This window comes from Lepisosteus platostomus, chromosome 5 (genome assembly GCF_059453375.1).
Source record: "Lepisosteus platostomus isolate fLepPlt1 chromosome 5, fLepPlt1.hap1, whole genome shotgun sequence".
In the NCBI taxonomy this organism is placed as follows: domain Eukaryota; kingdom Metazoa; phylum Chordata; class Actinopteri; order Semionotiformes; family Lepisosteidae; genus Lepisosteus; species Lepisosteus platostomus.
In genome coordinates this window covers 7,350,033-7,404,641 of record NC_142615.1, presented here as the reverse complement: position 1 = coordinate 7,404,641, position 54,609 = coordinate 7,350,033, and the positions used below count along the sequence as shown (strand labels likewise).

Sequence of the window (54,609 nt, the reverse complement as noted above, 5' to 3'; positions counted from 1 at the left end):
CTGTGTTTTGTAAATGGTGGACTGTTTGGATCATTTTGTAGATGATCCTGGTTCCTTGGTGGAAGGTATCCTGTCTGACATGTTTGTTGTGTAGGCAGTGTGGAGGGTGACCATACGGTTGCGTGCATTGTCAACTCTGGATTGATCCATACTTACCATTTAAATGCCTAAAGCTTCGTTGACACCGTTAGGTTTCCACTGTTACGCAGCTTTAACTCTGTAGAATCTGTGGCTCCATAGGAAGACTATCTTGCCTTTCTGTGTGTCGCTATGTTTCTGCCTGGGTCTTCTTCAGGCATTGTTCTGGAACACTGTGTCCATGCTGGCTTGTTTTTATCCTGTTTTGTAAGGGGCAGTGTGTTGTAGTTCCTCCTAGGGGGCTAGTTTGTATCCCATGGTCTGTGTTCCTTCTGTACGTTTCTGTATGAGTAGGTGCAGTTTCAGTTGGTGAATGGGTTTCTGCTTTCCCTGGTGGGGATTATGCATGGACCATTAACATCTCAATAGGCAATCAGGGTCTTTTGTTTTCCTCCCTAGTAGGACTGTGCAAGCTGTGTGAGTTTCCATAGCTGATTGGTTTCAGTTATTCTTCTGTTTGTTGCGTGTTAGTATGGTGAAGAGTTCCAGTCCCTGTAGGATCTGGCTAGTTAGGAGAGGGGAACGAAGCTCCTTCTCCCAGACTTTATCCGAGAGGGGACCATCTGGGACAAGGAGAGGACTCTCCTTCCAACGACTAAAACCCTCCCGGTTTTTCTGATGTACAGGTCTTGTGTAAAGATAGTATTAAGTCTTTTGATCCACTCCCTTTCCTTTTTCTTTCTTTCTGTCTCTGTCCAGTTGGGGTTGCTTTCCAGTCCCATGGTTCCTGATGTACCTGTGTTGTGTCAGCTGGGTTCGGATGGAGTTACCCGTTCCCCCCACATAGGTCACCCCGCACTTTTTGCACTGGATGCTGTAGATGGCGTTATTGATGTTTTCTGAGAGTGCCCTTTGCAACTGGAAGATTTCTTTAGTTTCTTTGTTTTGGATAGTTGTTTTCTGTTATGAAATGTTTGGCTCTTGGTGTATATGATCTGTTGTGTACAGGTTTTAGCTTGCTTTGGTCTAATTAATGCTAAAGGTTTTTGTTTTTTTCTGTGTGCAGATATGATTTTGTGCTCCCTCAGTATGTTTGTGTTTTCTAATATCATGGTTTTTGGTTGGTTTTTATGCTGAGTTGAAAATATGATGTGTTGAGGGGTATTTTTCTGTCATCTGGAGTTTTTCTATTTAGAAATGTTTGTGCCACATTTTTGAGGAAACTTTGTGTGTATCTTCTCTGGCATAAAGCTTGGAAGAGTGTTTATTTGGCTTCCTCAAAGTCTTGTTGTTGTGTACAGATTTTGTGGAAGTGTAGGAGTTGTGATTTTACCAGTTCTTTAAAAGTATGTTTTGGGTGGAAGCTATCCTTGTGCAGTAAGCCGTGTGAATGTGTCTTTGAAAAATACCTTGATGTCCAGTTTGTCTGTGTTGTTGAAGGAAGAAACTTTGTATGTGGTGGTGTCTAGGAAGTCTATCAGGCTACCATGCTTGGTGTATTTGAGTTTAATGGACCTGTGGTGTGTGTTGAGGGTGTTAATGATTTCTTGTAAGGCTTGATATGTGCTGCCTATATGTTTATTTTTTATATCTTTGCCCTGTGATGGACTGGTGTCCTTTCCAGGGTGTAGCCTGCCATGTGTCTATTTCTTGCCACATTTTAAAATGGAGTTATAATCTTACTATTTGTACAGTTTTAAATTGACATTTACAAATGTATATTAAAGCAGCTACCCACCTGAACTAAACTATGTCAGCATGTGTAGTCTGCAAAGGAACAAGTAATAGGTTTATTCCATACTGAAAAGAGAAGAGAGAAAACTCAACGTTTCGTCTGTGAAGCCTTCAGGTGTGAGAAAGACAGGGCAGGTTACAAAGATTAAATAGCACAGAAGAACAAAAGCTGGGAGAGGGGAGGAGGCAGGAGCGGCAGAGAGGCCACTCAGGAAGTGCAAAGTGGAGAGAGGTGAAGAAAGGTATGAAGTCAAGACCTGCAAGAGAATAGAGAAGATTACATTAAAATAAGTCAGTCATTGAGAGATCCTGGCCATTTGAGGTGAAAAGAAAAACTATGGGCTTGGAGAAATCTTTAACCTTCCCAGCCCTAATATGTTCTCTGAAGCGTTCTCCTAGACTCCTTTCGGTTTCCCAAATGTAGATAGCTGGGCATTTTTTGCAAGCGATACAGTAAATGAGATACAGGATGTTGTCAGGGTTATCCGGAATTGTCCTGTGATGCCTTGAATGTCGTTAGATATGTATTTGCAAGTGATGCAGCGAGTGCTGTTGCAGGGGAAGGTGCCAAGTGCGAGGGAGCTGTGAACAAGAAGCTTATGTGGTGGTCAGCGATAAGAGATGATTGGGCGGTCGGGAAAAAAGAGTACCGATGGAGGGATCGTCCTGTAAAATGGAGTCATTGTTAATGATGGTCCTGGGGATAGAAATTGGGTTAGGGTGGTAGGAAAGCACCGAGGGAATGCGGTTGTGAGACCAGGAGTTCCGGATTGAGTTGATGAGCCGAGGGCTGTTTTTGGCCTGGGAGTAGAATAAAGTGACACCTTTCGTCAAACTTTTTGACAGGTACCACGCCCCCTTTTTCAGGCAATGGGAGGCCGCCATGGGCAGATGTCCTGCCCCCTTTTTGGCTATTGGTGCATCATTACGAGAGGATGTCCCGCCCCCTCCAGAGCCAATGGTGTGTCATTATGAGTGTTGTAGTCCCGCCTTCCACTCCCTGGGCCTCAGGGTCCAAATACCCACCATCGCATCCCCCTCAATTTATAAATAAGTGTATGAAAGCACGTATTAGCGACGAGGGTTGGAAGGTGATCAAGTCTGCCGTAGGTTTCAGCGCGCTCTATTATAACCCTAAGGAATCGGGGCGTTACGGCGGTGTGTGGGGAGTCTGGTGAGGGCCGCGAGTTCCCGGGGTGTAAGCGGCACCAGCCGCAGCCAGGTGTCAGACTGGTTGACCCTGATAGCATGTCTCAAAAAACATCAAGCGCGCGCGCGCGCACACACACACACACACACACACACTGAGTAAAGTGGGCCGCGAGATCCCGGGGTGTGGCCTGTTGCAGCCAGGGTCCGGTGACAGTGTGGTTGACCCTGACAGCAAGTCTCAAAATACAGCAAGGGCGTGTAAACACACACACACACACATACACACACAAAGTCTCACGGAAAGAACTCGCAGGACAAATAACATGTGAAATGTGAACCACTTTACTTCATCAGTAGGTTTTCAAATACAGAAACATCAAAGGAAACATCCCAGTATACACTTTTGAACTTTTCAAACACGTTACAGACTACTGCTTGCAATCACCAATTAAATGTTGGTGCAGAAAATCAGTTGTAGCTATCACCCCAACATTGTTCAGAAACTCAGCAGCATCTGAAAAAGCATTCATAAGGCCCTTTCCCTCGCCATTTCTATAGCCATGAACACCAAACTGGGCAACTCTGTCTAACAGATCAAATAAATTTGCCTGAGTGATCAGAGGGACGGTGTAACCACAGGTTCTATGTAAAATACGTTGTATTTTGGAATACACACCGCTGAATCCGCCAGGCTTCAGTTTCTAATCTGAAAACATCAGAATCACAGTAATTTCACTCATGTTCTTTACATACACATCTATCTCTTTAACAAATTCAAGGACATGAGCATTCTGTTTATTGATTTTAATTTCAAGCTTTGCAGAAAGAAGGGTGTAAAGCACTCTTTGTAAGAATTCTAACGTTCGGAATTCTTCATTCTTCGGACGATGGCTCACCCGTCTCTAAAACACAGCCGTGGTTTTACATAGATCTTTTTTTCTCTTGTGTAAAAATAAGTATAATGTTTCTTTTGCAATGCACCAAAAGTCACGTCTAGTATTTTTCCATCTACCTTTTCAAGTAAGGAGCGATCGGTTGTCAATTATGTTTCTCAGCAAGTGTTTTATACTCCGCTCAGTATGATTTGTAATGGTATAGGCACCCAGGCCCCTGGCGATGTACAGAACAGCCGATAAAATTTGGGCTAAACTGAGAGACGTATAAATTTCTAACGCAGCAAACGACACATCTTCGTACCCATCCGCGCACCCGTCAACCAGGCATGTGTGACCCCGTTGACCTGGATGATTAATCAAACAGGCCTCGCATTCATCAATCAGAACCCCCTTTAAACAATGGCTGAAGATGCAACATTCCACCGACTTTACAATCTGATCCATAGCATCAGGCTCATTAGAGCCATCATTAGCTAAACTAAGTTGAACATCATCATTATTAACATTTTGGCGAATACATATGCACAGACACGAAACATTCAAGCTCGATGGTAGTTTGAAGATTGATGCGTCGACCTCTTCCTTATTCTATTAAAGGAAAAAAGAAAAGGAAGGCTTAACAAAATAAATAGGCATGCTTTTTACCTAAACTATTTACCATTTTAATGCCTCTTTTGTGTTAGAGTTTTTCGTTTCCTCCACACTCGCCGCGGTTTAATATTGACTATTTGTAGCGACTCTTTATCATCAGTCGTTGACGGTTCACCAACACCAGATTCCCCGTACGTGCTCACATGACAGCCACTGTCACACACCACTGAGTGCGGGGTCAGCTTTTGCTAAAAAGAAGACGAAGTGTTGAAAATGATATACGCTAAGCGCAGATTGAAATAACAATTCCATTATCAGAAAAAATATTTTAGCAACTTACCTCTTCAGTTTGCATAGCAGAGGAATCCGATGATTCACTACTTAAAGAAGCCATCTTCGCAGCAGTCAATATCGGGGCCTGACAGCTAAGGTGTCACACTTCAAAACCGGCAAGTCGGCTCATTTAAGCATAAACTCCAAATCCGTAACCATGCCTACATAGCTCAAGACAGTTTTCAAATGGTTGTGATGTTTTAGAATGCCCCACCATATCCCCCTGCCCCAAAATCACACGTGTTTTATCGAGAGCGAAAAGTAATCACGTTGAATTAAAATACGTAAGCTTATTTTTAATGAGAAATTCTCAACAGCTTTACAAAAGTTTGAAATACTTTTCCACATACCGTGAATGTAAAGTCTTTAAACCTTAAAAATATTCACATGCAACCCAAACCTCAAATGATGTGTGTTTGCCTAGAAAAGAAATTACATTGAATCCAAAAATGTAACTTATTTTATTTTTTGAGAAGAGCATTGTGGGGCTGGTCTTTATATTTTAGTGGATAGGTCATAAAAGTGTTAAAATAATTGAATAAGACACATTTAGCAGCGATAACTTTTAAGCACAAGCAAAAAATTGATATTTATAATGCTTATAGATTTTAACAATATAACGGACTTTACTAAAATGTTTACTTTTAAAATAAATCCTCACCCAGGCATCTGCCGTTAAAGGTTATGGGATGTAGACCCACGGTATCCAAAGAGGAACAGCTCTTTCCAGGGCACGCCGTCAAGAACAGCTCCTCGGACAGCGCGAAACAGGCCATCCAGCAGATCCGTCAAGCACGCCCTCAAATCCTTCAATCCATCACAACTGAAAAAAAAGAGGTGCAGCAGCCCCTCCGTCCACTTCCTGCACACAGGGCAGCGGGAGTCCTCCTCAGCATGGAAGCGCTGCAGTACCATCTTGGTGAAAACGCAGTTGTGACGGATGAAGTCCAGCTGCTTGCATCTCTTTTCAGCTTCAGGCCTACATCACACAGCTTCAGCCCACCCCTGGAGATTTCCCCAATGAGGGTGTCATGAGCAACCCGTGGAGGCTTCCCCTCCCACACGAATCCCACCACAAGTTGCCTAATCTCGTTCTCTACACATTCAGGAAGAGGCATCACAGACACTGGGTACCACAAGAGGCACAGGCACAGTGTGTTAACGAGCAGGACCCTTCCCTTTAGGGTCAGGGACCTGTGTCTCCACTGATTTAGCCTGGCCCTCATCTTAATGAGCTTCTCCTTCCACAGGAGAAGCCCAGTGGCCTGCTCATCAGCACTAATGTAGACGCCAAGGACCTTCAGGTGACCCGTCTCCACCCTGAAAGGGTAGCCGAGGAGCGGTGCAAGGTCTGCCCTCCCCACTGGCATGACCTCAGACTTCTCCAAGTTTACCTTGGCGCCCGAGGCAGCGCAGGAGGCCTGCACCACCTCCAAAATGGCCGAGATCTCCGCCAACGTCAGTGTGGTGTCGTCAGCATATTGGTATATCAACGAGGTGGCGGTGCCCCCAGGCAAGGTGACACCGCACACCCCCTCCTTACTGGGGATCGCCAGACCCAGGGGCTCAGCCACTAAGGAGTAGAGCAGAGCTGACAGAGGGCAGCCCTGCTGCACTGACCTGGTCACTGGAAAGAAGCTTGTGAGGGAACCGTTCACCTTGACACAGCTCATGATCCCCTTGTACACGAGCCTCACCCAGGAGATGAAGGCCTCGCCGAAGCCGAAGCTCTTCAAGACCTCAAACAGGAAGGAATGCTCCACACTGTCGAAGGCCATCTCCTGGTCCAGTTTCAGGATGTATCCGCCCTTCGGCTGCTCCCGCATAAGGTCCACGACATCTCTGATGGAGCACACCGTGTCTGCGATGTCTCTCCCCTTGACGCAGTAGGTCTGCGAAGGCGACAGGATCCTGGGCAGAACCTTCCCGAGCCTGAGGGAGAGAACACGAGTTAGGATCTTATAGTCTGTGTTCAACAGACTGATCGGGCGAAAGTTTTTCAAAAGGGAGGGATCCCCCTGCTTTTTGTAGACGAGAGATCACCCCCCTTCTCATAGATGGGGTCAGAGCGCCGGTCCTGGCAATCTCCTGGAACACCTCCAGAAGGAGGGGCCCCTGGGACTGCTGAAAGTGTCTGTAGAGCTCGGAGGAGAGCCCGTCCCACCCAGGGCTCTTGTTAGGAGACGAGCCCCGAAGTGCCTCAAGCACTTCCTCCAAGTTCAGCGCACTGTCACAGAGCTCACGATCGCTCTGTGACAGGCAGGTACTCACCCTGGCCAGCATGGCCTGGGTCTGCTGCTCATCCACCCATTCGGACCGGAACAAGGCGCTATAAAAAGAAAACACCTCATTCCTAACGGCCTCAGGGGCAGAGAGCCGCACACCGTCCTCTCCCACCAGCTCCTTGATGAAAGAGCTGCGCTGCCTCTCCTCCTCCAGGACGAAGAAGAACCTTGTGCTCTTCTCGCCCTTGGCCAGATACTGGGCTCTGCTGCGCACCCTGGCTCCTCCAGGGCTTGCAGCTCACCCCTCAGCTCCAGCAAGAGCTCGCAGCCCCCGCCGTGATCTGCCAGGAGCCCGAGCTCTGAGGTGATCCGAGCCCGAAGCTCTCTCTCCCGCCTGGCCTTCTCCCGCCCCCGGGACAGGCCATACGAGATACTGAACTCTTTGATGGCGTACTTGAGATTATCCCACCAGACCAGCTTTTCTGACCTTATTAAAGCACCACAGGCCGGGGCCCCATTCCTCCTGTGCCCCTGCTAGAGAGAAGTGAAGCACAGCATGGTCGCTCAGGGTCGTGAACACATAGTGCATCCGGCTCAGGCACGGGAAGAGACTCATGTGCCCCTGCAACAGGTCGATCCGGCTCTGTCTCAAGACACCTTCGACGACCTGCCGCCGAGAAAAGTCCCTCCGCGCACCATAAGCCTGACGCCACGCATCCACGAACCAGTGAGCTTCCGCACTGCGCTCCAGGAAGCTGCGAGCAGCGCTGCTCTTAAAGGTCATCCCAACCGCGACATCGAGCGCACTCAGTGCACAGTTAAAATCTCCGACGACCAGCCCTGGCTGCTGAAAGCAGCTCGCCTCCAGCTGCTTGAGGAAGGCGAGCCGCTCAGCTTCCCCATTGTGGGCGTAGATGTTGCTCAGCAGTACGGACTGTCCAGGAGACCCAAGACAGACCTGCAGGAGCCGGCCCTCCGTGTCGTGGTGCAGGAGCCTTACGCTCTCGTACACTCCCCTCCTCACCTGCACAGCCACCCCCCTCCTGCACAGGCTGGAGGCGTTGCTGTAAAACAGCTCCCCGTCCCACTGTGCTCGCACCTTCCGGACACACTCCTCGTCCCAGAAGGTCTCCTGGAGGCAGACAACATCCGTCCGCCCCAGCAGAGCTAACACTGCCCCCAGCTTTGCTCAGTCCCTCAGCCCGTTGGCGTTTAAAGAGGCGAAAGTTGCCATCACGCATATGGCCATAAGAGTGAAATTAATTCTCCGGCCCGCGCGACAGTTCCCCCGCCCTTTCTGCCACATTCTCATTGCCAACACTTGCCGCTTCCTCCCCACCTCCTGTCTCCGCCACCGCAGAGACATCAGGGATGGGTCTGCGGACAACTCTTGAACTGGGCTTCAGGTTGGGCTGAGGCCTGACGTGGTGCCACTGGATCCCAGCCTTCGAGGGCCCAGGCGGTTGTACCCCGGCTTGCCCGCTCCCCTCCCCCTCCTCCCTGTCCTCCCTCTCCACCCCATCCATCTCCACCACCTCCCCTTCCCCCTCCATCTTCATGCCCTGTAATACCCCTCCTCCGTCCCTGTCCCATCCATCTCCAGACACCCATCCTCCATTCCTACTTCCACCACTTCCCCTACCTCTCCTCCCATGACCATATCCAACTCCCCTTCCTCAGTCTCTGCCAACGGTGCCTGACCGAGTATTGAAGAGGCTCCCTCACCTGGCAGGCCGGTGTCTTGTGGCCGCTGCAGGGCAACCGGGCGCTTCCCCTCAGGCTCCTCTGGGTCCTCGGGCGTCTTTTCGTCTGGGCCTATGTCCACCTTGCCAGGGTCTTTTCGCCGTTGCCGCTGCCGCTTGGTCACACGCCTCGCAGCAGCGCCTTTGCTGACCCCAGCAGGCTTCTCATGCCTGGACCCAGAAGAGGGCCCTGCTGGCTCACTGGTAAGCTGGGGAACCGCTGACGGTGATGGTGGTGGTGGTGCTGGTGCCGTCGCCTCCTCCCTCTGCCTCTCTCCCTGCACAGGCTGGGGTGTCAAAAGCCCACTGGTACGCTGAGGGGCCGCCTCTGGTGGTGGTGGTGCCCGTAGGATCTCAGCTGCACCACGCTGCACCGCCGCATGTTGTGGAGCAACCTCCCTCTGCTTCTCTTGCGGCACAGAGTGGGATGCAGCAGGATTGTTAGGGCAACGGGGCGCCCCTGCTGGTGGAGATGCTGGCTGGTCCCCGGCTCCTTTCTGCTGCGCTGTACCCAGGATTGGAGGGGCCTCCCTCTGCCTCTCCCCTATCACCGGCTGGGGCGTTGCTGGCTCACTGGGGTCCTGGGGCGCCGCTGCTGGAAACTCTCCATGCTCAGCTGCAGCGGCCACTCGTAGTCCATCTTCAACCCCCTCGGCGTTGCGGGCAGCTGCTCCTGTGGCGGCTGGATCTTCCGGCTCCGGCTCGCAGTTGCAGCTCATGAGCGCATGGAGGCAGTCCGGGCACTTGGCAGCGGTGCAGTTCCTGGCGCGGTGGCCGGGCTGTCTGCACTCATAGCAGAGGAACTCGGGGCAGTCCTTGGCAATGTGCCCCGAGTCCAGGCAGACATGACACACCCTATGTTGCTGGTCGTGGAGGACCCTGAAGTACTGGTCCCCCTCTGCCGTGGCGAAGCGGGTGCTGTATGGCAACGAGGCTACATGCCATCAGCAATGGTGGTCCCAGGGTAGTGGCGCATCCTGATGTCCGAAATCACTCTCACCCCCCAGCTACTCAGCTTCTCCTTGATAGTCTCGTCTGAGATATATGCCGGGAGGTGGAGGAAGGAAACCACTACCTCCTTCTGCTCCAGCCAGCGGCAGGGTCCGCGTGTTCTTTTGAGTACAGAGTCAGTTCAAACTCTTTTGGCGTCTGGGGGCGGCAGGCAAAAAGAGAGCCCTCCCCACAGACGCCATGCACCGCTGCGATAATAGCACCCGTAGATGGTTTCTCCACACCGCTCACATCCACCACAACAGTATGCGCCCTTGCAAAAACCCGCCGGGGGGGTCGATCCAAATTCCTCATCCTTCTCTTTCCTACACCACTCTCCTCCTCCACTACAATAACATTCTCTGCCTCCATGTTTTTTCCTTCCATTAAAACACAAACAGGACTCAGAAAGCAACAAAAAAGCAACAACAAAAAACCAAAAGTCTCTCCCCTCCCCAAACAGCGCTAGGCTGAAGGGGAGGGCTTCAAAAATCAACCAAAAATTCACAAAAAAACACAAAAATTCACAAAAAACAAAGTCTTACTTGAGACAAACAAATGCTCTATTCCTCTCCTTCTTCCTGCTCTCACGCTGACCACGGCCCCTGTGACGTCAGAGGGCCTGCTCAAAGGGGTGTGGCCGTAAGCGAGAGCAGGGCTCAATGGCACCTTTCTTATAGAGAGGACAGCTCCGTCACCTCTTTTACAACGCTGCTTTTTTCCCTTGCGTTTTTCTCTTCTTCCCACGTTCTCTCTCTTCACTGCCTTCGTCCCCACTCTATTTCACTTCAGTCTTTCACTTGTAGCGGCAATGCTTGTTAATAAGACAGAATTAAGTGTTGCTGTGCTTTCCCAAATGAGGCCCCATCTCTCTGTTCATCTATGTAGTGCAGCCAATGTGAAGCTATTCATGCAGGCTGATTTAAAGATGTTTTCTATTGATAAGAGACCGCTCCCAAATGGGGATGCACTTAGCTAAGACTGGCTATCATGATCAATGGTCATCCATTGGCGCCTATCTGTCTAGGGAGTGCCAGATGGACATCTGGACTGCATTCCTAAGTGTCAGGAGTAAGTGACTCATATCTCACCTTGATCAACCAATCAGGGACTGGTAGGGCCGAGTAACCCACGTGGGTCTCTGATGCCCATGGAACTTTCAGCCAATCAATGAGCTGAAGTTCCTCCAGGTAAAAACAGGCAACACAGAACTATTCAAAGGAGAACTCCAGGGGTGCTAGACAGTTCCAGGGCAGGACAGCCCAGGTGCAGAAAGGCTCCAAAGGGCAGGACATTCTCGCAGCACGCCTCCTGACCATCCTGAGACTCAGCCCGGACAACCACGGAACGGCCAGTGTGTCAGAGTGCCAGAACTTTCCTCTATTCTAAGAGTCTAGAGCGGAGGTTACCAGAGAGTAACAAGAGGATCCACACGAGGTTAGCACCAGCAGCAAGCCTCGTGAACAGGTCAGAACTGTGGACAGCTGAATCACTATTCAGAACTAGCGCTTCATCAGGAACGAACCGGTATTCTTCCTCACCTGCTGGGACCCACACTCATCTTTTCTCCTGTGCACAAACTTTGCTAGTTAAAGCCAACACTAACTAGCCGGTCAGTGAGCATCAGCAGCGCACCGTCGCAAGCCACACAGCACAGCCTGGCACGGAGCCAGAGAGCCCGCAGGATATCTACATCCCCAGAGATTGGATGAGCATTCAACTGCACTGCATCACAGCTCGAGAATTCAATTGTTATTCCAACCAGTTGATATCAATTTAATTCCTAAGAGTTATGTACTTGTTTTGAGTATCTAATGTAGAAGTTATAACCAAGTTCATTTACGAAACGGTCTAAATGAATGATATACTGAACGTATGTCCTCTTGATATATGTAACTCTTCGTAACTGATTGAATATATACCTTTTGTATTCTGATAACCCTCTCGATAAGATCTGTTAGGTTTACATGCATATTTTATGTATAAATATTTTATGTATAAATATTTTATTAATAAATATTTCCTCGTGTATTAGTACCTGTGTGTATGCGTTGTTTGAGTTATATCGCATGGTTGGATTCTAAGGCCATTTAAATAATCATTTTATTATTTACTGCTACAATTAATAATTGTCCCAGTAAATGCCCAAACCCTAAAGAACTGGTGCCTCGTGAGAGCACACTACAACTGTATTATTATTATTATTATGATTATTATTATTATTATTATTGAGAGACAGGCTCACTGTCTGTTCCTCAGGCTGGGACAGGAGATCACACACTGTATTTTTATTATTGAGAGACAGGCTCACTGTATGTATTTTTATTACTGAGAGAGAGGTTCACTGTCTGTTCCTAATGCTGGGAAAGGAGATCACACACTGCATTATTATTATTGAGAGACAAGCTCACTGTTCCTCAGGCTGGGACAGGAGATCACACTGTATTATTATTATTGAGAGTCTGGCTCACTGTTCCCCAGGCTGGGAGAGGAGGTCACACACTGTATTATTATTATTGAGAGACAGGCTAACTGTCTGTTCCTCAGGCTGGGACAGGAGATCAAACACTGTATTTTTATTATTGAGAGACAGGCTCACTGTTCCTCAGGCTGGGACAGGAGATCACACTGTATTATTATTATTGAGAGACAAGCTCACTGTTCCTCTGGCTGGGAGAGGAGGTCACACACTGTATTATTATTATTGAGAGACAGACTCACTGTCTGTTCCTCAGGCTAGGACAGGAAGTCACACACTGTATTATTATTATTATTGAGAGACAGGCTCACTGTCTGTTCCTCACGCTGGGACAGGAGATCACACACTGTATTATTATTATTGAGAGACAGGCTCACTGTTCCTCAGGCTGGGACAGTAGATCACACTGTATTATTATTATTGAGAGACAGGCTCACTGTCTGTTCCTCAGGCTAGGACAGGAAGTCATACACTGTATTATTATTATTGAGAGACAGGTTCACTGTCTGTTCCTCAGGCTGGGACAGGAGATCACACACTGTATTATTATTATCGAGAGACCTGCTCTTTCCTGACTGTTCCTTAGGCTGGGACAGGAGATCATAATCTGCTTTATTATTATTGAGAGACTGGCTTACTCCTGTCTGTTCCTCAGGTTGGGACAGGAGATCACACACTGTATTATTATTGAGAGACGGGCTGACTGTCTGTTCCTCAGGCTGGGACAGTGGATCATATACTATATTATTATAACTAAGAGACAGGCTCACTTTCTATTCCCCAGACTGGGACAGAAGATCACACACTGTATTATTATTGAGAGACAAGCTCACTATCTGTTCCTCATGCTGGGACAGGAGGTCACACACTGTATTATTATTATTATTGAGAGACAGGTTCACAGTCTGTTCCTCAGGCTGGGACAGGAGATCACACACTGTATTATTATTATTGATAGACAGGCTCACTGTTCCTCAGGCTGGGACAGGAGATCACACTTTATTATTATTATTATTATTTAGAGACAGGCTCACTGTCTGTTCCTCATGCTGGGACAGGAGATCACACTCTGTATTATTATTATTGAGAGATAGGTTCACTGTCTGTTCCTCCGACTGGGACAGGAGATCACACGGTTTATTAATATTATTGTTGAGAGACATGCTCACTGTCTGTTCCTCTGGCTTTGGCAGGAAATGACACACTGTATTATTAGTAATGAGAGACAGGCTCAGTGTTCCTCATGCTGGGACAGGAGATCAAAAACTGTATTATTATTATTGAGAGACAGGCTCACTGTCTGTTCCTCAGATTTGGACAGGAGATCACACACTGTATTATTATTATCGAGAGACTTGCTCTTTCTTGACTGTTCCTTAGGCTGGGACAGGAGATGATAATCTGCTTTATTATTATTGAGAGACTGGCTCAATCCTGTCTGTTCCTCAAGATGGGACAGTGGATCACACACTATATTATTATTACTGAGAGACAGGCTCACTTTCAATTCCCCAGACTGGGACAGAAGATCACACACTGTATTATTATTATTGAGAGACAGGCTCACTGTCTGTTCCCCAGGCTGGGACAGGAGATCACACAATGTATTATTATTATTATTATTGAGATACAGGTTCACTGTCTGTTCCTCAGACAGGGACAGGAGATCACACAGTTTATTAATATTATTGTTGAGAGACATGATCACTGTCTGTTCCTCAGACTGGGACAGGATATTCCACACTGGATTATTATTATTGAGAGACAGGATCACTGTCTGTTCCTCAGGCTAAGACAGGAGATCACACACTGGATTATTATTATTGAGAGACAGGTTTAGTGTCTGTTCCCTAGGCTGGGACAGGAGATCAAAAACTGTTTTATTATTATTGAGAGACAGGCTCACTGTCTGTTCCACAGGCTGGTACAGGAGATCACACAGTTTATTTATATTATTGTTGAGAGACATGTTCACTGTCTGTTCCTCTGGCTGGGGCAGGAAATGACACACTGTATTATTATTATTGAGAGACAGGCTCGCTGTCTGCTCCTCAGGCTGGGACAGGAGATCACACACTGTATTATTATTATTGAGAGACAGGCTCACTGTCTTTTCCTCAGGCTGGGAAAGGAAGTCACACACTGTATTATTATTATTGAGAGACTGGCTCACTCCTGTCTGTTCCTCAGGTTGGGACAGGAGATCACACACCGTATTATTATTATTGAGAGACGGGCTGACTGTCTGTTCCTCAGGCTGGGACAGTGGATCACACGACGTTGCGCTGCTGATGCTCTCTGAAGACCGGCTAGTTAGTTTTGGCTGAAACTAGCGAAGTTTGTGCACAGGAGAAAAGATGACTGTGGGTCCCAGCAGGTCAGGAAGAAGACCAGTTCATTCCTGATGAAGCGATAGTTCTGAATAGTGATTCAGCTGTCCACAGTTCCGACCTGTTCACGAGGCCTGCTGCTGGTGCTAACCTCGGGTGGATCGTTTGGTTACTCTTTGGCAACCTCCTCTCTCGACTCTTAGAACAAAGCAAAGTTCTGGCACTCGGACACACTAGCCATTCCGTGGTTGTCCAGGCTGAGTCTCAGGATGGTCAGGAGGCGCGCTGCGAGAATGTTCTGCCCTTGGGAGCCTTTCTGCTCCTGGGCCGTCCCGCCCTGGAATTGTCTCAAAGCCCTGGAATTCTCCTTTGAATTCCCTTTAGAATAGTCTTGGAGCTCTGTGTTGCCTGTTTTTACCTGGAGGAACTTCAGCTCGTTTATTGGATGAAAGTTTCATGGGCATCAGAGACCCACGTGGGTTACTCGGCCCTACCAGTCCCTGATTGGTTGATCAAGGTGAGATATGAGTCACTTACTCCTGACACTTAGGAATGCAGTCCAGATGTCCATCTGGCACTCCCTAGACAGATAGGCGCCAATGGATGCCCATTGATCATGATAGCCAGACTTAGCTAAATGCATCCCCATTTGGGAGCTGTCCCTTATCAAAAGAAAACATCTTTAAATCAGCCTGCCTGAATAGCTTCTCTGTGGCTGCACCACAGAGATGAAGAGAGAGATGGGGCCTCATTTGGGAAAGCACAGCAACACTTAATTCTGTCTTATTAACAAGCATTGCCGCTACAATTAGTAGGAAGAAAGATACAATATTTTGAAAATGTAATATGTTTTAAAGGATTAAAGGGAAAATAAATACTTTATATACGCAAACTAATTCTACTGAGCTCCTCTAAACAATATCGCCTGAAGAATTGTCAAAGCACAGTGTATCAATTTGGGTGACAGTGGGGGAAAAGGATCACAACATTGAAAACCACAAGGCTTATTTTCAACAACAAAATTTGTGCTTGATAATATTTGACAAAAAAATGAATATTACACGCACGGAAATCAATATTTACCATTAGGGTAGAATGCAGCATAGAACAGTTGGATAGAAGGTTAGTGTAACTCTATAGTGCATCACAGAGGCTGGTCTCTTCCCCTCATTATGCAGGCTGACTTGTTCACAGTGAACTGTCCTCCAGCGATAGTCAGCTGTAATCACTGATGCAGACATGATGTTAATACTCTGACAGCATCTTGGCTGATTTGGTTAAAGTGTTTTCCTATTAAACAGGAGATTCTGCGTTCAAATCCCAGCAGTGTCTTTCTTCTTGTCTTACAAAATGTATCACTATGGATGATTACATGCAGCTTGATTTTGTTTAATGCAAGTTTTCATTCCCTTTCTGATGGCTCTCTACAGTAATTTTTAAAAGTACTAATCGGGATGGATTACTGTACATATCCTCAGTAAAGGGGAATATATAAGTAGTGACTATCCAAATTGCATTTTTGTGTGAAACACATTTCAGAAAATCGAAAACCAATTTTCAAAACTCACAATAACAAGACAAAGGCAAAACATAAGTTCACTTTCACTTTATGCATATTTACCACAACCTTGCCTTCTGATCATAAAAAGTCTTAATTTTAATATAGCAGTTTTAAATGGGACATTCAGAACATGGCATATGAGAATATATGGTTAACCGAGGATGAGCAAAGGATGATCGCACTTTCTGCTTATTGCTATGAACCTACCCCTGGTTATAAAAATGTCTCAAAATTCTGACACTGAGGTGTGAGACACAATGTAACAGGCTCTCATAATCCCGAAATACAAGAAATTTTACTGTAGCGTTTTATAAATTTGACCCTGTGAACATTGCATGTCCCTCCATCCTCATTACCAAAACATCTCAATGTCCCGACACTATGTACTTTTGTAATTACAACAATTCACTTTCATTTATGAGTTGTGACATTGTGAACATGGCATGTTAAAGTATTTAGAAAATCTAGATCAGAACAGGCTAAATGCAATTCCTAGTGATTTATCATTTTCTTACTTTCTAAATGAAAAAAAATATTTTTTCAGTGATTATGACACTTCAGTATGACATAAAATATGCTTCAATGACAGAATAAATAATAATAATAAATAATCATCGAAAAAATACCCAAAGTGGACATTCATAGTTGTGATTATAGGAATGTTAGATATCGGGTGAGTAGCTGCGTCAGCATGCGTAGGCTGCAAAGGAACAAGTAAAGGACTATTCCTGCTGAAAAGAGAAGAAAAGAATCACAATGTTTCGGCTGTGGAGCCTTCTTCAGGTGTGAGAAAGACAGGGCAGTAAGCAAAGATAATTTTCTTTTTATCTTTGCTGAGTGCAGTTTATCGCTGATGACAACATCAAAGACATTAAGGAGATTTTACAGCTAACAGCTCCATATCAACTTCCTTTCATAACTAACCTCATCAGATCCCTCAACTCCCAACTCTTCCAGTTTCTCACTTCAGAGAAGGATAAAAAACTCAAAATCCTCTACAGAGAAAAACCATCAACACCCTTATCACCTCCACCAATCCTAACCTTGGTGTTACTACACCTCTGACCTTTCCCTTTCACCCCTTTGCATCCTCAGCTAACATATTTTAATAGTACAACAAAATTACAATAGATTGTACAGTATTTATGTTTAAAATTAAGGTAAATGTGTCAAAATATCGAAGTCCAAATGCACGGTGCTAATGTAACAAAGCTCGCAAGTTCTTAAACAAATCTGCATTGTATTTTTAAAATATTTCAGCATAGGATGCAACGGGGGTATAAATGACGACTCGACTTTTTCTTGGGTGAATTTGGTTTTCTGGGGAGTTGCGATGTTGGGCATACAGTAATTGGACATTTCCCGGTGATTCTGACACGTGTTAAGCTCTCGCATTTCCTGCAAATATTAAAATGGTTAAGGTTTCGCTGAGAAATCCAATCGACCTTTGCGAAGACAATGTTTACATCACATAAGAAACCCGTCCCTGGGTGGACTCAAACCACCAACCTTTCAGTGAATAACAGAACGCACCACACAGACGGAATGGTGGGTCCGTGTCTCGCATCACAACTTTCAGGTTAAATTTTTTTTTTTTGCCAGCTGGTAATATTTCTTCTGCACTGATAATCAAGAATTGAATTTCATTTCTCACAAGCTGTGTGAATTTCTTGAAATACAAGTTTTCCAGAAAGGAAATGAATACATGCATTTAACAAAATCAACCCCTTTCTGATAGTCCGAAATGGTACGTTATGTACCACAAGATAGGAAAAAAAACATGACTGGGATTTTAAACTACGTGACCTACAGTACCAGACCGGGTAAAGTTAGCTTGAAGTTCGAAAACGATTTTGGCACGCCTGTAGCGTTTACACGAAACCTCTTAGAATCGCGAGAATACTTGCTTTGTGTATAAAATACATTGTGAATGCTTTCTCAGCCTTTACTTTTTCGTTTATATGACATTTGTTTGACCAAGCACGAATATTCTTTTGTCCATATCTTCACAACGGAAGCACAGAACGCCTTCAAACCAAAACGACATATGGATATTTCCACAGCCTCTACATCAAAGTATCAGTGAGCTAATTATCTTTTTTAAAACCTCCGGTTTTTCATCGATGCGTAATTACGCACGAACTGGAACCCGGGGGACCGCTGTGTGCACACGTTCACAAAGCGAGAAATACTGTTCATTACGGCTTCATGCGAAAAACCCGTATATGACCATAGGAAGCAGAACAGCGCGGTCTCCAATTACCCAGACTGTAAGCACGGGAATAAAGCTTTGTTTGATTTCTGAAACCCTTCCTTTACGTCCTGTTTTCATTCAGGTAAGGGTCAACTATATTCACAATACTACTGACAGCAGGAAGATTAAAATATTCTTTACTCAGCAGCTTATTAAAAACAGCTCCCATGATGTTCAAACCGATTTTTTACACAGAACACTGACACAGCTTTGTGTTCTGAATCTCTTTTTCTCTTGCTTTTATTTAATGTGGCACAATGCACTGGTTCACAAACCAATAGCATTTAAACCACAGCACCCACAATGCTGCAGGTAAGTGTTTTGCACACTAAGCAGGTCATCTGACTATTCCCAGCTTTGTTTTGGGTTATGGAACCTTTATTTTTTTATGATTTTCTGAAGATAACACTACAGGTGGGATGGGTGGGTTGTCTTCATGGCTCAATAGCATTGCAAATACAGCACCCACACTGCTGAAACCAAGTGTTTTACACACCAGACAGGCCCCCGAACCTCATACAACCTTAATGTGGCTGTGGCCCCTTTATTTATTTTGTAATGAGTTTCTGAAGATAACACTACAGGTAATACACTGGGACAGGTGGGTCGTCTTCATGGCTAAATAGCATTTCAAATACAGCACCCACTCTGCTGAAACCAAGTGTTTTACACACCAGACAGGCCCCCAAACCTCATACAACCTTACTGTGGCTGTGGCCCCTTTCTTTATTTTGTAATGATTTTCTGAAGATAACACTACAGGTAATACACTGGGACAGGTGGGTCGTCTTCATGGCTCAATAGCATTTCAAATACAGCACCCACTCTGCTGAAACCAAGTGTTTTACACACCAGACAGGCCCCCGGACCTCGTACAACCTTGCTGTGGCTGTGGCCCCTTTCTTTAATTTTTTATGATTTTCTGAAGATTACACTACAGGTAATACACTGGGACGGGTGGGTCGTCTTCATGGCTCAATAGCATTTCAAATACAGCACCCACTCTGCTGAAACCAAGTGTTTTACACACCAGACAGGCCCCCAATCCTCATACAACCTTACTGTGGCTGTGGCCCCTTTCTTTATTTTGTAATGATTTTCTGAAGATTACACTACAGGTAATACACTGGGACAGGTGGGTCGTCTTCATGGCTCAATAGCATTTCAAATACAACAGCCACACTGCTGAAACCAGGTGTTTTACACACCAGACAGCCCCCAGAACCTTATACAACCTTGCTGTGGTTGTGGCCCCTTTCTTTATTTTTTTATGAGTTTTTCAATATGGCACCATTAGACAGGCGGTACATGGGGATAGTACATCGTGCTCTTCACGAGTCAATAGCTCTTCAAGCACAACAGCCACAGTGCTGCAACCAGGTGTTTTACACACCAGACAGCTCCCCTAACCTTATACAACCTCGCTTTGAGTTGTTTAACATTTCTTTCAAATCACTTGGGTTCATCAATCATTTGATCATTTTTCAGCGTGGAATAAACCTATTACTTGTTCCTTGGAGATTACCATCTGCTGATAAGATATGATCGCTATATTGACCATATACAATTTCTTGCATAAGGAATTCATATTTTGCATACACCGATCCCCCCGGAGTCCCAAGTGATTCTGGTTTTGGAAAGCTAAAGGACAATGAGCTTCACGATACCAGGGGGACAGTGGGTGGTCAAGTCTCCCCTAAACAATGGATCTTGTCAGATTATGATGTCAGTGCATTTAATAAATGTTGTTGAACTCTCTTTAGCCCAAATACAGAGGAGCCCAGACCCAGAATGTTACACATACTGACAGAGAGTGATCTCATTATGTGTGTTTGGATTTTAACAACTATTTTTATTGTTTGCTAGAACCAAAACAATCTATGTTAGACATTTTCATCTTCAGCCAAAAATACAAACCTGTTTACGTAGTGTGGTGCAGGTTCTTGTCCCATTCTGCTCTTGGTCCAGGTTGGAGGGTTGCACCGATTCTGAATCTTGTTAGCTGGTATGGATGGGTTTGGGGGTGTTGATACCAGAGTGGTCCAGGAGGGTGATTCAGGTGTCTCGGGGGCATTCTTGTTTTTCTATGAGTTCAGGTTGATTCTGTTGGTTCTGTCATGAATCTCCCTCACGCAGGCAAGCACTCCCGCATTCCCTCGAGCTCTCCCCATACCAAACGTGCACATGTCAATCAGTCCTCTACTTAAACCCTCATCTGTCCCCCGGTCATTGCTCACGATTGAGATTCTCTCCCGGAGCTTACCTACTAACTACGCCTTTGCCTTACTATGACTTCTCCCCTGGACCTCGACCCCGCTTTTCCGACAACTGCTTTAGCCACTCGATTTTGTACCTTCGCCTGTTTTACGCTTTCTCGGATCCTGACCCCAGCCTCTCTCTTCATTTACGCCTCTGCCTACCGACGCAACTTCTACGCCTTCCCGGACTCGGGCCCCTGCCTGCTTACTCCGACTACGCCTGCGTCTCGCGCCAACCCTACCAAGGGCACCGCATTGGATCCCTATCCTCAGCAGTCAGCCCCTGCGTGACAGGTTCTGAGTGTCTTGGTTACATCCGTTTGTGTGTATAGATGAAAAAGCTATTGAAGAGCACCCCCACACCCCCCACCCGTCTCGGTGGAAGTTGCCATGTTCAAAAAATCCTAAAAAGATAATTAAAGTTGCACACAACAAAGCATGACTGTGAAAGGTCAGGAGGCCTGCCTAGTGAGCACAACACTCGATTACAGTCAAAAAAAACATTAAAAAATAAAGAAATGTTCCACAACTCAAAGCAAGGTTGTATAAGGTTAGGGGAAATGTCTGGTGTAAAACACCTGGTTGCAGCACTGTGGCTGTTGTGCTTGAAGAGCTATTGACTCATGAATAGCACCCCCCAATCCCCATGTACCGCCTGTCTAATGGTGCCATATTGAAAAACTAAAATTCTTATTAAAAAAATAAATAAAGGGGCCACAACCACAGAAAGGTTGTATAAGGTTAGGGGACCTGTGTGGTGTGTAAAACACTTGGTTTCAGCAGTGTGGTTGTTGTATTTGAAATGCTATTGAGCCATGAAGATGACCCACCTATCGCACTGTGTTACCTGTAGTGTTATCTTCAGAAAATCATAAAAAAATAAAGAAAGGGGCCACAGCCACAGCAAGGTTGTATGAGGTTCTGGGGCCTGTTTGGTGTGTAAAACACTTAGTTTCAGCAGTGTGGGTGCTGTATTTGAAATGCTATTGAGCCATGAAGACGACCCACCTGTCCCAGTGTATTACCTGTAGTGTAATCTTCAGAAAATCATAAAAAATTAAAGAAAGGGGCCACAGCCACAGTAAGGTTGTACGAGGTTCTGGGGCCTGTCTGGTGTGTAAAACACTTAGTTTCAGCAGTGTGGGTGCTGTATTTGAAATGCTATTGAGCCATGAAGATGACCCACCTGTCCCAGTGTATTACCTGTAGTGTTATCTTCAGAAACTCATTACAAAATAAAGAAAGGAGCCACAGCCACAGTAAGGTTGTACGAGGTTCCGGGGCCTGCCTGGTGTGTAAAACACTTGGTTTCAGCAGTGTGGGTGCTGTATTTGAAATGCTATTGAGCCATGAAGACGACCCACCTGTCCCAGTGTATTACCTGTAGTGTTATCTTCAGAAACTCATTACAAAATAAAGAAAGGAGCCAAAGCCACAGTAAGGTTGTACGAGGTTCTGGGGCCTGTCTGGTGTGTAAAACACTTGGTTTCAGCAGTGTGGGTGCTGTATTTGAAATGCTATTGAGCCATGAAGACGACCCACCTGTCCCAGTGTATTACCTGTAGTGTAATCTTCAGAAAATCATAAAAAATTAAAGAAAGGGGCCACAGCCACAGCAAGGTTATATAAAGTTAGGGGGCCTGTCTGGTGTGTAAAACACTTGGTTTCAACAGTGTGGGTGCTGTATGTGAAATGCTATTGAGCCATGAAGATGACCCACCTATCCCAGTGTATTACCTGTAGTGTTATCTTCAGAAAATCCTAAAAAATATAAAGAAAGGTTCCACAACCCAAAACAAAGCTGGGAAAAGTCAAAGGACCTGCTTAGTGTGCAAAACACTTGCTGCATTGTGGGTGCTGTGGTTTAAATGCTATTGGTTTGTGAACAGAATACCCCTATCCCAGTGCATTGTGCCATATTAAATAAAAGCATGAGAAAAAGAGATTCAGAATGCAAAGCTGTGTCAGTGTTCTGTGTAAAAAATCGGTTTGAACATCATGGGAGCTGTTTTTAATAAGCTGCTGAGAAAAGAATATTTTAATCTTCCTGCTGTCAGTAGTATTGTGAATATAGTTGACCCTTACCTGAATGAAAACAGGGCGTAAAGGAAGGGTTTCAGAAATCAAACAAAGCTTTATTCCCGTGCTTACAGTCTGGGTAATGGGAGACCGCGCTGTTCTGCTTCCTATGGTCATATACGGGTTTTTCGTATGAAGCCGTATTGAACAGTATTTCTCGCATTGTGAACGTGTGCACACAGCGGTCCCCCGGGTTCCAGTTCGTGCGTAATTACACATCGATGAAAAACCGGAGGTTTAAAAAAAGATAATTAGCTCACTGATAGTTTGATGTAAAGGCTGTGGAAATATCCACAAGTCGTGGTCTTTAAAATGCATTTGGTTTGACGGCGTTCTGTGCTTCCATTGCGAAGATATGGACAAAAGAATATTCGTGCATGGTCAAAAAAATGTCATAAAATCGAAAAAGTAAAGGCTGAGAAAGCATCCACAATGTATTTTATACACAAAACAAGCATTCTTGCAACTCTAAGAGGTTTCGTGAAAGCGCTACAGGCGTGCCAAAATCGTTTTCGAACTTCGAGCTAACTTTACCCCGGTATTATGCACTTACTGGAACCCGGGGGACCGCTGTATACATATACTGTATAACTTATGCCGCTGTATAAGTTCACAACGTGAGAAATACTGTTCAATACGGCTTCATGCGAAAAACCCGTATATGACTATAGGCAACAGAATAGTGCAGTCTCCAGTTATTCAGACTGTAAGCAAGCGAATAAAGCTTTGTCTGAATTCTGAAACCCTTCCTTTATGTCCTGTTTTCATTCAGGTAAGAGTCAACTATATGCACAATACTACTGACAGCAGGAAGATTAAAATATTCTTTACTCAGCAGCTTATTAAAAACAGCTCCCATGATGTTCAAACCGATTTTTTACACAGAACACTGACACAGCTTTGCGTTCTGAATCTCTTTTTCTCGTGCTTTTATTTAATGTGGCATAATGCACTGGGATAGGGGTATTCTGTTCACAAACCAATAGCATTTAAACCACAGCACACACAATGCTGCAAGTAAGTGTTTTACACACTAAGCAGAGAGCGATGTCTTCCTCGTTAGTATAGTGGCAAGTATCCCCACCTGTCACGCGGGAGACCAGGGTACATCAGGACGCGCATTGAAGTGAAAGCAGGATGCGCTGCGACATCCACTGTGCAGATCCCGCCACACTCAGAGGTGAGTGGGTCTGTTCGATCACAGCGCTAGGCGAATCCCCAAACAGTGTGGGTGGCAACAAACGAAACGGGCCTGTTTCCGCCCGGTTTCGATCTGGGGAAATCGGGCCCAGTAGTGGCGGGATCTGTACAGTGCATGTCGCAGCGCTTCAATGTGCTCAACATTCACTCCTACCCCGAGTGCAGAAAAGACAGCGTCCGCAGCAACAACAGCTCAGGTCTCTGCACAGGAGCTAAGCTGCCCCCATCTCCTCTGCTCTGCGGCTCCTGCGGAGTGGAGTCCTGCCTGGAGCCGTGTTTGCAGGCGGCGGCTCCCCACGCCCTGTCTGGGCGTCGTGTCCAAGAGCTCCTGGGAGGAAGAGAGAGCCCTCCCACTCGGGGGCTTTTCCACGGTCTGTGTGAGGAGGGGCGGGTGTGTCCAGTAGCTTATCGAGCGGAAGCCTGGGGCGGCAGAGAGCTGTGATCGTGCAGACCTTGAGGTGTCACCTCTTTGTCTGCTTTCCCGCCCCCCCTCCGCCCAAGCTCTGCTCCAAAGTAGCCCGGCAACCTCTCACACCTGCAAGTGTCACAACCTAAGGTGCGGTCATGAGACACCCATGGGGTGTCGTTCTGTTCTTGCTAATTGTTTCCTGCCCGTCACAGGCAGGAGTCCATGCGAGGAAGATGCGCTGGACAGAGCTCAGAGGGCGCAGCTGGGTGGCTTTCCTTCTGAGTGACGTTCCTGCAACACTCTCCCGGTACTCTTGGTGCGCTCATGCCACAACACAGGAAGGCTGGAGCAGGTGGCTGTGGGCTTTGCGCACTGCTGAAATAGCTCAGTTGGGAGAGCGTTAGACTGAAGATCTAAAGGTCCCTGGTTCGATCCCGGGTTTCGGCATTTTGTTTCATCGCGCCCTTTGTTCCTCTCTCCAGCGCCCCCTTCCTAAAGTGACGCGTCCCTTTCTCAGCCCGAAACGCAAGCGAGACACCAGCAGCGATCCCTGCAGGTTTCCGTAGTGTAGCGGCTATCACGTTCGCTTAACACGCGAGAGGTCCCTGGTTCGAGACCGGGCGGAAACAGCCTCGTTTTGCACGCTCCTGTACTTCACAGAGGTCTTGAGCGACCGGTCATTTGTTCCCAATGTATTTCCGGTGCTTTCGTGCACTCTTGTACCAAACTTACGTTCCTTCTGTATGCGGAGCCGATCATTTGCAATTGGGCTGTGCCGACAGACCAGGACGAGCTCTGTCGGCTCAAAAGCAGCACAGGACCTGCAAGAACAACAGAAAGATTAGCATCCAGCGAGGGCCTCTTAGTGAGCCCAAGAGCTCATCAAGAATCGGCTCCAGCAACAGGGCTGGGCGCATTGTTCCATTCTCCGCCCACTCTCGGTGTAAACAAGTCCCTCCTGGTCTCTGCTTGAAATGCACTTTCCTGCGTTTGCTTTGGTGTAACTGGCTTCCCCTGCATGGGCGAATGTGAAGAAGATCCTTAGTAAGTCATTGAAGAAAACCGAGAAGAGGTCGGAGTGGCCTCTGTCGTTCATCAACGATCCAGTCAGGCAGTACTCCTCTGTAAAGCGCCGTTCATTCACATCGATTGGCTTTTTTTTGCCTTCATTCGTGCGAGTAGTAAAAGCAGACGCCCCTATTCTGCCGTGACCCGGATTCGAACCGGGGTTCTTGCGGCCACAACGCAAAGTACTGACCACTATACGATCACAGCGAGTTACCGAGACACACGCGGCAGGGCGGAAAGGGCTGTGCTCTCTTCGTGTGACATAATTCGGAAAAGTCCTGACGTTGCATTTCAACTGAGTATACATCGACCCTTCGACACTCTGAGTGACAACTCTCTTGCGTGTTTTCTCATATTTATGTAGTTTGCTTGCATGATGCCGGTGAAGTGGAAATCTAATAAGTAAATTGATTCTTAAAAATGTAGAGAGCTTTGAAAAAATATATTGGTGCTTTTAGATAATATATTTCAAGGATGTAACTGCTGTGCTACAGTGCGTGCAGAATTTTAGAAAACAGTTCGTCAACAAAGTACACTGTGTAGATTAGTTTAGAAGACAATGTACCAAAACAATATATGCTGTCTGGGTCATTAGAATTAGCTGAAAGTAACTGATAAGCTTTGAATAACAAATCTAGTTTTTCTTCTCTCGCTCTATGACGTAATCTGTTTTCTCTTAGAGAAAGGGGAAGTTTTAGAAGGGACCAAGTGCTGAACTTTTTTACAGCGCAACGTCTTATAAAAACCCTGTACTGCTTGTAACAAATTGAGTCTCTGGTTGCACTTTGCAGGGCTCCCAATATTGCAATATTGAAATAAAGACCTTACTCAGGTGAGAACTCTCTCTTGTGGCTTCCTTGATAGTTATATTTCCATGACAATTTGGGGGCTCGTCCGGGATCACAAACCTGAGCGCGAACGGCTGCTGAAACTCCATCCGGACCCGGACAATTTTAGCAAATTGGACGAACCTCGGAGGATAAACTGTTTATCCTTCCAGAGACGCGTCTGGAGAATTGGCAGCTGTCTGACGTCAGTAAGTGATCCTTTAAAATTAATAGTTATATTTCCATGACAAGAGAAAAACCATCAACACCCCTACCACCTCCACCAATCCTAACCTTGTTTTTACTATACCCTCTGACCTTTCCCTTTCACCCCTTTGCATCCTCAGCTAACATATTTTAAAATTACAATAGACTGTATAGTATTTATGTTTAAAATTAAGGTAAATATGTCAAAATATCAAAATCCAACTGCACAGTGCTATTGTAAGAATGCTTGTCAAGTTCTCAAACAAACCTGCATTGTATTTTTAAAATATTTCAGCAGAGGATTCAACTGGAGTATAAATGAAGATTCGACGATAATTTTTTTTGAGTGAATATGGTTTTCTGGGGAGTTGCAATGTTGGGCATTATTGGACATTTCCCGGTGACCCTGACACGTGTTAAACACTCGCATTTCCTGCAAATATTAAAATGGTTAACGTTTCGCTGAGAAATCCAATCGACTGAAGACAATGTTTATATTGCAAAAGAACCCCGTCCCTGGGTGGACTCGAACCACCAACCTTTCGGTTAACAGCCGAACGCGCTAACCGATTGCGCCACAGAGACTGACTGGTAAGGTCATTTCTCGAATCACAAGTTTTCGGTTAAAAAAAAATCTCTTCCCGTTTATTTTGCCAGCCTGTAATATTTCTTCTGCACTGATAACCAAGAATTGAATTTCATTTTTCGCAAGCTGTGTGAATTTCATCAAAAACAAGTTTTCCAGAAAGGAAATGAACACATGCATTTAACGAAATCAAGCCCTTTGTGATTGCCCGAAATGATACGTTCTGTACTACAAGATAGGAAGAAAGACACGGCTGGGATTTGAATCTCGGTTCTTTTGTTTAATAGAGAAGCGCTTTAACTAACTAGGCTACGGTGACGGCTCAACCTTCACCTTTTACAGCCACTTGGACACACCGCTCTGAGACATCTGCGTTCAGTAAGCGCTGAACCTGCGCTCAGAGCAAATTGCCTCTTTTACATAGCAGCCCCGACACTGAGAAACGAAGAGAACTGGCTTTTATCTGCCATTTTCATGTCCAATGCGTTTGACATCTCCCAAGGGCGACAGAGTTCTTTTGCAACACTATTTCTTCTTCTTTTTTATTTCTGTACGCTTTGATAAAAAACGAGAAATCGTGCAACGGAAAAATGTCTTTTTTTCATAGAGAAAACGTGCACCAGGAAATGTTGTGTTGAGAAGAAATGATTTAACATGATACGTGACCTAATTTATCGGAGCAATTGCTCGACCAGCAAGATCTGGAGAGGTTGGAGAGTCTGGTGGATGTGATAATTATACGGTGTTGTGGAAGAAAACAGTCTTTCTTTGAATTCTCAGTCAATCGGAATTTCAGTGCGAAACATAAACCCCTTGTCTGATTTAAAGAGATTATATTTTAAAACTCATAAAAAATCAGAAAACACGTTTCTCACTTTGAAATTTTAGACGGAGCGGTGCATGACTAGTAGCGGCGCTGAGCACACTATGGGGGAATTCAGGTCATGTGAAATGCCAGCGGTTTAATAAACAACGCGTCTGATTTCGGATCATAAGATTGTAGGTTCGACTTCTACCTTGCTCGTGTAAATTTTATTCAAGCTCCTCAGTAATAGATGTATATTATGTAATGAACCGCACCTGAAAGCAAACGTTGGGTCTGTTTCCTTTGTTTTCCAGCATGAAATAGCAAATCGTTACAAAAAGCACCTGCTAATGTCCAATAGCGGGTTTTGTTTTCAAATTACAGTTTCAGGCTTCAGACACTTTTTAATAAAACAAAAGTGTCCGGAAACTCATTAACTTTCAGGTTTGCTTGAACCTGTATTAAAAAAAGTTATCTGAAACTTCCGGGATTCCATTATCTGATGTAGCTGTCTCTAAAGTTGGACGTGATGTTAAGCAGATGTGAACTGTGATTTTGGAACTGTGATTTGGCCGCTGTTGGTGATTTTCCTTTAAAAATAAATGAATCTCTGGAAATTTTACGGAGTGTATCACTTTCACTGAGACCGAGAAGTGTTAAGCTGTACATGAGTCTTTGTGGTTCGGTTGTTAACCAAAAGGGTGGTGGTTTGAGCCCTCCCAGGGACACTATGAGCCTTTTAATGTACACACCCGTCTCACTTTATCTCCACAGCCGGTCTTGTGCCGCAATCAAATACAGAGCCCGTAGGAGGCAGTAAGCTCGCATATATAGCTCACTGTGTATATAATGAAGAAGCAGAGGTTAGTTTCTCATCTGCGCGTTACAGAGCCTTACGCAACTCGTACTGTACCAACAGCTAGGGTTTGATCCCTGCACGGGCTATTAGTTGAAAAGCCATTGTAAATGACGTGTAAGAGATTTATAGATACTGTAGATCAGTGGTTCTCAAACTGTGGTACGCGTACCGGCAGTGGTACGTGGAGTGCCACCAGGTGGTACGCCAAATGACCCTGGAACTGTGTAGTGTGCACTGAAAAATCGGGACGGGTTTTCATATTTTGTATTTTAATACTTGTCGAATACGCAGGCTACATACTACGATACAGTGCGTGCTAATACTTCAGTGGACACAAGAGATACTCTGTAATTCTATACCACTCTATAGGAATGCGTGCTACGGATGCAAGTGACCAATTGTATTTAAAAAAAGCTATTGTATCTCCAGCAAATAGGGAGAAAGGAGAATGTGCGTGATTTTGGAACAATGCCAACATTGTAAACACAGGAATGCATAGAAATACGTGCTACGAACGCAGGCAATCTTGTGAGCACACGAAAGCGTGATAACAGAAAAATATTTAAGAACTGTTCTAATTTGAGAAAAATACACCAAGCGTTTCTGTGTTTCGCTCCCATGCGCATGAAATAAAAACTTTAAATAAATACGGAAATAAAAACAGAAACGCGGAAAAATGCAAGCTTGCGGATTGCTAAAGCAGGTAAGCTATACTATTTTTGAAGAACCTTATTTACCGTTGGCAAAAGAGCTGACACGTATTATGTGTGGAGAAAAAGCTGCTAAACAGCTCGACCTGCTGCCCCCCTCCCCCTGAAAGACACAGTCATTCAAAGAATTATTGAAATGAAGGATTATATCAAAAGTACACTGATAGAGCGCGTTAAGATGAGCAGATGTTTTTCACTGCAATTAGATGAGTCTGTAGTCGATTTGGCCAATTTGCTCGTTTACGTTAGATGCGAGTTTGAGGGCATGTCCCATGAAGACTTTCTGTTCTGTAAACCGCTACCAACAGGAACTACAGGAGAGCACATATTTCAGCTTCTGAATGAATTTTTCGAAGAGAATGGCCTCGACTTGATAAAATGCGTCTGAGTTTGTACAGACAGTGCTAGAGCAATGACAAGCCGACATAACGGTGCAGTTGCACGAATTAGAGAGGTTGCTCCAGAAATTAATGTACGCATTACAACATCCACCGCAAGACCTTTGCCGTCAAGAAAATGCCTGACGATTTAATATCTGTTAGACTCTGTTGTGAATTGTATCAAGGCTCGAAAAATTAATTCACATCTCCTTTGCTCAACTAAATAGGCTCACCCCTCTCACTGAAATGGTGCTTTTTTATTAGTTGTTGTTAATGTTTTTTTTCTGTAAAATACTTTGAGAAGCCACCTTTAAAGGCGCTATATCAAATAAAGTTCATTATTATAATATTTATTTCTGGGGTTCCTATGAGATGATGACTTGTAGGTGGTACTTGGATGCTTTGGTTGGATTAGGGGTGGTACTTGGTCCAAAAAGTTTGAGAACCACTGCTGTAGATACTTTATTGATCCCATGAGGGAAATTAATAATGCTTACTCACATTAATAAAACTGAGGTCACTCCTTTTTATTTAACCCAGATTGTGAAGACAACTCCACCCTATCAAAGGTAATTGTTGCACAAAAGTTGGAAAGCACACTCTGAATCCATTTGTACTGTATATTTGATTTCCGCGATCCATTCAAGGCTGCTTGGTGCTTCGCAAGCAAGACATTTCAGGGAAGAAACTCAGTTTAGAGAACTACTGGTGCATTTTCACTCATTGAATTTGATCTTTGTACTCTCTTTTCATTCTCACCTATAATATTTCAAAATTACAGTTCGGATTTGTTGGAAAACTTCACAGGCATTATTAAGTTAGGACTGTATAATTGTATTTTAATATCTTGGTATATTTACCTTCATTTTAATATGGATGTAACCATAAATGTTGTACTTTTGTCGTACATTTTAACTGAGGACGCACGACGACTATTATACCTTGTGATACATGCAAGACATCTGTAAACGAAGATGTAATTACAGTCAAATTGGCAATTAACAGAAAACCACAATTGTATAATATTATTTCTCTATGTCGATCATCAGATGAAGGATTTGAAGAAACTATATATTATTCCTCGATATCGATGATCAGTTGAAGGATTTGAAGAAACAGCAGCGATAGCAGGTGATTTTGGTTTTGAACCCATCTTTACACTTCAATAATCCATTTGTCTTTGAAAAAAGAAAAGACAGGCATGTTTTGAGTCTCATAATGATCATCTTCTCGATCCAAAGAAACATATAAATTTGATTCCTTCTGTAGTATTGGGATTTTCTTACGAAGATCTCACGAAGTATTGCCAGGATCTATATTTAGCGTTCGGTAGCGATAACACTGCTGATATTGATTGAGTAGAAATCTATGATGTATTGACAACTTTATCTGAAGCGAGAAGTCCTAGAACGCTGTCTATGAAGTGTTAGGATTCATACCAAGATATACTTTTTGTTTTCAACCCAAAATGCTGCTATTGCATTAATCATTATATGAACTATACCAGTTTTGGTAGCTTCTCTGCATGATTTTTCAAAACTGAAACTAATTACAAAATTATTTAAGATCAACCATGACAAAAAATTATAAATCAGGACTAATATTAATATCAACTGATGTTACTACAGAAAAAAGATTTAACTGAAATATTAATAAGACTATTTGTGATTATGTCACTTCTCTGCTTCGGCAAGGTCAATATAAGACTCTGAAAGTAGTAAAGCAAAACTGAACTCAAAATCATATTAGGAATTCTGAGCGATATCTCCATACAGGTAATCCAACAGAATGTTGAAATATTTGAATATCATCTCTCTGTATATTGCGCTGCTTTTAACCTAGAGTAAAACTATTGGATTGAAGGAATGCTAACCGCTGGGTTAAAATGTATAGTTGTTATTTGGAGAAATCTGTAAACTCGTGATCTTATATGTTTTAAAAGACAGCACAGGAAAAAACAGTGCTGATTATTTTCCGGAGACGGAGCACTGATGACCTATCTGAGCTAATCGATAAAACCCACCCAGTGGATACTCTAGCAGAACGTCAAAGAACATTCACCTTTGTATCCAAAGAAACCACAGGAACAATATCAGGTAGCACAATCAATTTCCCTTTTAAATCTTTCCTGTAAGGTATGCTATGTGAATTCATGAAGTTAATCCTCTGATCTCTTTTGAGCACGAACAAAGTATTTCTGATGGAGCGCTCTGTTCAAAGATAAGCTATTACCCCTGCCAACGATTCGGCGTGAAGAATTAAAAGTTTCACAGACAAAAGCAGCTCACCACCACAGCCAATATTGAATGTACTGTACTTGCCGGTACACTATCATGTGCACTGCCTCAAAAGTGATCTTGGAAGATGTTGTTCCCTACATAAAGCTGAACATGCCAAATAGAATTTTTGTTGAGAAAACAAAATATTTTTTCTGCCTTGATGTTAAGCCTGTCTTTTAGAAAGTCTATCTCTAAACACCTCCTGCAGCCTAACAAAAAGCACTTTTACTGATCGTATTGCAGGTCTTAAAACACTAACATTTGGCAGCGGTGGGATTCGAACCCACGCCCCCAGAGAGACTGGAGCCTAAATCCAGCGCCTTAGACCGCTCGGCCACACTACCTTCCTCCCTGCCCATCTTCCTCACATTCCTGGCTTGGACTGGGGGGCTTCAGCTCTTGTCGTCCGATCTAATGATATCATGACATGTGGAAGTGACTGCAACTTCATCTTCCGAGATGCTTTCAATAGCACAAACGCTACTTTCACCGGCACAAACATAGCAATAACGAAAGAGGTGGGTTTCATCCTTTGTGCTGTTTGTAGGGGCGCAACTCTACGTCGATCTACTGACTTGAAGAGCAAAAATCAAAATCCTCTGCTATTACTGTTGCTTTTTTCATAGTTTCTTTAAATCCTTCATTTGAACATAGATTTTGAAGGATATTGATGATAATACCACATAAATTGTGGTTTTCTTGCGATCGCCATTTTTTTTCAAATACCAGCCTTTTTTACAGTTCCTTGCGTGTTTCACAAGGTATAATAGCCCCCCTCGCATCCTCAGCTAACATATTTTAAAATTACAATAGATTATACAGCATGCATGTTTACATTTATATTAAAATTAAAGTAAATATACCAGAATACATACAGTGCTAACCCAATAATTCTTGTCAGGTTCTCCAACAAATCTGCGTTGTTATTTTAACATGTTTCAGCTGAGGGTGCAACAGGAGTATAAATGAATTTTCCCGCCAGCCGTTCAAAGACCAAATTCCATGAGTGAACATTATTTTCTCAGAAGTTGCCAGCATTGGACTTTGCCGGTGGTATTGAATTATGTCCAAACTGTTGTAGTAGTTCCTTCTTGAAGTTCGACACGTGCAAAGCACTCGTAATATCATAGGTGTTAAAGTTCGCTGAGTCTATTCGAGTCATGGTGTGTATCCCTGCCTATCATTGGGAGACGGGTAGCTTTTTTACACTCAGATTCCAATCTTCAATGCTTTGTGTGAGAGCTTACATAACTTTCATTTTCTCACATTTTCTGATGACTGTTCCAAAGGGGCACCCTGTCAATTCCGAATACTTTTCAAAAATCTGCCTGCATGTTTGATTATTGTCATTTAATTTCGAAAAAGTTAAATATTGATCATAACTAAAGAAAATAATGATCACGAACAAGAAAGGGATAAAGATGCGAGTCGATCTTGAATCACAGCTGGGTGACACAGTCTTCTGTTCTGATATGGTTGTATGAGAAACAGGAGGAATCGCCAATCTCCTATAGAACATGAGTTGAATCAGGAGTGAGACATTTCGTATACCCGTGCATATGTCAACGCCTGACCTACATCGTAAAACTAACATTAAGTTGTCAGAGACATTCATTTATATACAAACAAGAGACAGACCAAGTAATAATTCTACATTAGTTCAGGTGGGTAAACCTGAACTAACTAACTAATAAACCTATTAATAATTCTACATTAACGTGTCCTACACTGATCAGACTAATTGACATGGTCTGATTCAGAGCCTATGCAGTTCGTGCTAATTACAACAAGGACAGTTCTGAACCCTCATCACCGAACTGAGCACAAGTTCAGCTGTTCTCCAGTTTTGTTACGCATGGTTTTTCATTGCAATTGAGTTCAGAGCTGGAGCTGATCTCCAGACAGTACAGTGTTTTGGGTAAGTTGTCAAAATTCACATGAGGCTGCAGACAACTTACCCAAAGTGTTTTCTATAGCTTTCAGGTGGAGTTCATTTATATAAAAGAATGTAAGTGGTATAAACGCAACAAGCCAGACGGCAGGCCAACCTATAATTTTCCGACGTGAGGCCTGACGCGTTATTCATTACGCCACTGACCCTGCTATTGCAGTATAAAAAAAACACATTTTCTACATTTATGTCTGTTTAAAAATCACTCTAAAAAAGACAAAGGGTTTGGGTGTCGCGCTAAAAATCCGCTTCATTTCGAATGCAAATAAAAACCGTTTTGTTCCGAGAAATCATACATTTGTCACATCCTTAATACTATACTTCTCTCTTGTATTAGTAAAGCATTTTGATTTAAACTGAACAATATATTGTAACGCGACAGGGGCTCAGGCGGGCACCCTCGCCGCATTAGGTCGGTCCCCCACCGTCGGGGGCTCGAAGCCGGGACTCCCATGTCTCTCTGCAGCGACCCAGCCCGGTGAGCTAAAGAGAGATCTCCCCACAACCCACGGGCTGTGGTCCTGCTATCACAGGGAAGGGCAGTGACGTCACCTGCTCTGGTACGCCGGCTCTTACACAGTGGCTGTCGGCCATAAGCGTTACACTATGAAAGGTTTCATCTATACACTTACACATAATAAGTATACGAATAAATACTCGGAAGAAGCCGCAGCTCAGGTATTAGAGAGATTTAAAATCGGATCGGAGGATTTAGAGTCCAGACTGCAAACCAACAGCTGACACAGGTCTTTTATAGAACCGTTTTGATCTCCTCTACTTTGTCCCCGTGACGTCATTGTCCTGCTCGCTGCCGAGCCCGACACACGTCTGGTTTCTGTCGCTGGGCGCATACCCTGCGGTCCATGCGGGTCCTGATGCCCCAGTACAATGACGGGGACGCTAAACTGTAAACAGGTGCCGTCCTTCGGCTGAGACGTAAAACCGAGGTCCTGACTCTCTGTGATCATTCAGGAGAATGGTGGTGGTGGAGGGGAGTCCCCATTACCTGTAAAGTGCATTGAGTGGAGTATCCAGAACAGCGCTATATAAGTGTAAGCAATAATGATTATTATTATTATTATTATTATTATTATGTAAAATGCAATAAAAATTAAAACAAAATATCAAACTTTGATTCAAAATAGATTAATATAAAACTGATAAAGCTAATGCTTTTTTCAGGGCTATATCTACTTTTTTTTAAAAAAGCGAAGTCTGTCGCGACTGAAAGTTAGAGAAGGTATACCATCGGGTGCCTACATTTCATGAGCGTCAGCCTCGCCCGTAACTGCGAGAAGGTTAAAAGCGCACAAGTGATTTGTCTTTTGTCAAAGTAACTGCCGGAGCAGTAAGATGCAGAGCACAATCCAGCAGCTGTAGACGATGTTCTGGGAAGAGCTAATTCTGTTTTCAGCACAGGGAGTGAGAATGAGCTCAGTCCGGCTCCCAGCAGAATCCATCCTGGTTTGGTTACAGTGAGTCTGAGGCTCTTTGGATCGTAACGTAAAAAAAACAATTGCTCACATCGTGTGACTTCCACGACAGGAAGGAAAGATATCACTTAAAAAAATCAGAACCGAAGATTTGGATCCGGGGCCTCATACTTATAAAATTATTAAAGTAATAATTATCAAAATATCAGATTGTGTTTCTGCAAAACTTCGTGCACAGTACGCCATTTTTATCTAAAACAGTCACAACGAGGGCTTTACACGCAGTCTGGGGTATTTTCCCCTTTTATATTTTTGCCACTTTATATCGAACCTGTTATACTCTCAGAAGTGCACAGTAGCTTGTACTTAATAAAAATGTACAATTCACCGCTGGTATAAACAGATGTGTGCTGTGTTTGCCTTTGTAAGCATTTGTTTAAAAAATAAGTTCACAATACGATAAAAACACAGAAAGCACAAACTTTATAATACAACGATACAAAATCAATACCAAATCATTATGCCAATTAAGTAACTATCCTTTGAAAACAGAGAACACCTTTATATCTACAAATAACTTGACATTTGTATGTATTTTTGAATTACAAAGCAGACAGTGTAGTCCCTTAATTCAAAGATCAGATCTTGGCAAAAAAAAGACAATCAGACGTGGGCTGAATTCGGAACAGGAGACTTTGCTTAGTCGATTATTGAGCTTTTGATCAATGTCTGAATAAAACAGAGTCGCTTTTTTAACTCTTTGATTAAATTACATGAAAAGCACCTTCCTTCGAGCCGGAATCAAACCAGCGACCTAAGGATTCCCTGTTGATTCCACTACAGTCCTCCACTCTACCAACTGAGCTATCGAAGAGATGCTGTGGCATTGCTCTCTGGCACATACTGCCCAATGAAGTAAAATGTGAAATGGGTGATTTAAATCCCACTTCGACATCAAGTTTCCAACTCGTTTCCTTAGTCTCATTTACCTTGAATTTAAGCCACGAACCAGGATTCTACTGTATAAACTTCCAGGAATATTACAAAATGTTTGATGGGGCATCAATCATTCCAGGCGGAAATTGATTCCTTTTTTTTCTCGAGGGATCATATTAAACATTTCATTAGTATCGAGAAGAGGATCACCAGTAGACAAAAAACAAACAGTTTCTTTCTGTCTTTATTAGAAAGTAGCGTTTGTGCTACATTAATAATATTTTCGTGGAAATAAAGAAGTTGTAAATTTTAAAAATGTATATTTGAATCGAAATGTGGTTTTGAGTTAAATACTAGCGTGTTCATGTAATTAGTTTGTGTTTGTTATTACTATATATAGCCATGTTACTAGAATTTGTAACTGAAGTTTACTAGTTGTGTTTTTTATGATGATTAGACATTTGAATACAATATTGTATATAATGTATAATTTGAACTACATATTGTTCAGGTGTGAATAATTGTATATTTTAAGAATACATTTCTAAAACAAATCATTGGCTTTATTTACTAGTTTCTACACCTATAAAAATCTTTCTTTGATGTATAATAGACATCAAAGAAAGATGTCTATTATACATCAAAGATGAGCAGTGTGTGTCGTGTTCACAGCTGATAACTAGAAGATGTCTGGAAGAGGCAAAGATGAGCCTCTTCCAGACATCTATTATACATCAAAGATGAGCAGTGTGTGTCGTGTTCACAGCTGATAACTAGAAGATGTCTGGAAGAGGCAAAGGCGGAAAGGGACTCGGGAAAGGAGGCGCTAAGCGTCACCATAAGGTTCTCCGTGACAACATCCAGGGAATCACCAAACCCGCCATCCGCCGCCTGGCTCGCCGTGGGGGAGTGAAGCGGATCTCCGGGCTGATCTACGAGGAGACCCACGGGGTGCTGAAGGTGTTCCTGGAGAACGTCATCCGCGACGCCGTCACCTACACCGAGCATGCCAAGAGGAAGACCGTCACCGCCATGGACGTGGTGTACGTGCTGAAGCGCCAGGGCCGCACCCTGTACGGCTTCGGAGGCTAAACAGGAGCGGAGCTTCACTACCGGACCCCGACGTATAAACCCAAGTGACCCAGTGACATTTGTCACTGCTGAGGTTGCTTTATGGGTCTATTTTCTATACTGTGCTGATCAATTGGAAATCAAATTGCAAAAAAGACCCGTTCCCACACCTAAGGTCAAATATTAGGAATCAAAACTGCTCAAGATTTCCAAGTGCAAGATCTTTTTATTCATAAAAGACCCTATTTATGTTGTATGAGAAATATTAATATTAATACAGAATCTTTTTTCACCAAATAAATGGGCTTCCTGACTTCTGAAAGCCTTCTAGACAAATACTAAAAGAGCAAAAATTCCATTTGGTAAATGAAATGAAAACACATTCCCTACCAAACCTTGAGTACAGGCCATTCAGGATGATAATACAAAACCATTTATAATTCAACAAATAAAACCTGTCAACTGGTAATCACCACTTATCATAATAAAATAAGTAGCAATACACAGTAGGGGACTCTTGGGTGCAAGTTAAATCCATGCAAGAAGGGGGTTTAGTGTTGTATTTCCAAATCAGATATGCAAATGAGAGATCTGGCCCAGCCAATCTCAAAGCTCCCTTGGTCTGGAATGGAGCTGCTCCCCTCTTCTAGTTATTCACACTGGAGTTAGGTTACATATTAGCACATTTCATCTAACAGTTGCTGCAGAAACAAAAACATAAACAAATGACCTGGACTGTGACCACACCTATTAGAATGTAGTTCAACAGATAACTTGTAAACCATGTCATAAGATTTTTTTTGTTCTACAAAATATACTTTATTCCGCAAAAAAAACATCTCAAAAGGAACATCTCACACATATTAACACTCCATGTAATAAAAAACAACGGCGTAACGGAGATTGATTGTCCGTTATCAATCTTTGCAAGGGGAGGCTGATTTGCGCAATTAAGAGAGTCCCTCCAAACCTACCACTCGCTATTGTCCTTTAATCCCTGTATAGGGCCCAAAGTCCTTTCCAGCGCTCCCTCGCCGTGGGGAAGCCCCATTTGGCGACTAGGCGCTTCGTCCTCCTCCTGAGGTCCGATGGGCTCCCGCAGCGCCCGACAGAGGTTGCAGTAGAAGATGCAGTCGAGTTTCAGGGGGAAATGTGGGACATCTCGACCCCCTTCCTCGACCGGCTGACACATCCGGTTTCTCGTGATGTACTCGTACTTGCCGCCCCAGACAAAGCCAAAGATCATCCCTTGCAGCGCTCGTCTGAGTCTGGCCGGCAGCGGGTACACCACCGCCAGGTAAACCAAAGCCAGCAGGATGTCTGCTTTCAACACCATCACTTTCCCTGTGTAGGACAGCTACCGCGTTTTCCACAGACCCAGCTTCGCGTTCACCTTGGCGATCCTCTCGGTCCAGTTGTTGGTCTCGTTGTCCTGGCTCTGGAAGGAAACCCCCAGTATTTTGAGGGGCTCCGTGCAGAGCTCGAGACCCTCCGGCGCCGTCGTCCTGTGCTTCCAGGGCCCGAAGAACTTCAGTTTGCTCTTTCGGCGGTTGAGCTTCGACCCCGAGGCTCTGGAGTATTGCTCCATGACCTGCAGGGCCCTCCTCAACCCCCTGTCCGACCTCAGGATCAGCATCATGTCGTCAGCGAACTGGGAGATCTTCAGGGTTTCCCCCGCGCCTCCCGGTATCTCCAGGCCGTCAATGACAGGGTCCCGTCTCACCGTCTCTGCTAAGGGCTCTTGAAGAGGAGATGATGCCCTCCCTCATGGTGTCTCCGAGTTTCCCCCGGCGGAAGATCCACTTCCACCAGATCTGCCGACAGGGTGTCCCAGAAGCAGGTGTAGAGTTCCTTTGGGAGTCCGTCCGGCCCCGGCACCTTGCTATTCTCCATGGACAAGAGCGCCGCCTTCAGCTCCTCGGCCGCGATCGGACCCTCCAAGTCCTCCCTCACCTCCTCCGGTACTCGTGCCTTCAGCTCCTCCAGAAAAGCATCGCCTGCCTCCACCTCCGTCTGCTTTTCTGAAAAGAGCTCCGTGTAGAAAGCGGTGGCCGCTTCTACCTTGTCGCTCTCGTCCAGCACTTCCTCTCCATCTCCTCGTCTCAGGCTGTGGATCACCCTCTTTTTCTGGGCTCCTCGGACCTGATTGAGTTTGCGGAGCCTCTCCTTCAGGTCCCGTGCCCGGGCTGAATTGAAGGCTCCTCCCCCGTTAGCCGAGCTGTACTCCTCCTCTAGTTGTCTCTGGAGTCGTGCAGCTTCCTTCCTCTCCCTGGCCGCCTTCCGTCTGCAGTACATCTGCGCCGGGGTTCGGGTCCTGTCCTTCACCGACTCCCACCATTCCACCATGGAGCTGTAGCCGTTTCTCAGATCGACCCAGCTTGCGTAGTCTTTACGGAACAGTGCCTTGAAGTCGTCTTCCTCCAGTATCTCCCGGTTCAGCTTCCAGTACCCACGACTGAATGCCGGCAGGTTGGTGTTAGCCATCACCGTCAAGCGCTCGTGGCTGGAATACCACTCCGGGGACACCGTCGCCGACTCCAGGGAGCAGGTCGTGTGCAGAAAGATGTAGTCCAGGCGGCTGCACACTCCCCGGGAGTTTTTCCATGTCGTTCTGGCGTCGTTAGGGCGGCACCGTCTGAAACCGTCTACCAGGGAGAACTGCTTGAGTAGCGACTCCAGCTCTGCCGAGCTAGCATCGCTCCCCTTCTCCCGGTCGACGTTGAAGTCCCCGCCAAGCACCACCTGTCTGTTGGTGGTGCAGCAGCTGGCCAGGTCAGCAAACACTTCCTTCCGGATAGAGGGTTCCGTCGGAGCATAGACGTTAATTGCTCTCAACTTCTGCCCCCTCCAGTCGATGTCTGCGACCAGGATCCGGCCCTGCACCACCGAGAAGGAGGAAACCAGCGTCATTTCTGGGTTTCCAAGGAGGATTCCCACTCCGGAAGAGTGGACCCCTCCTACGCTCCAGCATGATTCTCCCTTCGTCCATTCCCTGGAGAATGTCAGCTTGTCGCTTTCATCCTTCAGGTGGACCTCCTGTAAGAAACAAACTGAGAAAGACTTTGAGGCCAGATCATGAAAGACTCCCCGTCTTTTCACCGGGTCTCTTAGCCCTCTCACGTTAGTTGTTAGAAAGGTAAGTTTCACAATCATGATTAAACAAGTGAAAGTTGAACCTCCTCTCTTTGTGCTTACAGTGGAAAACTTGGGAGTCTACATCTGGGCACTGTTTAGCCTAGATGTAACTCCTCTCGTTCGGGTCCTGGGGGAAATATGCTGGGCTCCCTCCAGGTCTCGCTGGGGACTGAAAGGTAAACATGCTGGACAGGTCCAGCCCTACCATCAGTCCCGGCTCCAGGGCGGCTTCAAAGTAATCCTCGTCTTCCTCGAGGATACTCTCCGCCACCGCTTCGGGAAGGCTTTTTTCTTCCCTTTCTCCAGGAGTTTCGGGGACCTCCAGTTGCTCCTGGGCCTCGGGGGAGGGGGTTCCGACTTCCTGGGCTGCCTCTTCCTGTTGTCCCTGGGCCTCGGGGGAGGGGGTTACCTCTTTCTGGGCTGCCTCCTCCTGTTGTCCGTGGCACTCGGGGGAGGGGGGTTCTGTTTCCTGGGTTGTCACTTCCTGTCGTCTTTGGGCCTCGGGGGGGAGGGTTTCCATTTCCTGGGCTGACTCCTCCGGTTGTTCCTGGGCCTCGGGGGAAGAAAGTTCTCCCTTACCACTCTTTTCTTTTGTCCTTCGGAAGGTGGATCCACCCTGCATCTCTTCTCCCGCTTTCTCTTTCCCTTCTTGCTGGGAGTTATTAGGGCCCTTCCTCCGGTCAGCCATTTTGTCCGTCGTCCTGGCGGCCATCTTGTGGCACTGGTGCGGCTGGGGGTGTGGCCTCGGCAGTTTCGGTTCTCTGCGGGGGAGGTGTGGGTTCTTTGTTCTCACCTCTCTCCCTTGAGACCGGTTTCTGCCGGCCGGCTTCCACCACCTGCGCAAACGAAGGTTTGCTTACCTTGCATTGGTGAAGGAGGTGTCCCTCGGCGCCGCATCCGTCGCACTTTTTGGCTGCCTGGCAGTTTTTTACCAGGTGCCCCTCTTTGTTACAGTGGCCGGACTGTCTGCACTTCTTGCAGAAATCCGGCATCCTGGGGTAGTAAAGGTACCCCCTGTCGGCTCCGATGTTGAAGCGGGCCGGGGGGTGCTGGAAACCGTCGACGCCCTCTAGGTCCTCTTTCAGGAGGACTCGGTACTGGCGTTTGCCGTACCAGACGCCGCAACTGTCCCTGATCTCCGTCGTTTTCCCCACCACAGTTACATACCTCTCTAGGTACGCTGTTACCAGTTCCATTGGTACATAGGGGTTGGTTGTGAGGACTGTGATGGTCCTCTGGTTTGTCTTCCTCATAGGCTCCGGCCTGAAATCAGAGAAACGGGGGTGCTTACCTTTTTCTCTGATCATTTTCGTTGCCTTTTCATATGAGGCGACCGTGGCCATGTAGGCCTCCATGTATCTCTCTGCCTTGTTGTCTTGCAGGCAGTAGAGATCTCCGGCCACCAACTGCAGGATCCTTCTCAGGAAGGTAATGAAAAAGGATTTCGCAGTTGGCATCGTCTCTGTTTTCTTAGTCCAGTGGAACCGGATCAGTGTCTTCTTGTCTGCCATCTGGAAAGGAGAAAAAAGAAAAAAGGAGAGAAAGAGAGAGAGCAAGGTCCTGTGGAGAGGAGGGTTTAGCTGCCCTCCTAAAGGAGCAGCAAGGGAGCCCTGGCCTTTGTCCTTGTGGGCAAAGCCCAGCTAGGTGCAGGCGCAGGAGGAGAGAGAGAGGGAGCGGATAGTGCTTCCGAGTCTCGAGGAAGAAAGTAAGCACCACGGGCAGGCCACGAGTATCTATTCCCAGCCAAGAGGCCAAGGAGGCAGAGAGAGAGAGAGGGAGAGGGAGCGGATAGCGCTTCCGAGTCTCGAGGAAGAAAGCAAGCACCGGGGGCAGGCCACGAGTACCTACTCCCAGCCAAGAGGCCAAGGAGGCGGAGCAAGAGAAAGGGGGAGGGGAGAGGAGAGAGCAGAGAGAGAGAACGTTGCTGCCGGATCCCACCCAGCTCAGCTGCTGCTTGGCCTTAACCCCCTAGTCTCAACCTAGGGCGATACCAGCTCAAGCACTCTTCAGGATCTTCGATCACCTTCTAGAACTTTGGAAAGACAGGAACTACGGGCATGCCACTTGAACTTGATCTTAGCCAAAAGCCCGATAAAATTGGATTCCAGCTCACTGGCCCTGCAAAACTTAGTTCAAGACTTTAAACTCTCAGACACATATAGATGTATATATCCCACAACAGCAGGATATACATGGTCAGAGGGGAATAGCAGCTCCAGAATTGACTATTGCTTTGTCTCAGAGAGAGTGAAAGTTGTTGGGGTCACTCTTCAGCCTGTCTTCTTCTCAGATCACCAGGCTTTAGGGTGTAGAGTGGAACTCAAGGGTGGGACTGTCTTTGGCCCAGGCCTCTGGAAACTCAACACAAAGCTGCTAGAGAACGAGGGGGTAGTATCCCGCTACAAGGAGAAACTATCACAGTGGGTGTCCTTGCAGTGTCTGTATGGGTCAGTAGGAGAGTAGTGGGAAGAGGTGAAGGTGAGGACAAGGGCCTTTTTCATGGCTGAGGGAAGGAAGGCTGCTGCCAGACGGAGAGTAGTGCTAGCCAGGAAACAGAGGCAGCTGCAGCGTCCCTACACGATGCTGCACAGTGGCTTCAATGTGCTTGAGGATATCGCCCTTTTAAAAAAGGACATCCGGAGCATAGCCGAAGAAAGTAGTTGAGGAGTGCTGTTAAGAAGCTGAGTGCAGTTCTTGGAAGAAAATGAGAAGTGTACTCGCTTCTTTTTCAGGAAAGTGGTAGGCTCCAAGTCTGTCATGGAAAGTGTAGTTGATGAGGAGGGAAGAGAGAGTACAGAGCTGAGTGCTATCCTCTCCTGCATCGAGGCCTTCTTGTCACGGACGTCCAAAGGGACTAACCGTGGGGAGCAGGAGAGCGGAAAAAGACCCATATGCGTAGCGGCGAGACGGGAAAAAGGCCCGGGCTCATTAGTGCAAAGAGTTCAGGAATGCCGTATAGAAACCTGTGCCCTCAGGGAGCGGACGTGGGGCGCCCTGGTGCTAGGCGGGTCTCAGGACATCCGAACGTCAGTGCTGAGCGAGGACAGAGTGCAAGACCCGGAAATATATAGCCCAAGGGAAAGAGAGGGACAGGAAGGACAGCAGACCAGAAACTAGGGACAGGACAGAGAAGCTCTACAGAGGTAAAGGATGAAGAAATTCATTTTTTTACCTCAAAGCTAGAAAACGTTTTGAGTGAAGAAGATAGGGAAGTACTTGAGGGGGATTTGACAGTAGAAGAGCTGAGAGGCTATGGAGAGCTTGCAGAAGGGGAAAACTCCGGGTGCTGACAGGCTCCCTAAAGGGGCGTCTGCTTTTACTACTTGCACGAATGAAGGCAAAAAAAAGCCAATCGATGTGAACGAACGGCGCTTTACAGAGGAGTACTGCCTGACTGGATCGTTGATGAACAACAGAGGCCACTCCGACCTCTTCTCGGTTTTCTTCAATTACTTACTAAGGATCTTCTTCACATTCGCCCATGCAGGGAAGCCAGTTACACCAAAGCAAACACAGGAAAGTGCATTTCAAGCAGAGACCAGGAGGGACTTGTTTACACCGAGAGTGGGCGGAGAATGGAACAATGCGCCCAGCCCTGTTGCTGGAGCCGATTCTTGATGAGCTCTTGGGCTCACTAAGAGGCCCTGGTTGGATGCTAATCTTTCTGTTGTTCTTGCAGGTCCTGCGCTGCTTTTGAGCCGACAGAGCTCGTCCTGGTCTGTCGGCACAGCCCAATTTGAAATGATCGGCTCAGCGTACAGAAGGAACGTGCGTTTGGTACAAGAGTGCACGAAGGCACCAGAAATACATTGGGAACAAATGACCGGTCGCTCAAGACCTCTGTGAAGTACAGGAGCGTGCAAAACGAGGCTGTTTCCACCCGGTCTCGAACCGGGGACCTTTCGCGTGTTAGGCGAACGTGACAGCCGCTACACTACGGAAACCTACAGGGACCGCTGCTGGTGTCTCGCTTGCGTTTCGGGCTGAGAAAGGGACGCGTCACTTTAGGAAGGGGGTGCTGGAGAGAGGAACAAAAGGCGCGATGAAACGAAATGCCGAAACCCGGGATCGAAACAGGGACCTTTAGATCTTCAGTCTAACGCTCTCCCAACTGAGCTATTTCGGCGGTGCGCAAAGCCCACAGCCACCTGCTCCAGCCTTCCTGTGTTGTGGCATGAGCGCACCAAGAGTAGCGGGAGAGTGTTGCAGGAACGTCACTCAGAAGGAAAGCCACCCAGCTGCGCCCTCTGAGCTCTGTCCAGCGCATCTTCCTCACATGGACTCCTGCCTGCGACGGGTAGGAAACAATTAGCAAGAACAGAACGACACCCCATGGGTGTCTCATGACCGCACCTTAGGTTGTGACAAGTGCAGGTGTGAGGGGTTGACGGGCTACTTTGGAGCAGAGCTTGGGCGGAGGGGGGGCGGGAAAGCAGACAAAGAGGTGACACCTCAAGGTCTGCACGATCACAGCTCTCCGCCGCCCCAGGCTTCCGCTCGATAAGCTACTGGACACACCCGCCCCTCCTCACACAGACCGTGGAAAAGCCCCCGAGTGGGAGGGCTCTCTCTTCCTCCCAGGAGCTCTTGGACACGACGCACAGACAGGGCGCGGGGAGCCGCCGCCTGCAAACACGGCTCCAGGCAGGACTCCACTCCGCAGGAGCCCCAGAGCAGAGGAGATGAGGGCAGCTTAGCTCCTGTGCAGAGACCTGAGCTGTTGTTGCTGTGGATGTTGTCTTTTCTGCACTCGGGGTAGGACATCAGGAAGCACATTGAAGCGCTGCGACATGCACTGTACAGATCCCGCCACTACTGGGCCCGATTTCACCGGATCGAAACCGGGCGGAAACAGGCCCGTTTCGTTTGTTGCCACGCACACTGTTTAGGGATTCGCCTAGCGCTGTGATCGAACAGACCCACTCACCTCTTAGTGTGGCGGGTCTGCACAGTGGATGTCGCAGCGCATCCTGCTTTCACTTCAATGCATGTCCTGATGAACCCTGGTCTCCCGCGTGACAGGTGGGGATACTTGCCACTATACTAACGAGGAAGACATCGCTCTCTGCTTAGTGTGCAAAACACTTACTTGCAGCATTGTGGGTGCTGTGGTTTAAATGCTATTGGTTTGTGAACAGAATACCCCTATCCCAGTACATTGTGCCACATTAAATAAACACACGAGAAAAAGAGATTCAGAACGCAAAGCTGTGTCAGTGTTCTATGTAAAAAATCGTTTGAACATCATGGGAGCTGTGTTTAATAAGCTGCTGAGTAAAGAATATTTTAATCTTCTTGCTGTCAGTAGTATTTTGCATATAGTTGACTCTTACCTGAATGAAAACAGGACGTAAAGGAAGGGTTTCAGAATTCAGACAAAGCTTTATTCCCGTGCTTACAGTCTGGGTAATTGGAGACTGCACAGTTATGCTTCCTATGGTCATATACGGGTTTTTCGCATGAAGCCGTATTGAACAGTATTTCTCGCGTTGTGAACTTGTGTATACAGCGGTCCCCCGGGTTCCAGTTAGTGCGTAATTACTCATCGATGAAAAACCGGAGGTTTAAAAAAAGATAATTAGCTCACTGATACTTTGATGTAGAGGCTGTTGAAATATCCACGTCGTGGTCTTTAAAATGCATTTGGTTTGAAGGCGTTCTGTGCTTCCGTTGCGAAGATATGGACAAAAGAATATTCGTGCTTGGTCCAAAAAAATGTAATATAAACGAAAAAGTAAAGGCTGAGAAAGCATTCACAATGTATTTTATGCACAAAGCAAGTATTCTCGCGATTCTAAGAGGTTTCGTGTAAACGCTACAGGCGTGCCAAAATCGTTTTCGAACTTCAAGCTAACTTTACCCCGGTCTGGTACCATAGGTCACGTACAGTAGCTTAAAATCCCAGTCATGTTTTTTTTCCTATCTTGTGGTACATAGCGTACCATTTCGGACTATCACAAAGGGCTTGATTTCGTTAAATGCATGTATTCATTTCCTTTCTGGAAAACTTGTATTTCAAGAAATTCACACAGCTTGCGAGAAATTAAATTCAATTCTTGATTATCAGTGCAGAAGAAATATTGCCAGCTGGCAAAAAAATATTTTTTTTTAACCGGAAAGTTGTGATGTGAGACACGAACCCACCATTCCGTCTGTTTGGCGCATTCGGTTGTTAACTGAAAAGTCGGTGGTTTGAGTCCACCAAAGGACGGGTTTCTGTTGCGATGTAAACATTTTCTTCGCAAAGGTCGATTGGATTTCTCAGCGAAACCTTTACCATTTTAATATTTGCAGGAAATGCGAGTGCTTAACACGTGTCAGAATCACCGGGAAATGTCCAGTTACTGTATGCCCAACATCGCAACTCCCCAGAAAACCATATTCACCCAAGAAAAGAGTTGAAGGATCTGATGAGGTTAGTTATGAAAGTTATGAAAGGAAGTTGATGTGGAGCTGTTAGCCGTAAAAACTCCTTAATGTCCTTAATGTCTTTGATGTTGTCATCAGCGATAAACTGCATTCAGCAAAGATAAAAAGAAAATTATCTTTGCTTACTGCCCTGTCTTTCTCAAACCTGAAGAAAGCTACCCACCCGATATCTAACATTCTATAATCACAACTATGAATGTCCACTTTGGGTATTTTTTCCATGATTATTTATTATTATTATTTATTCTGTCATTGAAGCATATTTTATGTCATATTGAAGTGTCATAATCACTGAAAAAATATTTTTTTCATTTAGAAAGTAAGAAAATGATAAATCACTAGGAATTGCATTTAGCCTGTTCTGATCTAGATTTTCTATATACTTTAACATGTCATGTTCACAATGTCACAACTCATAAATGAAACAGTGAAGTGTTGTAATTACAAATGTACATAGTGCCGGGACATTGAGATGTTTTGGTAATGAGGAAGGAGGGACATGCAATGTTCACAGGGTCAAATTTATAAAACGCTACAGTAAAATTTCTTGTATTTCGGGATTATGAGAACCTGTTACATTGTGTCTCAAACCTCAGTGTCAGAATTTTGAGACATTTTTATAACCAGGGGTAGGTTCATAGCAATAAGCAGAAAGTGCGATCATCCTTTGCTCATCCTCGGTTAACCATATATTCTCATATGCCATGTTCTGAATGTCCCATTTAAAACTGCTATATTAAAATTAAGACTTTTTATGATCAGAAGGCAAGGTTGTGGTAAATATGCATAAAGTGCAAGTGAACTTATGTTTTGCCTTTGTCTTGTTATTGTGAGTTTTGAAAATTGGTTTTCGATTTTCTGAAATGTGTTTCACACAAAAATGCAATTTGGATAGTCACTACTTATATATTCCCCTTTACTGAGGATATGTACAGTAATCCATCCCGATTAGTACTTTTAAAAATTACTGTAGAGAGCCATCAGAAAGGGAATGAAAACTTGCATTAAACAAAATCAAGCTGCATGTAATCATCCATAGTGATACATTTTGTAAGACAAGACAAGAAGAAAGACACTGCTGGGATTTGAACGCAGAATCTCCTGTTTAATAGGAAAACACTTTAACCAAATCAGCCAAGATGCTGTCAGAGTATTAACATCATGTCTGCATCAGTGATTACAGCTGACTATCGCTGGAGGACAGTTCACTGTGAACAAGTCAGCCTGCATAATGAGGGGAAGAGACCAGCCTCTGTGATGCACTATAGAGTTACACTAACCTTCTATCCAACTGTTCTATGCTGCATTCTACCCTAATGGTAAATATTGATTTCCGTGCGTGTAATATTAATTTTTTTGTCAAATATTATCAAGCACAATTTTTTTTGTTGAAAATAAGCCTTGTGGTTTTCAATGTTGTGATCCTTTTCCCCCACTGTCACCCAAATTGATACACTGTGCTTTGACAATTCTTCAGGCGATATTGTTTAGAGGAGCTCAGTAGTATTAGTTTGCGTATATAAAGTATTTCTTTTCCCTTTAATCCTTTAAAACATATTACATTTTCAAAATATTGTATCTTTCTTCCTACTAATTGTAGCGGCAATGCTTGTTAATAAGACAGAATTAAGTGTTGCTGTGCTTTCCCAAATGAGGCCCCATCTCTCTCTTCATCTCTGTGGTGCAGCCACAGAGAAGCTATTCAGGCAGGCTGATTTAAAGATGTTTTCTTTTGATAAGGGACAGCTCCCAAATGGGGATGCATTTAGCTAAGTCTGGCTATCATGATCAATGGGCATCCATTGGCGCCTATCTGTCTAGGGAGTGCCAGATGGACATCTGGACTGCATTCCTAAGTGTCAGGAGTAAGTGACTCATATCTCACCTTGATCAACCAATCAGGGACTGGTAGGGCCGAGTAACCCACGTGGGTCTCTGATGCCCATAAAACTTTCATCCAATAAACGAGCTGAAGTTCCTCCAGGTAAAAACAGGCAACACAGAGCTCCAAGACTATTCTAAAGGGAATTCAAAGGAGAATTCCAGGGCTGTGAGACAATTCCAGGGCGGGACGGCCCAGGAGCAGAAAGGCTCCCAAGGGCAGAACATTCTCGCAGCGCGCCTCCTGACCATCCTGAGACTCAGCCTGGACAACCACGGAACGGCCAGTGTGTCCGAGTGCCAGAACTTTGCTTTGTTCTAAGAGTCGAGAGCAGAGGTTTCCAGAGATTAACCAAACGATCCACCCGAGGTTAGCACCAGCAGCAGGCCTCGTGAACAGGTCGGAACTGTGGACAGCTGAATCACTATTCAGAACTATCGCTTCATCAGGAACGAACTGGTCTTCTTCCTGACCTGCTGGGACCCACAGTCATCTTTTCTCCTGTGCACAAACTTCACTAGTTTCAGCCAAAACTAACTAGTCGGTCTTCAGAGAGCATCAGCAGCGCAACGTCGTGTGATCCACTGTCCCAGCCTGAGGAACAGACAGTCAGCCCGTCTCTCAATAATAATAATACGGTGTGTGATCTCCTGTCCCAACCTGAGGAACAGACAGGAGTGAGCCAGTCTCTCAATAATAATAATACAGTGTGTGACTTCCTTTCCCAGCCTGAGGAAAAGACAGTGAGCCTGTCTCTCAATAATAATAATACAGTGTGTGATCTCCTGTCCCAGCCTGAGGAGCAGACAGCGAGCCTGTCTCTCAATAATAATAATCCAGTGTGTCATTTCCTGCCCCAGCCAGAGGAACAGACAGTGAGCATGTCTCTCAACAATAATATAAATAAACTGTGTGATCTCCTGTCCCAGCCTGTGGAACAGACAGTGAGCCTGTCTCTCAATAATAATAAAACAGGTTTTGATCTCCTGTCCCAGCCTGGGGAACAGACACTAAACCTGTCTCTCAATAATAATAATCCAGTGTGTGATCTCCTGTCTTAGCCTGAGGAACAGACAGTGATCCTGTCTCTCAATAATAATAATCCAGTGTGGAATATCCTTTCCCAGTCTGAGGAACAGACAGTGATCATGTCTCTCAACAATAATATTAATAAACTGTGTGATCTCCTGTCCCTGTCTGAGGAACAGACAGTGAGCCTGTATCTCAATAATAATAATAATACATTGTGTGATCTCCTGTCCCAGCCTGGGGAACAGACAGTGAGCCTGTCTCTCAATAATAATAATACAGTGTGTGATCTTCTGTCCCAGTCTGGGGAATTGAAAGTGAGCCTGTCTCTCAGTAATAATAATATAGTGTGTGATCCACTGTCCCATCTTGAGGAACAGACAGGAGTGAGCCAGTCTCTCAATAATAATAAAGCAGATTATCATCTCCTGTCCCAGCCTAAGGAACAGTCAAGCAAGAGCAAGTCTCTCGATAATAATAATACAGTGTGTGATCTCCTGTCCAAATCTGAGGAACAGACAGTGAGCCTGTCTCTCAATAATAATAATACAGTTTTTGATCTCCTGTCCCAGCATGAGGAACACTGAGCCTGTCTCTCATTACTAATAATACAGTGTGTCATTTCCTGCCAAAGCCAGAGGAACAGACAGTGAGCATGTCTCTCAACAATAATATTAATAAACCGTGTGATCTCCTGTCCCAGTCGGAGGAACAGAAAGTGAACCTATCTCTCAATAATAATAATACAGAGTGTGATCTCCTGTCCCAGCATGAGGAACAGACAGTGAGCCTGTCTCTCAATAATAATAATAATAAAGTGTGATTTCCTGTCCCAGCCTGAGGAACAGACAGTGAACCTGTCTCTCAATAATAATAATAATACAGTGTGTAACCTCCTGTCCCAGCCTGAGGAAGAGACAGTGAGCCTGTCTCTCAATAAAAATAATACAGTGTGTGATCTACTGTCCCAGCATGAGGAACAGACAGTGAGCTTGTCTCTCAATAATAATATAGTGTGTGATCTTCTGTCCCAGTCTGGGGAAAAGAAAGTGAGCCTGTCTCTCAGTAATAATAATATAGTGTGTGATCCACTGTCCCATCTTGAGGAACAGACAGGAGTGAGCCAGTCTCTCAATAATAATAAAGCAGATTATGATCTCCTGTCCCAGCCTAAGGAACAGTCAGGAAAGAGCAGGTCTCTCGATAATAATAATACAGTGTGTGATCTCCTGTCCCAGCCTGAGGAACAGACAGTGAACCTGTCTCTCAATAATAATAATACAGTGTATGACTTCCTGTCCTAGCCTGAGGAACAGACAGTGAGCCTGTCTCTCAATAATAATAATACAGTGTGATCTACTGTCCCAGCCTGAGGAACAGTGAGCCTGTCTCTCAATAATATTAATACAATGTGTGATCTCCTGTCCCAGCGTGAGGAACAGACAGTGAGCCTGTCTCTCAATAATAATAATACAGTGTGTGACTTCCTGTCCTAGCCTGAGGAACAGACAGTGAGCCTGTCTCTCAATAATAATAATACAGTGTGTGACCTCCTCTCCCAGCCAGAGGAACAGTGAGCCTGTCTCTCAATAATAATAATACAGTGTGATCTCCTGTCCCAGCCTGAGGAACAGTGAGCTTGTCTCTCAATAATAATAATGCAGTGTGTGATCTCCTTTCCCAGCATTAGGAACAGACAGTGAACCTCTCTCTCAGTAATAAAAATACATACAGTGAGCCTGTCTCTCAATAATAATAATTCAGTATGTCATCTCCTGTCCCACCCTGAGGAACAGTGAGCCTGTCTCTCAATAATAAAAATACAGTGTGTGATCTCCTGTCCCAGCCTGAGGAACAGACAGTGAGCCTGTCTCTCAATAATAATAATAATAATAATAATAATAATAATAATAATAATAATAATACAGTTGTAGTGTGCTCTCACGAGGCACCAGTTCTGTAGGGTTTGGGCATTTACTGGGATAATTATTAATTGTAGCAGTAAATAATAAAATGATTATTTTAATGGCTAGAATCCAACCATGCGATATAACTCAAACAACGCATACACACAGGTACTAATACACGAGGAAATATTTATTAATAAAATATTTATACATAAAATATTTATACATAAAATATGCATGTAAACCTAACAGATCTTATCGAGAGGGTTATCAGAATACAAAAGGTATATATTCAATCAGTTACGAAGAGTTACATATATCAAGAGGACATACGTTCAGTATATCATTCATTTAGACCGTTTCGTAAATGAACTTGGTTATAACTTCTACATTAGATACTCAAAACAAGTACATAACTCTTAGGAATTAAATTGATATCAACTGGTTGGAATAACAATTGAATTCTCGAGCTGTGATGCAGTGCAGTTGAATGCTCATCCAATCTCTGGGGATGTAGATATCCTGCGGGCTCTCTGGCTCCGTGCCAGGCTGTGCTGTGTGGCTTGCGACGGTGCGCTGCTGATGCTCACTGACCGGCTAGTTAGTGTTGGCTTTAACTAGCAAAGTTTGTGCACAGGAGAAAAGATGAGTGTGGGTCCCAGCAGGTGAGGAAGAATACCGGTTCGTTCCTGATGAAGCGCTAGTTCTGAATAGTGATTCAGCTGTCCACAGTTCTGACCTGTTCACGAGGCTTGCTGCTGGTGCTAACCTCGTGTGGATCCTCTGGTTACTCTCTGGTAACCTCCGCTCTAGACTCTTAGAATAGAGGAAAGTTCTGGCACTCTGACACACTGGCCGTTCCGTGGTTGTCCGGGCTGAGTCTCAGGATGGTCAGGAGGCGCGCTGCGAGAATGTCCTGCCCTTGGGAGCCTTTCTGCACCTGGGCTGTCCTGCCCTGGAACTGTCTCGCACCCCTGGAGTTCTCCTTTGAATAGTTCTGTGTTGCCTGTTTTTACCTGGAGGAACTTCAGCTCATTGATTGGCTGAAAGTTCCATGGGCGTGGATTACTCGGCCCTACCAGTCCCTGATTGGTTGATCAAGGTGAGATATGAGTCACTTACTCCTGACACTTAGGAATGCAGTCCAGATGTCCATCTGGCACTCCCTAGACAGATAGGCGCCAATGGATGACCATTGATCATGATAGCCAGTCTTAGCTAAGTGCATCCCCATTTGGGAGCTGTCTCTTATCAATAGAAAACATCTTTAAATCAGCCTGCATGAATAGCTTCTCATTGGCTGCACTACATAGATGAACAGAGAGATGGGGCCTCATTTGGGAAAGCACAGCAACACTTAATTCTGTCTTATTAACAAGCATTGCCGCTACAAGTGAAAGACTGAAGTGAAATAGAGTGGGGACGAAGGCAGTGAAGAGAGAGAACGTGGGAAGAAGAGAAAAACGCAAGGGAAAAAAGCAGCGTTGTAAAAGAGGTGACGGAGCTGTCCTCTCTATAAGAAGGGTGCCATTGAGCCCTGCTCTCGCTTACGGCCACACCCCTTTGAGCAGGCCCTCTGACGTCACAGGGGCCGTGGTCAGCGTGAGAGCAGGAAGAAGGAGAGGAATAGAGCATTTGTTTGTCTCAAGTAAGACTTTGTTTTTTGTGAATTTTTGTGTTTTTTTGTGAATTTTTGGTTGATTTTTGAAGCCCTCCCCTTCAGCCTAGCGCTGTTTGGGGAGGGGAGAGACTTTTGGTTTTTTGTTATTGCTTTTTTGTTGCTTTCTGAGTCCTGTTTGTGTTTTAATGGAAGGAAAAAACATGGAGGCAGAGAATGTTATTGTAGTGGAGGAGGAGAGTGGTGTAGGAAAGAGAAGGATGAGGAATTCGGATCGACCCCCCCGGCGGGTTTTTGCAAGGGCGCATACTGTTGTGGTGGATGTGAGCGGTGTGGAGAAACCATCTGCGGGTGCTATTATTGCAGCGGTGCATGGCGTCTGTGGGGAGGGCTCTCTTTTTGCCTGCCGCCCCCAGACGCCAAAAGAGTTTGAACTGACTCTGTACTCAAAAGAACACGCGGACCCTGCCGCAGGCTGGAGCAGAAGGAGGTAGTGGTTTCCTTCCTCCACCTCCCGGCATATATCTCAGACGAGACTATCAAGGAGAAGCTGAGTAGCTGGGGGGTGAGAGTGATTTCGGACATCAGGATGCGCCACTGCCCTGGGACCACCATTGCTGATGGCATGTAGCCTCGTTGCCATACAGCACCCGCTTCGCCACGGCAGAGGGGGACCAGTACTTCAGGGTCCTCCACGACCAGCAACAAAGGGTGTGTCATGTCTGCCTGGACTCGGGGCACATTGCCAAGGACTGCCCCGAGTTCCTCTGCTATGAGTGCAGACAGCCCGGCCACCGCGCCAGGAACTGCACCGCTGCCAAGTGCCCGGACTGCCTCCATGCGCTCATGAGCTGCAACTGCGAGCCGGAGCCGGAAGATCCAGCCGGAGCAGGAGCAGCTGCCCGCAACGCCGAGGGGGTTGAAGATGGACTACGAGTGGCCGCTGCAGCTGAGCATGGAGAGGCCAGCAATGCCCCAGCCGGTGATGGGGGAGAGGCAGAGGGAGGCCCCTCCAATCCTGGGTATAGCGCAGCAGAAAGGAGCCGGGGACCAGCCAGCATCTCCACCAGCAGGGGCGCCCCGTTGCCCTAACAATCCTGCTGCATCCCACTCTGTGCCGCAAGAGAAGCAGAGGGAGGTTGCTCCACAACATGCGGCGGTGCAGCGTGGTGCAGCTGAGATCCTA

At 45.5% G+C, this 54,609-nt stretch overlaps 1 protein-coding gene and 7 non-coding genes across 8 annotated transcripts; 3 read left to right on the top strand and 5 right to left on the bottom strand.

Moving 5' to 3' along the window:
- Positions 1 to 24,685: 24,685 nt before the first annotated feature.
- trnaf-gaa (transfer RNA phenylalanine (anticodon GAA)) lies at positions 24,686 to 24,758 on the top strand. The gene has a single exon. It is a non-coding gene; the product is annotated as a tRNA-Phe (tRNA).
- A 109-nt stretch (positions 24,759 to 24,867) lies between these two features.
- On the top strand, positions 24,868 to 24,940 carry trnav-aac (transfer RNA valine (anticodon AAC)). Its single transcript has one exon. It is a non-coding gene; the product is annotated as a tRNA-Val (tRNA).
- Positions 24,941 to 25,514: 574 nt separating this feature from the next.
- trnah-gug (transfer RNA histidin (anticodon GUG)) lies at positions 25,515 to 25,586 on the bottom strand. Its single transcript has one exon. It is a non-coding gene; the product is annotated as a tRNA-His (tRNA).
- A 1,338-nt stretch (positions 25,587 to 26,924) lies between these two features.
- Positions 26,925 to 26,998, bottom strand: trnan-guu (transfer RNA asparagine (anticodon GUU)). Its single transcript has one exon. It is a non-coding gene; the product is annotated as a tRNA-Asn (tRNA).
- Positions 26,999 to 32,294: 5,296 nt separating this feature from the next.
- Positions 32,295 to 32,376, bottom strand: trnal-uag (transfer RNA leucine (anticodon UAG)). Its single transcript has one exon. It is a non-coding gene; the product is annotated as a tRNA-Leu (tRNA).
- Positions 32,377 to 36,201: 3,825 nt separating this feature from the next.
- Positions 36,202 to 36,290, bottom strand: trnay-gua (transfer RNA tyrosine (anticodon GUA)). The gene is given in 2 exon segments: positions 36,202 to 36,238; positions 36,254 to 36,290. It is a non-coding gene; the product is annotated as a tRNA-Tyr (tRNA).
- An 841-nt stretch (positions 36,291 to 37,131) lies between these two features.
- On the top strand, positions 37,132 to 37,464 carry LOC148662884 (histone H4-like). Its single transcript, XM_088633020.1, has one exon. The coding sequence runs from the start codon at positions 37,133 to 37,135 to the stop codon at positions 37,442 to 37,444; it is 312 nt and encodes a 103-aa protein (XP_088489146.1). The 5' UTR covers position 37,132; the 3' UTR covers positions 37,445 to 37,464.
- A 259-nt stretch (positions 37,465 to 37,723) lies between these two features.
- LOC148662883 (U7 small nuclear RNA) lies at positions 37,724 to 37,781 on the bottom strand. Its single transcript, XR_015938993.1, has one exon. It is a non-coding gene; the product is annotated as a U7 small nuclear RNA (small nuclear RNA).
- Positions 37,782 to 54,609: the final 16,828 nt, after the last annotated feature.

Coding starts and splice junctions, on each gene's coding strand:
- LOC148662884 (XM_088633020.1), top strand. CDS start 37,133: ATGTCTGGAAGAGGCAAAGGCGGAAAGGGACTCGGGAAAGGAGGCGCT.